Genomic DNA, 66,329 nt, shown 5'->3' with positions numbered 1-66,329 from the left:
ATCATGCTAGGAAAATTTATAACTTGCATGTTAGGAGAGGAGAGATTAAGCCATATTTGAACTATCCCTACCTCCCAGTCCAACAAGGACTCGTACCTCAATGAGTCCCTTATAATCCGGACCAAGGGCCATCTTTGTGCTATCCTTATTGGGAGGGGTCTCATGTGCCCCCCATTGCAATTAGAGGGACCACCCCGGCCACTTATGACTACAAGAGGCCCGAGGGTTGTGACTTTGCCTATGACCCGGCTAACCCTTACCCTTTCCCTAATCCCGAGACCTTTTGGTCGATGGGGGCTATCAGGTGAGCCAACTCTTGATGATTGGTCCCACTATTTTGCTATGGATAAGGCTCGAATAGAGAGTAGGTTGAGAGGTAAGGGGCCAATGGAGGTGGATGATGTTGTTAGCCGAGTCTTTTCCGAGGTCGGTGAGGGAAGTACACATTTTACCCCTTACCATAGCGCCGAGTTATACCATGTTAGCTACCCCCTTATTTGCTTGTTTTACATTGATATTGTTCTTTTGCCTACTTGTTGTTAGGATTTTAGCTTTTGGGAAGGGGGGGTAGCTAATTACAAGCTTGGGGAGTATTTTTTTATGATTGGGTGTGTTTCATTGGTTTCCCCTTTGCTTTTGTGGTTCACCGCGGCTTTGACTTTGAGTTTCTGTCTGATGATGATGTTTTCTGATGATGATGTTCTACTATTGGTTTGTCATTGATGGTTGTTTTTCTAATGATTGTTTTGATTTTCTGGTTGGTTGAGTATCTTTTCTAACCTTCGTTATGTATCTCTGGTTCTATGATCATTTCTAATTCAGCTTAGTTATATTCTACTTTCGCATGGAATTTACTGACAATTTTCTTTGTATATAGTCTTTTATTTCTCACATGGCATATAATTCTTACTTTTGCTTCTTGGAGCATCGTGAAGGTTTATGCTTCCCCTATTTTCTCTATATTAGCATTGTTTGGACTACCAGGTGAGGTCTTTCTATTTCTTATCTTTTCCTTTCTTTCTTATTTGCTTAGATTTGGATTAGTCTAGATGAGTTGATAGTTCGAGGATGCTTGCCTTGTAGCACCATAGGGTGTTTGGGGTCATTGGCGATGTTGCCAAATAACCGCTTGTATGTCAATTGGGTTTTACATGTCTTGCATGCATCTTTTTGCCTTTCTTTCTCTATTCCTTTTATTTTCCTTCTCTTATTTTTTTTCCTATTTCTTTCATTTTTCTTAAACAAAATTAAAAAATAAAAAAAAAAAGATCTTGAGGCATTATTTTCATTTCTTTGGATTTTTGCCTTTGATTTGGACATAATACCATCCGAGCTTTTGCTTTTGAATGAATAATTTCCTATGTAGTATCGGTGTGCATGTTTTGAGAGTATCCTTGGTTGATTCCAGGATAGGGTATGCTAAGTTAGCGGTTTAGACCTCTTGGGACCTTGTAGCCGGATTTTATTTATGTGTGGTAAGAAGGAGTTGCTCCCTATAATGGATTTGAAGCTAATAGTGAGTTTTTGCTACAACCATGTGAGGTTTTTATTCTTCTTGCTTTCAACATTTCTTGATTGAGTGGCACATGGATACTTGACTATTTCTTACCATATCTAGAATTTGACTCTCATCTGCCGAGATCGCGACCGAGCCATTTGGGAAGGACAAAGGCTTCTTTTCGGGGTGGTGATTTTAATTTTTCTAGGACAGTTTTCATTTCTTTGTTTTGGGTTTACATTTACCTTCTTGCTAACCATTTGAGCCATATACCTTTTTTTTCAAGTCGTATCTTTAGCTTTTGAGCCTTTTTTTTATTCTTGTTTCCATCTTTGGTTTTTGTGAAGCATTTGGCCTTTATTGTTGGAGTATTGGGTGGATGAGATTGATTATTTAGTTCTTACAATGTAAGTAAGTATGTGTTGTAAATATCTTGTGAATAAAGGCAAATCTAAAGTTGAAAAAGTCGTTCATAGTTAAAAGAGGCGAGGACAATGCAATAAAGTGAAAATAAGAAAATGAAAAAAGTGAGAAAAAGCAAAGCAATATGCTTTGGCAAAAGAAAAAATTAGAAAATTGAAAAAGTACAAAAATATAATTTTGATGTAAGCCTTTTCTCCCTATTTTGAGCATTGGGGACAACGCCATGTTTAAGCTTGGGGGGAAGCGTTCTTATGCTTTTGTATATATGTTTGTGATTATGGCTTTGAATAAGCTTGGGGGTGTTGGTGTTTTTGTTTGGTGATTACTTGGTTTTGGTGTTGAGATTTGGCCAATCTTTGCTTCACAATTTAGGTATACCACCAAATTTTAAATTTTTAGCCTACCTTCACCCTTTTCGCCCTTGCATTACAAACCTCTCCAAGACCTTTTGACCTTTTAGGTTGAGTCACAAGTCGGTGGAGGGAGATGTGAGTCAAGCCTATGGAGCGGTTTGCATAGTCAAGATGTAAAGTAGCCTTGAAAATCTCTTCTTTTCCTGTTCCTTTGAGGAATCATTGAGATGCTTACTAAAGGTGGATTTGAAACTAGTAGGGGGAACGCGGTAAGATTGTTTGGGATGAAGGTGAATTGTGTCTCATTAGTTCTCTATGCTTAGCATATCTTATGTTTCAATCAACCTTGGATATCTTGGAACGTGCATACCTGATGGGCGTTAGAACGGTCGCACATTCCACACTCAATCAAACACATTTACTAACAAACACCTTACAAACCAAGCATAATGACAAGTAAGGGTTCGGTCCACAAGGAACGGGATATGGTTGCAAAAGATCTTAACACTTAAGCTAATTCGAAGTCAATGGTGAATTGGGGTTCGTCAAGAAGACAAACAAACTATGGTTCTAAATCAATGGATTGAGGACACTAGGGAATGGGATCCACTCGACCAAGGCAAATAGACAAACGAGGAGTGAAATTGATAAGATATAGCAAGGACTATATGTAAGATCAACCTCATGCAATTAGGAAACAACTCACACTACTAAACTTAGATTCCTCATTAGTTTAGCACTAGAAGATACATAATCAAATTGCAATAAGTAATGCCATGCTTCATTCACATTTCCATGTCAAACTAAGCATATCATGCTATCAAGCTCCTAAATCAAGGGTAGCTAATCCTATCATTGAAGAACTAACAAGCAATCTCATATAATCAATTTAATTGCAATACAAGCATCAATGCTTCTCCCACATTTGCATAATTAACCCAAAAGGTTGAGCTTCACCCAACCCCTAGCAAGTAGACTACTCACAACTCATATTTATCAACATGCAAACAAGTATTAGGGTTCTAACTTCTTCAATAATTGGGGAAAAATGATTAACAATTGAAATAACTATCATCCAATAACAAATTATCAAGAACTAAGAAGATTTAAATATCATGCAACAACAAATAAAATCAGAAATTAAATGGAGAAAAGTAGAAGGAAGTTACTAATTGAGGCTTGAAATTGTTGAATACAAAGTGCCAATCTTGAGAAACAAACTTGAAACCAACTATTACAATGATTGAATTGATGAAAATTAAGCTAAAATAATTAAAAGGAATGTTTCAAACTAAGAGGAGTCTCTTAAAACTAGGCTATATCTGTCTGGGTTACAAATGAATAAAGGAGGAAGTATTTATACTCCCCGTAACACATAGGGAAATCCGTCAAAGAAAACGGATTTCCCAGCGAGGAGCGCCCGCTCCACAGCCAGGAGCGCCCGCTCCTCAAGGCTGCACGCCCGCTCCTCATAGGGTGTGCAATTCTTGAAGCTTTGGCAGAAAGTTGGCAGAAAGATCGGAGCGCCCGCTCCTGAGGGGTGCACGCCCGCTCCTGCTGGAGCGCCCTCTCCATTCTTTAATTCTCTTGCCTTAAACACAAACCATGCACCGAAAGCTTGCCAAATTGAGTCCATAGACCTGCAAAACATGGACAAACACAAACCAAGAGAGGGAAAGCCGAGACAAAACATTTTCATTCAAAATTGGGTTAGAAAAAGGGGAAATGATCGCAAAACCGGGTTTAAATTAACACAATAAGTGGTCAAATAAACCACTTATCAAATCCCCCCAAGCTAGCCAAATGCTTGTCCTCAAGCAATTCACATTGCCCAAAACAAACCCAAAGATCAATTTTCTCAAAGAAAAGCACATGCATAGATATAAGAATACTTAAGCAATAAAACTCGAGCATGAGGTATATGCCTAAGATCAACCACGGTCATGACTAGCCAAAGCCTAGCTAACCTTCTCGAAAATACTCAATTCAAGCCTATTCAACATATCTTACTGCGTCCCTATCAAAAAGTTCAAATCCCCCCCTAATGGTAGTGTCTCGTGACTCCACGAATGAGCCGGAAAAACATAGATAAAGCGGGTTTCGAAAGAGTACCCTCTCCATATGCTTGCGAATCAACTCCCTCCATCGACAAAGGCATCCACTACTCTCCTAATAATTACAAGACTCAAGGACTACGACACAAGGTTAAGGCATATATATAAAACTAGAAGTGTTTTGCAATATGAGCCGACTAAATTGTATCATTTATAGAAAACCCAAAAAGGCTTCTAACCTTGACCCAAGTTGCAACTATGAATGAACTTTTTAGAGTACACCCCCAAGCTTATTTGGTTGCTAGGGCGGTGACAATACATTCCTTCTTTGCACTATTTCCCTTTCTTTTTATTCTTCATTCATCCCCCTTTTTTTTCCTTTTTTTTTTTTTTGGTATATACATCACTAACTACTAATTATAGAGAACTAAAAATTAAACAATGGGAATGGTAATAATAGAAATAAGAAAAATGATATGCCTTAACCCTTTGTGAATAAACATTACATGACACCTTTTATCAATACTAAGAGTAGTTTAGGCCACGGCCTTGGGAGTTGAGACTCAAGTTCTCGATCTAGGTACCAAATCAAAGAGGATCCTTGCCACTCATGCAAAATGTAGTAGGCTTGAAAAATAATAAAACCTCACCTTTTTGGAACAATGCGGGATCAAATACTACCATCCGGGGATCAAATTCCTTTGAGATAGGCGACTCCATCTTACCACAAACCTAGACTTTAAGTTTCGTACATTCGGGAAAGTTATTCTCACACTAGCCTAAACTAACCAATTCTATTTTCAACCAAGGGCATCTAAACCATGCTCGAAATTTTATTACGAAAAGAAAACAAACATCCACCACATACAATTCAATATCATCATTGCAAACCGATCAAAGGCAAACAAAATCCCTTTTTTTTAGCTCATTTTTTTTTCATTTTTCCTTTTTTTTAGAAAGCTGAAAATGGGGGAAAGGAAAACTAATTAAAGAATTTGGGTATTAGGGTTTTGGATATTAGGGAATTTGGATGTTAGAGGGGTTAGAGGATAAGAAAAAGAAATTTGGATATTAGGGGAAACCATCATCATAAATCCGCACAAATCATCATCAAAATTCATCATCAAGAAAAACCAAGGACAATGCCAATCAACCCATGATACCAACCAACAAGCAAACCAACCAAAGCATAATCATATCAAAGCCATAGGTAAGATGCTCCAAATAGCACACACATAAGGAGAAGTGAGACAAAAACATCAATATGTAATTGTTCTAGCCTAGGCATGCCATAAAAACGTGAAAAGGGCAACAACCAACCTAAAATAGGCATGCAAACTAGAACATAATACCATATGAATCCTACCACAAGTCCCAAAGGCTAAACTAAGCCTTTCATGCCAAACATTCCACATACAAACTCAAACTTCTCCATACATAGCACAAAAAGCATCACAAGAAGGCACACATCCTACCAAAACCAAAACCTACTCATAGGCATAAAAACCCCAAGACTACCCCCTAAGCTAGACTTTTGAATACCATACCCACAAAAGATAGACACGAAGGGGACAACTCTCCCTCCCAAGCTAGAACTTGACACCGCCCTCGGTGTCACAAAAGACGGGAAAGAGTAAAAGGGAACGGTAAATACAAAAGCCTAAGCCTACTCCCGATCACTCCTCCCTACTCGGCGATGGCATGAAATTGTAGTTAGGATCTACATCGCCGGAGTAGGAAGGTTGATCCACATAGGGAGGGAGATCATAGTTGGGGCTACTACGGTAATGACCGTAGTTCGGTGCATCACTAGTGCCCCAACCACCATTATACCCGGGTGGGAACCCGAAGTATCCCCTTTGGAGGTGGTTATCAATCTCCTCCAGAGTCATCCTACCACATGTCTCAGGGACGTTGTAGTAAGAGGGGTCCCCCTAAAATCACAACCCCCGGGTTGTGTATAATCGTAGGGAGGGAAGGAACGAAGCTTCGAAATGGAGCTACGGGGTCCTTGCCAATAAGAGTAGGTGGGTTGGTTGTTGTTCCAACCCGCAACCGGCCCTTCTTGAACGGGTCGGTGAGGATAGTTGACATAAGGGAGAAAGTCTTCCCTTTCAACGAGGTTTTGGTAGGACATTTGGGAGACATAGCTTTGATATTCATTTTCTTGGAGAATTCTTTGGTTAGAAAGGTTAAGGTGGTGGAAGGCCGACTCGAGGTTGAAGGAGGAAGATGAGGAGGAGGATTGACCGCCCATGAAATTAGGAATGGTAGAAATGCTATGGCGGCGAGGTTGAGATGGTTGATCAAGGTCGGGAACATTGTCGGGGAGTGGCTCATTTGGCACTTGCCAAGTGGTTCCCACGGTGTTCATAACCGCCGCATTAGGGAGAATGCAACGGTGTTTCCCTTTGACCAACCAAGAGTAGGTGGTCACATTTCCCCGGATTTCCACAATCATATTCATTGTGGCAAAACCAGCAAGGTCAAGAGCATTTGGGCGTTCAATTGGGGTTAATTGGTTAACCCAACCGGTGAAACCCAATGCCTTGGCGATGATTGTGATCATCCCACCACACTTAATCTCACCCGTCAACTCCGTGCTCATCTTGATATCGTAGCACCGCTTTATGAATATGTACCCTATATTCACGTTCCCCTCAAGATCCCCCTCAAATCGGGAAGCTATAAAGAGGCATTTAATCTCCTCTTTTGTTAGCTTCCCGAGATCTTGCTTTGTGAAGCAAGCATACCCCATAATTCTCATGAATATACGGAGTACGGGGTGGATAATATGGCTAGCGTGACTAGACCGAGATGTGAATGTGGGGTACCTCGCGATAGTGTTCCACCAGTTACACTCGTCGTAACTAGTGAGCTTGTAACTATCGTGTCTGGTTATTTGGTTGCTAACGGGCCACCCGAATATCTGATTGAGGCGAGTTAAGCTTATGTTTTGAGGTCGATTGAACATGTTAAACTTAATCTCGCACTCAATGGGCTCTCCCTCACCATTAGTTTTTCTCACGGTTAGGGTGGATAGGAATTCGAGAATGAGCGATTCGAATGTTTCCTCCCTCTTTCGAAGGAAGTCTAACCATCCGAAATTTGCAGCCACTTGACGAATTCCGTCGTCTATTCCTAGCAATTGGCACGACTCTTGGTCATAGAATCGGGTTGGAAGCATTTTTTGTGCGGATAGCTTTTTGTGGTAACCTTTGGATTTTTCGGGTATTTTTATTAAAGGGGGAGGATTTGATTAATCTATTGTTTGGTTTGGGGTTTCAGTTGGGCTTTCGGAATGACGATTTTCATTTATTTGGATGCCGGAAGTAGTCTTCCTCTTCTTCCCTCCCGCACCTCCAAATAAACGAAGAACCATTTTGGAATTTAAGATTGGACAAGAAAGGTAACTTAAAACACCACAAACACACTCACGACACAACACAAACAATCTCCGAAACTTCAAACCCCCGATAAAATCCAAGTACCTGCTTACAATTCAATAATATTCCAACACAAACAACCAACAATTCCAACACAACAAATTCACAATTCCAACAGAATTTAACCAATTTTCGTGCACAAGTTCATCAAACTTAAGCAAGAAACAAATCACAATTCTCTTACTCCATAACTAATCACAAAATTCTACAATTTAATTATCAAAGGCAAGTAAATTTGTTTAATTCACCTAATCATGCAATTAATCACACAATAATCATGAAATAAACAAATTAGAAAAGATAAGGTTTAAGAGGGAAAGTGAAGTGGGGAAGAAGATTTTACCAATTAGAGTATGAAAATACTCTAAAATCCTCCAATTTACCCAAATTTCCTCCTCCTCTATCAAACTTTACCCCTTTTCCTTGCTTGTTCTTTAATTTGATTTCGTGAGTCTTCAAAATTTTCGCCCAAATTAGTGAAAAATTATGGTTTTTGGAGAGAGAATTTGATGGAGAATAAGAATTTGTGAATTTTGATTGAAGAAAGTTGAGATTTGATGATAAAAATGAAGACAGAAGTTGGAGAAAGTGAGGGTTTTTAGAGTGAGAAGTAGATGGGGATGAGGAGAGAGAGCATGAATGTTAGAATGATTGGTGAAAATGGGTGAAGGAGATTAAAAGAAGGAGAAAGATTCCCCTTTTTTTTACCCGGATCGGCTGGAGCGGGCGTGCAGGGAAGAGGAGCGCCCGCTCCGATCCTAGGAATTCACTTCTGTTTTTTTTCGTTTTTTTTTCTTTTTGAATTTTCCTGTGAGGAGCGGACGTGCAATTCTTGGAGCGCCTGTTCCTTCTGGTGGAGCGCCCGCTCCAGGTTCCGGAGCGCCCGCTCCGAACTCTTCTTCACCCTTCTGTTTTTTTTGAATTTGGTTCACCTGTGAGGAGCGGGCGTGCAAAATTTGGAGCGCCCGCTCCTGGCTTTGGAGCGGGCGTGCAGATCATTGGAGCGCCCGCTCCAATTCTTTGGAGAACCTTCTGTTTTTTTGTTAATTTGGGACACCCTGTGAGGAGCGGGCGTGCAATTTTTGGAGCGCCCGCTCCTTGTTCCGGAGCGCCCGCTCCGAACTTACTGGAACTTTCTGTTTTTCTTCTGTTTTGGCTGAAATTAATTTCCTGTGACGAGCGGGCGCGCAAGGCTGAGGAGCGCCCGCTCCTCACTGCTTAAAGCTTTGATTAAATCCTTCCTTGCTTTCTTTTTTTTTTTTGCTTCCTTCTCCTACATTAAAACCACAAGGACATAATTCAACAAAATTAGCCAAAATCAGATACTCTCAACACTCTTATTCTTTTCTTCTCTCACTCATTGTTTTATTTCTCACTCCTTTTATTTTCTTGACTCTCTTTTCTCTCTTTTTTTTTCTTTTTTTTTTACTCGAGTTGCCTCCCGGAAGCGCTTCTTTAACATTAATAGCTTGACGACCTCCACACTCAGGAGGTAAGATTACATTGAGTTGATTCTAAAACACCTACATGAGCACCCTCGTAGTAAAGCTTGAGGCGATGCCCATTCACCTTGAAAGATCTCTTGCCGTCCATATCCCAAACTTCCACGGCTCCATGAGGAAACACTTCCTTAACAACAAAAGGTCCACTCCACCTTGATAAAAGTTTCCCGGGAAACAATTTCATCCTAGAGTTGTAGAGGAGTACCTTATCGCCTTTTAGAAATGATTTCTTTTTAATGTTCCGGTCGCGGCAATCCTTAGTGCGATTCTTATAGTTGCTAGCACACTCATAGGCTTCCAATCTTAGCTCTTCAAGCTCATGCAAATCAAGCCATCTTTGCTCTCCCGCGCTAGCCAAGTCGAAGTTAATCTTCTTGATTACCCATTGAGTTCGGTGTTCAAGCTCCATCGGTAGATGACAAGATTTTCCATACACAAGACGATATGGAGTTGTGCCTATTGGGGTTTTGTATGCCGTTCTATATGCCCATAGAGCGTCATCAAGCTTTTTCGACCAATCCTTCCTATTACTTGCAACCGTCTTCTCAAGGATTAATTTAATTTGACGGTTGGACACTTCCACTTGCCCACTAGTTTGTGGATGATAGGTAAGGCCGAATCTTTGGTGAACCCCGTGCTTTCTTAGCATCTTTTGAAAAGCACTACGAACGAAATGTGAACCGTTGTCACTTACCACTGCTCTAGGAATTCCGAATCTTGGAAATATGACTTTCTTGAACATCTTCATGACTACCTTGTGGTCATTAGTTGGGGAGGCAATGGCTTCAACCCATTTTGATACGTAATCGACCGCCACAAGGATGTATTGATTTCCATAAGAAGTAGGGAATGGCCCCATGAAATCAACACCCCACACATCAAATACCTCTAGCTCAAGAATCGGTTGTTGAGGCATCTCGTTTCTCTTGGATATATTGCCGGTTCGTTGACACCGGTCACAAGTCTTCACAAACCCCCAAGCATCCTTAAAGATGTGAGGCCACAACCCGCTATGCAAAACCTTCAATGCTGTTTTGTTTGCTCCCATATGCCCTCCACAAGGATCGGAATGACACATCTTGAGCACATTTTGCACTTCTTCATCGGAACACACCTACGGAGCAAACCATCTACTCCTCTCTTGTAGAGAATGGGGTCATCCCACACATAGTGTCTTGCTTCCCTTTTTAGCTTCTTCCTTTGATTTTTTGAGAAATCGGGAGGGAATTCTCCACAAGCCAAATAGTTCACCAAGTCGGCGAACCATGGAAGCTCCTTCTCATTCAAGATATAGAGCACATCATCTCTCAATTCATCGCAAATGGGAATTTCATCATCACTAGATTTCACATTCTCTAATCGGGAAAGATGGTCCGCAACCACATTTTCGGCCCCTTTCTTATCCCTGATTTCTACATGAAATTGTTGGAGAGACAAGACCCATCGAAGAAGACGAGGTTTGGACTCTTTCTTTGCCACAAGGTACCTAATAGCCGCATGATCGGTATAAACAATAGTTTTGGAACCAATTAGGTAGTTCCAAAACTTCTCAAAAGCATGCACCACGGCAAGAAACTCCTTCTCCGTTGTGGTATAGTTCCGTTGAGCTTCATTCAAGGTCTTGGACATGTAGTAAATGACGTGAAGTTTCTTCTCAATTCTTTGTCCCAAAACCCCTCCAATTGCAACATCACTAGCATCGCACATAAGTTCAAACGGCAAATCCCATCTTGGCCCTTGCACGATTGGAGTAGAGATCAAAGCCTCCTTTAATTTGTTGAAAGCTTGAAGACACTTTTCATCAAAAATAAAGATGGCATCCTTTTGAAGAAGAACATTTAGGGGTCTAGCAATTTGTGAGAAATCCTTGATAAATCTCCTATAGAACCCGGCATGCCCTAAAAAGGATCTTACTCCTCTCACATTAATTGGAGGTGGCAATTTTTCAATCACTTCAACTTTGGCCTTGTCGACCTCAATCCCCTTGCTTGATATCTTGTGACCAAGGACGATTCCCTCTTCAACCATGAAGTGACATTTTTCCCAATTTAGGACCAAGTTGACCTTCTCACATCTTGCTAAGCATTTGCCCAAATTGGACAAACAATCTTCAAATGAAAGGCCCCTAACCGAGAAATCATCCATGAACACTTCTATTTCGGCTTCAAGCATGTCTCCAAATATACTCATCATGCACCTTTGAAAGGTTGTCGGTGCATTGCAAAGTCCAAACGGCATTCTCCTATATGCAAAAGTACCATACGGACAAGTAAAAGTTGTCTTCTCTTGATCATCCGGGTTTATGGGGATTTGAAAGAAACCCGAATAACCATCAAGAAAGCAATAATACTTGTGCTTTGTTAGTCTTTTAAGCATTTGGTCGATAAAAGGAAGAGGAAAATGATCCTTATTAGTGGATGCATTTAGACGTCTATAATCTATGCACATCCTCCAACCAGTCACCTTTCTAGTTGAAATGAGATCACCATTCTCATTTTCAACTACGGTCATTCCTCCCTTTTTAGGGACCACATGAACGGGGGAAACCCATCTAGAACTCGAAATGGGGAAGATGATGCCGGCATCAAGGAGTTTGGTGATTTCTTTCTTCACCACCTCCCCCACTTGAGGATTGAGTTTCCTTTGCCTCTCAATGGAAGGCTTAGCACCCTCCTCAAGTGTTATGTGATGCATACATAAAGCGGGACTAATACCTTTGATTTTATCAATGGTATAGCCCAAAGCACCTTGGTGGTTTCTTAAAATACCACATAACATTTGAGTTTGGCACTTGTTCAAAGAAGAATTCACTATTACTGGAAAAGTTGAATTAGGACCCAAAAACTCATACCTTAGGTGTGATGGTAGAGGTTTTAACTCTACCATTGGAACACCCTTACCTTCTCTTGAGGTGGCTATTTTTAAAGCATCAATGCTTGTGATTCCCATGCATGCTTGCTCAATGCTTTCTTCCGTACTTCCTTCAAGCATTTCTTCATACAATGTCATCTCCTTGCCTTGCTCACCTATCTTTTCCTTATTCAAAAGGACATTCTCAAGGGCATCGTTAGTAGTGAGCAAGTGCTCATGCATAGAAGTCACAATAGAATCAATAGTATCAATCATCATACAATTATCAAGACTAGAGCTTGGATATTTCATGCTCTCATTCAAATCAAATTCTATCACCTCATCTCCTACTTTTAGTGAAATTTTAGCACTTTTAACATCTATTAAAGCACCCGAAGTAGCAAGAAAAGGTCTTCCAAGAATTATTGGAATGTTAACATCTTCATCCATCTCTAACACAACAAAATCCACCGGGATTACAAACTTCCCCACCCTTAGAGGAACATCCTCTACCCTACCCTTTGGGAATTTAATAGAGCGATCGGCCAATTGTAGGGTGATGTTGGTGGGTAGAAGTTCCCCTATCCCAAGTCTTTGGTATACCGAGTATGGAATTAGGCTAACACTAGCCCCTAGGTCACACAAAGCATTATCAATTTGCATCTTGTATATTGCACATGGGATAGAAAAGTTACTGGAGTCTTTCAATTTGGGTGGCATCTTGTTCATGATAATTGCACTACAATTCTCGGTGAGACTCACCGTTTCAACCAATTCACACTTTCTCCTTCCACTCAAAATATCTTTCAAAAACCTAGCATAGTTAGGCATTTGCTTGATAGCATCGGTAAAAGGAATTGAAAGGTGAATTTGTTTCAATGTTTCAAGAAATTTTCCAAATTGCACATCTAATTTGTTTCTAACAAATTTGTGAGGATATGGTAGCTTTTGCAATTGTTTTGTTTCTCTCTCTTTTTCTCTTCTCTCTTCACTCTCTTTTTCAAAATCTTTCTCTTTCTCACATTCTTTCTCTTTTTCATTCTCATGGTTTTGCTCTCTCTCTTGTTCAAAATCACTTTTAAGGGGAGGCTCACTCATGTTCATTCTCTCATTGCTTTTTTTAGGAACACTTTCTTCCAACACTTTACCACTCCTTGTTGATATAACATTTACGGGCCTCTTAGGATCTAGTCCTTGGGGTGGTAGTTTAGAAGTGCTAGTCCCTTCCTTCAAAGCATTGGCCAATTGAGAAATTTTTGTCTCTAGCATTTTATTATGGGTCATCACTTCACTAAATTTCTTTTCACTAGAGGCCATGAAAGTATTGAACATTTTAGTTTGATTTTCCATCATTTCCTCCAAGCTAGACCTACTATGTGGTGCTTGTGCATAGTAGTTGTCTTGGGAAGCCCTATTACCTCTAACATTCGAATTGGACGCACTTTGATTAGAAGAACCTCTATTATTATTGTTGTTCCAATTGTTCCGATTATTAGAGTTTCCCCCTTGGTGAAATTGCCCTTGATTCCCATAGTTTCCTTGATTATTATGATTATGGTTACCATAACCACCTTGTTGGTTGTAGTTACCTTGGGGATTTTGGTCCCTTTGGTTCCTATTTCCCCATTGATTTTGGTTATGGTAATCGTAATCATTTCCTCTTTGATTATAGGAATTCCCCCCTTGTTCTCTTCTATTTGGTGGTAAGTATCTTTGATTGTCATTCCTATGTCTATTATCATAAGACAAGGCATTGACTTGTTCATTTTCATTTTCATTACCATCTTCGTATTGGGGTTGGGGTTGGGAATCATAATTACAAGAAGAGGTATCATGGTCATATGACCCACAATTTTCACAAAACAAACATCCATGAGGCATGTTATTAGAAGTAGAGGGAGAAGAGTTAGAATTCATACCTCTCCCCTTAGATTGGGAGGGATGCTCTTGTGTTGAACTAGAGGTCTCTAGTTTTTCCTTAATGGACGTCATCTCCTTTCCAAGGTTGGCGATTTGGGAAGTCAAATTGGTGATGGCATTAAGGTGATCGACGGAGTAAACCGCATTTCCTCCCTTGTTTAGAGAATATCTCTCTCCTTCTTGCCAATCCATGTGGTGCCTCACCACATCCTCAATTATCTCTATGACTTGCTCCTCCGTCTTGTTTATAATCGGGCCACCCGCTCCCGCATCCAAGCTAGTCTTTCCTTGTGGGCTCAAGCCCCCATAGAAAATTTGAAGCACTTGATATGACGGAATTCCATGATGAGGGCACTCCCTTTGATATTCCTTGTATCGTTCCCATGCTTCATATATGGTTTCACTAGCTTTTTGACGGAAACCTTGGATCAAAGCCCTTGCCTCAGCCGTCTTCTTGTGAGAATAGAATCTTCCTAAGAAAGCCGTACGTGGTGACCTCGTCCCAAGTTCTCAAGGAGTTAGGCCTCACCTCCTTCTCAAGCCATTCAAGATCCTTTCCTATCAAATAAAAAGGAAATAGCTTTAGTCTCACAAACTCTTGAGTTACCCCATTTACCTTGATCGTGTTGCAATATTTTTCGAATTCGTTCAAGTGTGCAAGAGGGCTCTCATGCTTTGCTCCACTATATTGCCTCCTTTCAATCAAATTAATCATTGCGGGCCGAATCTCGAAGTCATTGGCTTGAGTAACGGGTGGAGCAATGCCGCTTGAAGCTCTATAAGCTCCCGGAGTTCCCAACTCCTTTAAAGGTCTTTGAGGTGGTGGTTCCGCGTCACCCATTTGATCTCGATCCTCCTCGAAATTGGTCTCTCTAGTTGGGGGAGTAGTAAACGGCCTAGAACCAGCTCTCTTTCTCCTTCTATAAGTTTTCTCAATCTTGGGATTGTAAGGTACCAAGATCCTGTTATGAGTTCTGCGCATACACTCTCAACAAACGCAATTAGTAACAAGGCTACAAGTGTAGCCAAAAAGAAACAATCTTTTTGAATTTTTTTGTTTTATGGTGAACTAGACTCAAGTAATCAATTAGCAATCAACAACACCGTTCCCCGGCAACGGTGCCATTTTGATGGGCGTTAGAACGGTCGCACATTCCACACTCAATCAAACACATTTATTAACAAACACCTTACAAACCAAGCATAATGACAAGTAAGAGTTCGGTCCACAAGGAACGGGATATGGTTGCCAAAGATCTTATTACTTAAGCTAATTCGAAGTCAATGGTGAATTGGGGTTCGTCAAGAAGACAAACAAACTATGGTTCTAAATCAATGGATTGAGGACACTAGGTAATGGGATCCACTCGACCAAGGCAAATAGACAAACGAGGAGTGAAATTGATAAGATATAGCAAGGACTATATGTAAGATCAACCTCATGCAATTAGGAAACAACTCACACTACTAAACTTAGATTCCTCATTAGTTTAGCAATAGAAGATACATAATCAAATTGCAATAAGTAATGCCATGCTTCATTCACATTTCCAAGTCAAACTAAGCATATCATGCTATCAAGCTCCTAAGTCAAGGGTAGCTAATCCTATCATTGAAGAACTAACAAGCAATCTCATATAATCAATTTAATTGCAATACAAGCATCAATGCTTCTCCCACATTTGCATAATTAACCCAAAAGGTTGAGCTTCACCCAACCCCTAGCAAGTAGACTACTCACAACTCATATTTATCAACATGCAAACAAGTATTAGGGTTCTAACTTCTTCAATAATTGGGGAAAAATGATTAACAATTGAAATAACTATCATCCAATAACAAATTATCAAGAACTAAGAAGATTTAAATATCATGCAACAACAAATAAAATCAGAAATTAAATGGAGAAAAGTAGAAGGAAGTTACTAATTGAGGCTTGAAATTGTTGAATACAAAGTGTCAATCTTGAGAAACAAACTTGAAACCAACTATTACAATGATTGAATTGATGAAAATTAAGCTAAATTAATTAAAAGGAATGTTTCAAACTAAGAGGAGTCTCTAAAAACTAGGCTATATCTGTCTGGGTTACAAATGAATAAAGGAGGAAGTATTTATACTCCCCGTAACACATAGGGAAATCCGTCAAAGAAAACGGATTTCCCAGCGAGGAGCGCCCGCTCCACAGCCAGGAGCGCCCGCTCCTCAAGGCTGCACGCCCGCTCCTCATAGGGTGTGCAATTCTTGAAGCTTTGGCAGAAAGTTGGCAGAAAGATCGGAGCGCCCGCTCCTGAGGGGTGCACGCCCGCTCCTGCTGGAGCGCCCTCTCCATTCTTTAATTCTCTTGCCTTAAACACAAACCATGCACCGAAAGCTTGCCAAATTTAGTCCATAGACCTGCAAAACATGGACAAACACAAACCAAGAGAGGGAAAGCCGAGACAAAACATTTTCATTCAAAATTGGGTTAGAAAACGGGGAAATGATCGCAAAACCAGGTTTAAATTAACACAATAAGTGGTCAAACAAACCACTTATCAATACCCTTATTGTATATAAAATTGTTTATTCACTTGCATTTGATCATTTGTAAAAGTCCATTTCAAAAGGCTATTGTTTTACTTTTTCCTTTTTGATTTTTCTTTCCTTTTAATGATTTGCCTCATATTTACCTTTAAGCGTTATGGGTTAAACTCTTTAGATACCCTTACGAGACCTCACTCGTCCTCATTGGCGACTTTGGGGTTTAAAGGGCTTGTTGTAGCTAAAAACAACCGTGATTCCAACGAAAGTGAGTTTTAGTGTACATTCTTATCCTTTTCTTTCCTTTTTCTTGTTTGAATTACTTTTTCATCCTTCTCCTACTTGTTATTGTTTTGCTCGAGGACGAGCAAAAGTCTAGCTTGGGGGAATTTGATGAGTGTCATTTATGGCACTAATTTAGCCTCTTTTAGGATAATTTTTAATCGCTTTTATAGCTCTTTTATCCCTTTTTCTTTAGTTTTATGTCTTTTCTCTAGTTTGTGCTTCATTAATTGTTTTTCCCGTTTTCTTGATTTTCTTAGGTTTATTTCGCCTTTTCTCTTTAATTTGTTTGCTTTTCTTTTATTTCAGGAGAAAGGTGATGTCTCGGGATCCCCATGGCTTTTCTCGAGATTTTTAAGGCTCAAGATGCAAGCCGGTCTCTTCCTTTGAAGCTCAAGTGTTAAGTGGTGCAAGGTCCAAGCCTTCTAGGCCGCGCTCTCAAGCTGTGTGGGCGTCAAAAATGGTGTTGAACCCACCGTGGGAGCCTTTAGAATTTGCCACCCCCAATGTTCATCAAGAGGAACGCACGGAGGCATCGATGGACGCACGAAAGAAGCTGCCCTGCTCCCAGGCGCGGGCTCGCAGCCCTGTTTCCCCCGTTCCGTACCCATTTCGCCGTGGCCGCGCATTATGAGGAAAGGGCGCGCTTGTACGGGTTCTTTTTGGATGTCTAACTATTTTCTCCATTGTTAGTTTTACTATTTATAGTTTTTCTTCTTTTTATAGAGAGAATTAGACTAGAATTGATGGAGAATTAGATTTTTAGAGAGAGAAGCTCAAATTGGGGAAACTTTGGTTCTTAGATTATTCTAGAGAGAAAAACTTGGTTATTTGATGATTGCTACTTCTAATGTTCATCCTCTTTGATTTTGATCAAAGTTTTGTAAGAATTCTTTACTCTTTAATGCAATTTTAGTATTTTATTCTTAATATTTGGTTGAATTTCTAGTTGAATTTTTGATTTGATTTTTGAAAATTTGAATACAATGTTGATGGTGAAATTGGTGATTAGTTTAGTTTTGCTATTCAATTTTGCAATGTGTAGTGAGTAGATTTCTTGCTAGGGATGTGGTGAAAAATGTATGAGTGATAATTCATAGCTAATTGGGGGATTTTGATTGATTTGATTTTGTGGTTAAATTGGTTGGTAGAAATTGTGCACGTGTTTGATGTCTTGATCTAAGGAGTGATTAATCTTAATTATCAAGCTAGATTGCATTGTAGTTTTAATGGATATGACACATTGATTTGGAATCTACTCTTATCAATTGAACTTGTCTCGTGATGTTCCTAAGATAGTCATTCGTAGAGACCACTAGTTTGACTCCTAGGAAATAGCTTTTCAAGTGCTTTTGATTCCATTTACTATCTTCCCTCGCATTATTCGATTGATTGATTTCCTATCCAATCAGCATGATTGTCATGAATGCATGTGGATCCTAATTCCCTAGTATCTTTGATATCGTTTTTCATATTCAAATAGTAGTGTTGATTAGTTTGTTTTAGACCAAACTGTTTACCTAAACTTCAAAGTAGCTTTTCCGATAGTCGTGGGCTAGGAAGAGATCGAGTGTGCGTGTATCGGATTTGGGGCAAGGAGGAGGCGTAGTCTGTCTAATTCTGATCACCCCTCTGGTTGTGGTTGTTTGGTGGATGGTGGAGCTAGCAGGGGAAGCGGAACAAGCCAGTGTGCGGTGGTCGGGGGAGCGACGACACCGGGGAAAGGAAATTAAAGAGGGTTTGAGCGATGGCCGGCGCTCTCGAGAAAGGGGATTGGCTAGGCATGGGGGCTGCAGGCTGTCGTTGGGTGGTTTTGGATTTTTTTTAATTTTTAATTTTTACTTTTTTTTTTTACTTTTTAACTAATTGGGTTGCGACATGTGTACAAGTAACCCCAAGTCAGCAAGGTTTTCCTCTTCAATTGATTTCGATTCACTTGGGGGTAATAAAAATTAATAGGGTAAAAAGTTGGGAGTGATATAAAATAAATAGAAGTTAAGATTAATAACAGCGGACGAAGCAAAGTTGGGATTAATGGTGGCAATTTTTCCAATTTTTAATTCATTACTTGTATTTACTTTTTTGTCAAATTAACTTAGGGAAATCACGCTTGCTTGTTTCAAAATAAATAAATAAATAAATAAAATATTCCATATTATATAGGAAAAATATACTTTAATAATCCCAATTATTAGCGATTTACTTTTAATAATCCCAACTAATGTTTATTATCTAGTAATCCTAACTATGCTATGTGTTTGCCTCTAATAGTCCCAATGACTAGTAACCTGCTAAAAAAAAAATTTTTTTTTTGGAGGATTTTAATTGCCACGTGTCAACACATGATTTGCCAAAATTTTAAAAAAAAAAAACTTAAAAAAAAAACCAAAATTCTTGGCCACCTTCCTCCACCGCCAAACCCTAACCCCAACCCTAAACACGTCGACACTGTCCGCTACCCGCCTTAGTCACCAAAACCGGCCGACCAACCTTCCACCACCCAATTTGACCTACCCTCGACCCCGAAGACCACCCACCGCCGACGCACATTCAAGAAACATCGCAACAGAACCCCTTTAATGCGAGCAGACCGCTCAATAGCCCTCTTACTACCGGCAATTACTGTTCTTGCGGGTTGTTGTTGATGCTTGCGTGCCCTTGTCGAGCTAGCAACGAGATTGGGTCAAAATTGGGGTTGCTTTCGAATTGTGGTTGCGATTGGTGGTAAGTGGTGGTGGTCAGAATAGTTGGGATGCAATTTTAATGCGGTTTTAGAGCGGCTATGATTGTGGAGTTGATTTGGTGGTCGGATTGGTGATTGGCGAGCAGCGATGGCAAATTGGGGGCATGAGGTGAATTGCTGCTAGGCAGTGGTGATTGGGGTGGTTTAGGTGTTGTTGTGGAGCACTGGTGGTGTTGTTGGGAAGGTGGTTCAGAGGAAAGGGAGGGGCTTTGGGTCAGGAGGGTAGCACCGGCATCGAGTAGGTCCTCTGGCCGCCGACGGGGGTAGCGGGTGGTGGTGGGTTGCTGTTGGCAAGGTGGGAGGTTTTTTTTTAATTTAAGTATTTTTTTATAGTTTTATTTTTTTTTAAAAAATTTGACCCAATCACGTATTGACACGTGTCATGGTAATTTGTTATAACAGGTCATTGACTCGGTGTTGACCGGTTGGGACTATTGGAGGCAAACACATAGCATACTTGGGATTATTAGCAAATAAACCTTAGTTGGGATTATTAAAACTAAATCGCCCATAGTTGGGATTATTAAAGTGTATTTTCCTCCCATTCAATAAAACATTTTTGTAACAACTTATAGAAAATTTAAGCAAAATATTATCATTAAAAAATATGCATAATTTTTAATACAATATATATTTGCACGGAGTGTATATGTCACACTAGTATGTACTACCTAAAGTTTACAACGAAACACTTTTATAAAGAATATTGACCTTTGTCATACTATTTATAAAGAGAAAACAATTTGTAAAACATTGTTGAAATACACATTTTTATAAAGTTTGGTAAATCCGTGCGTTGCACGGAACTATAAGTATATACTGTGTTAAGAAAGTAATCAAGTATATAAACTTTATTCATACATGTTTTTTTTTTTTGACAAGAAAAAAAGATATTTCATTAATAAAATATAGTCAAAAGGCACTTACATATAATTCCTAAGAAATCAAGAATTCCAACACAAGTATACACCTTAAAACTACATACGTATGTCATAGATTTGATTAACAATCGCCTTAATAAAAAACTTCCTCTAAGCAATACAGTACAATGCGTAGTCATTTGAGTGAAAATACTCATGTGGTCCTCCGAATTTTTGTAGATATTATGAAACCTAGGTCATCAATTCTCACCAGTAGAGATGGAGAGAAAAGGGAGAAGAGAGAAGAAAAACCTTCAAAAAAAATTGAAAAACCCTAGCAATGGTCAATGGATGCTAGGAAAACCCTCCCATGGGAGATCAACCTTAGAGGGAACCAAAAAACCCCTCACAAGAAGAAAACCTATAGGGATCCTTCATGCACGTTTGATCATACATGTTTGATCTTGTGGCTTATATAGGTATATTTTTGCGGCTTGGCCCTTCCAAGATATGCTCAACCGTGAATAGTAAATGTCATTAGTCCTTAAAAGTTGTTAAAAATTACTTTAAATCTTGTAATCATTTTTAGTTTGATCGTTAATTTAGTTCTTATGTATTACTTGCTATCTCGCAGCATAACTACTTTGTATTAAACATGCACGTATACGTACTTCACTTCATCCGAAACTAAGAAGAACAAAAAATAAAATAAAATAAAATAAAAAACCCACATATGTAAAACAAAAAGAAACATCTATGATATAATTTATTATTTTTTTCCAACTTTCATTCATGACTCTCCAAATTCTTATCCTTGCAATTCTAGCCTTTTTAATTTTTTTCTATTAATTTTGAAAAAAATTAACCAATATCCAATTTTTTTACTCATTAACTGTTAGGGTTGATGTTGAACCTTAAGTAGTTTTGATGATGATGGAAAAGAAAACTTCAACTAATGCAATTTCTCTAAGTGTTGATTAGTATACGTGAAGTTGACTCAGGGAGTGGAAGAGTAATTTGACTATGAAGATCCAAGGAGAAATAAAGGAAAGATAAAGAGAACAGAAGAAGAGTTCCTTATTGGAACTAGAACTGATCCGTAAAAGAAACACAAAAAGAAGCTTCATAACAGGAGCTGAACTACAAGTTAAGAAGACTAGCTAGCTTGGATTGCGTTGAAGACTAAATTCCAGAAGAACTCGGTCTGTGAGTTCCAGCAAGGTACTGGAGTAAAGATGACAGCAGGAATTCAGTCTTGGTCTGCGAAGAAATTAAGTTCCTATATACTCTGCTATACTTGAGGAAGCAGTTTAGTAATAAACTTAAAATCTTTAATTAAGGTACGCGGTTTTGTTAAGTTTATGTTTATTAGGATTGTTGTAAATGTGCGTTGGTTAATTATGCATGAGATCTATTTGAAACGTGGTAAAGTTTTGTAAGCTAAGTAAAATCGAAATGTTTATAAAAAATAAGTTTTATTTTATGGAAAAAAAAATCTTTGAGAGATTTTATCTTATAAAATCTGGTTTGCAAAATATTAACATTTTTCTAAACTATATCTTTGTTCGATATTCTTAGAGATTTTCATAAAAAGATTCATTTCATATTGGGTTTTACTAAACAACAATTTTAATATATATCTTTTGAAAACCCTAATTGGCTTGTGAATACTTCTTATAAATAGAGTATTCATATTCTGAGAGAATGTGTGAGTTTATGCGTAAAAATATGAAGAGTGCTTAAGAGTAAGTTTGTCAAGTTTAAAGCTTTATCATATTAGTTTCAGGTTTCATGTGAAGCTATCTAATCTCATATTAGAGTCAATTGTTTGTATTGTTTTGGGATTTGGATGAGTGATTTAGTATGGCATACATGAAGCTGAGATTGAATGCTCCGGGAGTACTGAGTGAACTTAAGTCCAAGACTTAAGTTGGGTAGAATAGATATCTAGCAGTTAGCAAGTTCAGTTTGGAACTTGTGAGTAAAGGTCTGTACTTAATAAGTTGTAACTAGGAGTGTTGCCCTATTATAGTGAATTGGTTTGGTTTGAAATCCCTTAGAGGGTCGAGGTTTTACTTTCAATTGGGCCTGATGGGCGTTAGAACGGTCGCACATTCCACACTCAATCAAACACATTTATTAGCAAACACCCTACAAACCAAGCATAATGATAAGTAAGAGTTCGGTCCACAAGGAACGGGATATGGTTGCTAAAGATCTTAACACTTAAGCTAATTCGAAGTCTATGGTCAAATGGGGTTCGTCAAGTAGACAAACAAACTATGATTCTAAATCGATGGGTTAAAGACACTAGGGAATGGGATCCACTCAACCAAGGCAATTAGGCAAACGAGGAGTAAAATAGACAAGGTATAGCAAGGACAATATGTAAAATCGACCTCATGCAATTAGAAAACAACTCACACTACTAAACTTAGATTCCTCATTAGTCTAGCAATAGATTATACATAATCAAATTGCAATAAGTAATGACATACTCAGTTTACATTCCCATGTCAAACTAAGCATATCATGCTATCAAGCTCCTAAGTCAAGGGTAGCTAATCCTATCATGAAGAACTAACAAGCAATCTCATATAATCAATTTAATTGCAATACAAACATCAATGCTTCTCCCACATTTGCATAATTAACCCAAAAGGTTGAGCTTCACCTAGCCCCTAGCAAGAAGACTACTCACAACTCATGTTTATCAACATGCAAACAAGTATTAGGGTTCTAACTTCTTCAATAATTGGGGAAAAGTGATTAATAATTGAAATAACTATCATCCAATAACAAATTATCAAGAACCAAGAAGATTTACATATCATGCATGCACAAATAAAATCAGAAATTGAATGGAGGAAAGTAGAAGGAAATTACTAATTGAAGCTTGGAAATGTTGAATACAAAGTGCCAATTCTTGAGGATGAATCTTGAAACCAACTATTATAATGATTAATTTGGTGAAAACTAAGCTAAATTAATGTTTCAAACTAAGAGGAGTTTCTAAAAACTAGGCTATTTCTCTCTCTCCTACAAATGAACTAAAGGGGAAGTATTTATACTCCCCGAAACACATAAGGAAATCCATCAAAAGAAAACGGATTCCCAGCGAACGAGCGCCCGCTCCACCTGAGGAGCGCCCGCTCCACGGCTAGGAGCGCCCGCTCCAAATTGCTGCACGCCCTCTCTAGCTGTCTTCAGAATACAAGCAGTTTTGAAAGTTTGGGGAGGAGCGCCCGCACCTCACAGGTGCACGCCCGCTCCTCACAGGGTGCACTTGGCAGTAAGTTTGCAGGAAGTTTGGAGCGCCCGCTCCTGACAGGTGCACGCCCGCTCCTCACAGGGTGCACTTGGCAGTAAGTTTGCAGGAAGTCTGGAGCGCCCGCTCTTGAGAGGTGCACGCCCGCTCCAGTAGGAGCGGGCTCTCCTTTCTCTAATTTTCTTGCCTTAGACAAAATCCATGCATCGAATGCTTGCCAAACTGAATCAATAAACCTGCAAAACATGGACAAACACAAACCAAGGAGGGGCAAGGCCGAGATAAAACATTTTCATTCAAAACGGGTTAGAAAGAGGGGAAATGAATGCAAAACCGGGTTTAAATTAACACAATAAGTGGTCAAATAAACCACTTATCAGGGCCCTAGCTAGAAGGTTTCCTCGTAAAATTGTTGTGTGCTTTTTAAGTTCCTTTTTTAGTTTGTTTTATGATTTCGCAAAAAAGTAGTAACTTAGAAACTCACTACAATCCCCCCTTGTAGTAGTTCGTCTCAACTAACAATTGATAAGTGCATAGCAAAAGCAAATTAAAAGTGTAGAGATTGAAAAAATTAGAAGAAAGATAAAGGCAAGACAAATAGTAAAGAAGTTGGCATACAATATTTAATGTGGAAAATATTTGGTATCAGAGCCAAATGTTGATTAGAGTGTTTACACATTAAAGATTCCTCTCTTAAGTTTGAAATTGATAAGCTTGATGGCAAGATTAGTTTTGTGTGGCCCAAATTTTAATAGGTCTATTAGTTTGATGGAATATTTGTTCATGTTCAAGAAGTTTTCGGATGGTATTGCTCCTCAATTTTCTTGATTTTTCTACTCGCTTGTATCATGCAAGCCACTAAAATGATCTACAAAATCCTTGACATTGGAAGTAACTAGAAACTCGTGAATTTTCTAGAACATCATGTACATAAGAATGATGAAGGAATTTCTACAATCTTTCAGTCATTTCTTCCAAACTCCATACACAACTATAAATATATGTCATGGGCATTCAATCAAAATTCATACACATATACACACACTAAAAACCATACCATATTAAGCCTTTCACCTCCTTCTTGTACTCTCCTATTTTCATATAGTGGGTTATTTTGATGCTCGTCGTTCATGGGTTTCCACGTTATATTGTGTCCATTTCTTTTACAATTTATCATGCCTTTATCTATATTCTAATTACATGAAAGAGGATTTGGTGATAAATTTTTACGTTCTCAAAATACCCCTCTTATCTTTCATTTTCTTAAAAAAAAAAATTCATCAATTTTAAACCCACTAATATGTTTTTTATTAGAATAAGGGATAATATTGCATGAAAAAAAAAAAGGATAATCAAGCCATATAGATTTCTTATATTGCACACGCAATGTACTGTGCGTGTTTTCTAGCTTGTAGTAATACCTATATATATATATAGAATTACCTATTTTAATATATTATCTAACTTTTCAAACTATCAATTCTTCAAATTTGCTTTCTTATTTCTTTAACCAATTCTTCAATTTTACTTTCTTTTTTTTTTTTTTAGAAAAAATAACATTCAACTAAACTTCTACACTTTACAAATTAAAACAAAAGAAAGCTATTTATAATATAACTACCTATTCTACTTTTTATTCTTAAACATATCCAGTGCATGAGCACGGGTACGCTATGTTTGTAGTTATGATTAATTTTGTATATATGAAATATTAGATATATATTGATAATAAACTTAATAAAATATTTTTATCTTAAAAAATTTATCCAAAATTTGCTTACCTAACATCATACATATATTACAATAATATCTATTAAGTGTCGTTTTCTCATGTTAGGATGCGTTCGGCTTATATGTTTATATTCTTTATATTTATAAAATTATTATTTTTCTTTCCTTCCTTTATGTAATTTTAATTCTCTTATATAACATTAAAAATAGGAAAATTTTTAAATAACCACCCACAAATCACACCTATTTTAAAATAGCCATCCGTTAATTTTTTTAATTTTATTTTACCACCCCTTAACTTAAAAAAAGTACTTAGATTCCCACCTATATGAAAAATCAAGTGAACTTTCCCTCACTAGAACCCACATAACGGCTATTAAAGGCTATATTGAGCCTTCATTACTGTTTTTTCCCCGATTTTTTCTATAAAAGATTTCCTCAAACTCATTTTCTCTCAATTTTTCATCAACCCCATCTCACGAATTCAATCACAATCAACCCACAAATCCAAACTCACAAAAAAGATGAAATCTTTAAATTTCAATTCAATCTCCATCTTCATTCTCTCAATACTTTCTCTCTCTACATTTACTATATCAAAATCATCAACACAACCCATGAATTGTTCTGACTCTAGCAGAGTCTGTGCTTCATTCTTAGCTCTAAAACCCTCATCAAATCTGACTTTGCCATTAATTCAAAGCATATTTGATATCCTCCCAAAAGATGTAACAGTTGAAACTAGTGATAAAGATTCCATCTTTGTTAGAAAAAACTGTTATTGTGACCCTAGAAAATTGGGGGAAATTGAGGAATTTCATGAATTAGGGTTCTTCGCACAAATTAATTGGGGGATTTCATGAATTAGGGTTGTTTGCACTAATTAATCGGGGGAAATTAGCTGGGGGATATCATGAATTAGGGTTCTTCGCACATATTATTTGGGGAATTTAATAAATTAGGGTTCTTCGCACATATTAATTGGGTGAAATTGGGGGACTTCATGAATTAGGGTTCTTCGCACAAATTAATTGGTGGAAATTGAATTGCGAGATTTCATGAATTAGGGTTCTTCACACTTGAATATTTTAAAGAGAATTTATGAAGAAAGAGGGAGAAGATAGATGATTTTTCAGAGATTTAATGAAGAAATTGAAAGAGGGAAGGGTTTTGTTGAGTTTAATACAATAATGATAGGTGAAATCGAGAAAAACAAAGAAGAAAAAAGACGAAAATAAGTTAGGTGGGGCCCACTAACGGAAAAGCCACCAGAAATTTGAAAAAGGTGTGAATCTGAGTACTATTTTAATTTAAGTGGTGATAAAATAAATAAAAAAAATAACAGGGGGTTATTTTAAAAAAAAGGTGTGATTTGTGGGTGGTAATTTAAAAAATTTTCTTAAATATATTATTCCTTTCCCGATTCTCATTGATTCAACAAGAAGTAGTACTATTTAATGAAATTACGTTTAAACTTCTAAATTACCTATTTTGAGCAAAAGGTATTAGCTAAGGGTTTTTGTCAAATTATAAAACACCTTTTTTAAACCATCTCACGATGACAATCCTGCTTTATTTCCATCACTGTGTGGATAAGGAAATTAGAAGAAGAAAAAAAAAAAGAAGGCGATGTTATACATTAGGTTATTAAATTCCTTACAATTTTGTAAAAAAAAAAAAAGAAAAAATCCTTACAATAAATTACATATCCTAAATTGCATCTTTATTTAACATAGAACATTTTCTTAAAAAAAAAATTGAATGTGTTAATTTATGAACATAACTAGATTGATTATGTGAGAAAAAATTGTAATACCCCTCATGATTGCTTTAAAGGAGTTTGATATATTACTCATATCAACAAGATGCATCTTCCTTTTAGGGAGCCCATATGCTAAGATACTCCATAGATATGCGTGCTTGGCTGGGAGTAGTCTTGGGATGGGTGACCTCCTGAGAAGTTTTCCCGGGGTGCATATGAGTGAGGACAAAATGCGCCGGAAGGACTCGTGTTGGTTTGTGAGGACAGTTGTTGGCCCTCGATGCGCATTTCATGACAATAGGCCCCTCCCTAATTTGTTTAGGGTCGGGGTGTTATAAAAACGGACAGAGATTCACATGCTTTTATTTGTATTTCAATCTATGTTTGAATAAGCAATTTTTTCTTTGAATAATGTCTTTTTGTTATGCAATTGTATCATACCACTATCTTATATTCAAACCATTTATATACTTTTGTCAATTTTATATTGGAATGCACACGCCAATTTGTCATCTTCCTTTGATAAAGGCATATACATCGTTTTTATAAGGTGTTTGGTTGTTATGGAGAATAATACGTCAATACGGCATGCTTTTATTAGTTTTTTTTTTCTTTCTTCATAAAAAACAGTAATTTGTAGTGAGATGTGTGTTGGGAGTAATACAAGCTGAACGATTCAATCGATCGATTGTATAAAGCTATTTTGATGTTAAGCTTCTCAATCCCATATGCCCTGCCAGGGCAGACTTGCCTTGGGGGGTAGGGCGGTGAGAAGTAGGCTTCTCATCAAAGTAGTTAACTCCATTGTCATCGTATTCCACATGCCCTGCCAGGGCGGCTTTGCCCTGGCAGACAGGGCGAAGCTTCTAAGTACTTTGTATCAACCTTTACCCCGCGAGCCCGGTAGGGCGGACTTGCCCTAGCAGACCGAGCGAAACCCAAAACAGAGGTTTTTGAGTTGTGCTTGTCGCGCCCGACCGGGCGAACTCGCCCTGGCAGACCGGGCGGACCTTGCAAGGCTTCTAGAAACGCGTTTTAACCAGGTTTTGTTTCCTTATTCTTGATTCCTTTTCATAACCTATAAATACCCTTATGCTATTATTTTTTTTCCGAGACAGAAAAAACACAAAGTATTGTGAAACCCTAAACACAAAGCCATTCCTATAGAGATCTGAGCAGTTCTTGAAGTAATTCCAACCTTCCAATTGGGGTACGGAGTTGGAAGGTAGTTGTGTTATCCTTGGGGAGCATTCGTCACTGAGAGCCCGGTGGTGGCAAAATACGCTTCTAGGGCAATCGTAAAACGCGTCACAACTTAAATGAGATCTACAATTGAATATTGTGTTTTTGCCCTAATTTCTCTATTTTTTTCATGGTTACAACATCATATTTCCAACCATCTAGAAGCGTATTTTATGTTGTTACCATGGATTGTTTGATTGATTGATGGTATTGAGTTTATTAATTACCAAGACAAGTTGGCTAGAATCATGAACGATTTGGGTTAAATATATTGTTTGGATGTTGGATATTTTAATGAGTAATTAATCCTCGTCCATTAATGTAGGAATATTTCAAGCATCCCACACTTGAGCCCCACTGTGATCATACACTTAAGTATGATGGCGTCCAAAGGGAAGGAAGCTAGAGCAAAAAAGTCACCAACAAGTTTTAGGAACTTGTAAACCGTTCACAGGGTGAAGGTTACACCCCTTCACGATCCTTGAGATCGCTAACTCCATAGTGGTATGGAACCATGACTGGATATTCGGGGATGAAGGTACAAATCCAACCTAAAAGAGATTGAACCTGCCCTAAATAGGCCTCTACTTTATTCTTCTCATATTCATGTGCGCTTTCTGACTAACATACAATCAATAGATTAACTCTACACCTGTTTAATCTATGTTGGTTGAATATTAATGCACAAACAAATCTATTATCGGTGATCACTTGAATTATAATCATATTAGCCTAAACAAGATTATTAATTATCTTATTAAGCGTGATTACAAGTACAAATTCCCTTTAATCCTGCAAGAGAGGGCGTGATCAAGCAATAACAACAAATAATATATATCAAGCAATATAATAATCACAATCATAATCATCATCATAATCTCATCAAAGCTTAATAATAATAGTTAGATCCTAGGCATGATACTAACATTGTTAATAACAAATCCTAGCATGTCACTAAACATTAAAGATCAAAGCTTTATCCCTAACATGATACTAACATGATATAAAGAAAGAATAGGAAGCATCATAGAAACATGCATGATATTAGAAATATTAGTTATCATCCTAAACATGATACTAGGAATCATAAAGACATCCTAACATGATTCTAGGAATAAAAATAATTAAAGCATGAAATCTATATCAAAATAATAACAATTAAATTACTTACTTGGATGCCTCGTATCTCTTTCTAATAACAAAATACACGCGTTAGTAACTTCAAGGAAAATAATAAACAAACAATTAAATTAAATAATTGAAATAGGGATATGGGACCAAACCCTCAGAAATTATCAACCTTTCACGTCTAGGGCAAAGGCAACTTCGAACTTGGCTAGGTGTGTCTAGAACTTGTGTATGTGGAATTTTGTAAAAGGGGAAGTTTAGAAAAAAAAAAAAAAAGAGAAAGAGAATAGAGAGAGATGATGATTGTGAATTGTTTGTGAATGGAAACGGGGAGATATGACCCCTATTTATAGAAAAATAGTCTGGAAACAAATTAAGTCTTATTCGGAGTAAAACTGATATCTGTCGCCAGGCGACAGACATCAGCGTCAGGCGACAGGATTAGCGCCAGGCGACACACTCTATCGTTTGGCGCTAATTAAAAGATAAAACGCGTTTGTACGCGGAATCCTCTTGTTAATGTAATTAAGCAACAAATTCCGTGTTTATCAAATTAAAATCAGGTTTATCATAAAACACTTATTTTATTCCAAATAAAACTCTTTAAAATATAATTATTAATCCTAATACTATTAGAATTTAAAATAACCTTCTAGATTATTCTAGAAAATTAAAATCAATCCTAATAACTTTAGGAATAATAATTAATAGGTCCTCCTCTAGATCATTGGGCCGCACATAAAATTCATTTCGGGCCCAATTTAGTATTTTGGCCATAACTTCCTCATTATTCATCGGAATTGGGCTTATAATATATCGTTGGAAAGCTCTTTTCGATCCCAATCCAACTACACTAAATTGGACCGGCTATTTTCATAAATAGAGTAAGAAAAGAAAGGTTTTCAAAAACAGAAAGAGAGATATTTTAATAAAAACAACCGCATCACTAGACTTTTCACACTTTCACTTCGTTCGATAATCAAATGACGTAAAAGGTATTCATCACTGGGTTTGATTTTGTGAAGACACATTTGGGTGTCTACAATTAATTAAATCGATCAAGCAGGGAGCCTTATCCTTTTGATTTGATGTTGCGTCGTCGCGTTGAGTGGGATGCAATTCCAAGTTTAATGTACATCTTGCGTGTAATTATGCTCTCTGATTGAATTTGGAATTTCAAAACAATGTAAGTGGAGTAATTTTGCTCCTATTATGACAACCAAGAAAGTCAACTACAATTTTTTTTGATGTTATTATAATTTTTATAATGCTCTCGAGATTTGATAATGGAGGTACCATCAAGTTGAGTATATGACCTAGAAAAAATAGGACATGCGTGTATGTGGAGTTACAAATACGATGGCAGTAGTCTCCATGATCTACAAGCACTCTCGTTTGGTGGGATGTAGCATCCTCGTGGACTATGCGGTTGGTCACGTAAGCAAACGAAAGCTAACATGTGTAGCTGTAGACACCCAAATGTGTCTCCCCAAAACCAAACCCAGTGATGAATACCTTTCACGTCATTTGATTATCGAACGAAGTGAAAGTATGAAAAGTCTAGTGATGTGGTTATTTTTATTAAAATATCTCTCTTTCTGTTTTTGAAAATATTTCTTTTCTTACTCTACTTATGAAAATAGCCAGTCCAATTTAGTTTGGTCCATGATAAGGGTCCAATAATAGTGTAGTTGGATTGGGCTCATAAAAAGCTTTCCAACGATATATTATAAGCCCAATTCCAATGAATAATGAAAAAGTTATGGATTAAATTAAATTGGACTCGAAATGAATTTTATATGCGGCCCAATGATCTAGAGGAAGGCCTATTAATTATTATTCCTAAAGTTATTAGGATTGGTTTTAATCTTCTAGAATATTTAGAAGGTTCCTTTTAATTCTAATGGAAATAGGATTAATAATTATATTTTAAAGAGTTTTATTTGGAATAAAATAAGTGTTTTATGATAAACCTGATTTTAATTTGATAAATACGAAATTTGCTGCTTAATCATATTAAAAAGAGGATTCCGTACAAAAGCACGTTTTATCTTTTAATTAGCAACAAACGACAATGTCTGTCGCCTGGCGCTAATATCTGTCGCCTGACGCTAATCCTGTCGCCTGGCGCTGATGTTTGTCGCCTAGCGACAGAAGCCAGTTTTATTCTGATTCAAATTCTTACTCTTTCTATCAGTTTTCGGACTGTTTTCTTATAAATAGGGTCCTAGACCTCCGTTTTCCAATCATCAACAATCATCTACTCTTTAAAGCTAGAAGTTTTCTCTCTCTCTCTATTCTTTTTCTAAACCTTCCTTTCTCACAAAATTCTACATTCACAAGTTCTAGACACACCTAGCCAAGTTCGAAGTTGTCTTCGCCCTAGACGTGAAAGGTTGATAATTTCTAAGGGTTTGGTCCCAAATTCTATTTCAATTATTTAATTTAATTGTTTGATTTTATATTTTCCTTGAAGTTATTAACGTGTGTATTTTTTTATTAGAAAGAGGTACGAGGCATCGAAGTAAGTGATTTAATTGTTATTCTTTTGATATAAGAATCATGCTTAAATTATTTTGTTAATCCCTAGTATCATGTTAGGATGTTTTATTGCTTCCTAGTATCATGTTTAGGGTTAACTAATATTTCTGATATTATGTATGTTTATGATGCTTCCTATTTCTTTTCTTTATATAATGTTAGTATCGTGCTAGGAATAAAGCTTTGATCTTTAATGTTTAGTGACATGCTAGGGTTTGTTATTAATCTTGTTAGTATCATGCCTAGGATCTTGCTAATATTGTTATGCTTTATTGAGAATATTATTATGATTGATGATTGTGATTATTGTGTTGCTTGATATTTATTGTTGTTATTGCTTGATCACGCCCTCTCTTGCAAGTTAAAGGGAATTTGTACTTGTAATCACACTTAATAAGATAATTAATAATCTTGTTTAGGCTAATATGATTATAATTCAAGTGATCGTCAATAATAGATTGGTTTGTGCATTAATATTCAACCAACATAGATTAAACAGGTTTAGGGTTAACCTAATGGCTGTATGTTAGTCAGAAAGCGCACATGAATATGAGAAGAATAAAATAGAGGCCTATTTAGGGAAGGTTCGATCTCTTTTAGGTTGGGTTTGTACCTTCATCCCCAAACTTTCAGTCATGGTTCCAGACCTATTGGAGTTAACGATCTCCTGGATCGTTAAGGGGTGTAACCTTCACCCTGTGAACGGTTTACAAGTTCCTAAAACTTGTTGGTGACTCCTTCCCTTTGGACGCCACCATGCTTAAGTGTATGATCACAGTGGGGCTTAAGTGTGGGATGCTTGAAATATTCCCTACAGTAGCGTGTAGAACTCTTAATCGCTACAATGAGCTCAATATCAGGGAAGTTCCTCCTCCTATTATTGTTGTCATTAATTTCTAACTTTACATAATATGTTATTATGCGCCAGACCCTCTATACTTAACATGTTTTGTGATGATTTGATGCGTTTTGTGGGGGTTAGAGTTAGAATTTGAGACTAACAAGTATGTTAGTTTGACTCACCTTAGTGAGTGGATTGAGGAGGGAGAGTTTGCTCATTTGTGGCTATATGCTAGTTGATTTTTCAAGATGAGTTACTTACTTCTGCTTATTGTGTTGAATTTATCCATTGTTGAGTGTCATATGGTTGATGAGGGCTTGTTTATGCTACTCTTGATGACCCTTGAGTGTTAATTTACACCTAATCTAGTGGCTAATGGATTTGTTGATTGTGTTATTTAACTAAGTCAATTAATTGTGAATCGTACAAGTATGTGGCTTAAAGGGTATTTGAATTATATGAGTTAATTCATGAGTAGTTAGTTAATTGTCAGACTTGGATATTAAGTAGAATTGTGAATGTGTTGCTATTCTACTTGTTGATGTTTGCGTGAGGCATGACTTCTTTTTTGGTCTAAGTGAGACAATTGTTTGTATCTTCTTGTTTATATATAGCAGAAGTAAAAGTGCTATCTCGACCAAAGCCTAAAAGAGTTAGGTTAGTCAAGGTTGTTTTTCAGAGAAGAACTCCACAATGAAAATAATTGAAGGTATGGCCCTATTGTCTGGAGAGGCTATTTAAATTTCTCATGTCTTAACGTTGGTTATTGAAATTTATATGGAGGCAGCAATTTTATTGTTTTCAGCTCTCTATGTTGACTAATGGTTTGTCTCACATAATGTGTTTTAGCCCCTCTTGATTAACATATTGGTTATATATGTGATAACCTAAATCCTTGTTGTGTGGGGGTGTTATAGAAGGTGAGATGTTCCTTATTGTGCTCCGCAGTTTATATTTGAGACTCTGTGATGTTGTGATTATTAAACATGCTTAATCTAATATTGCTTACTTATTCACTCATGTGAGTGATCCTTTCTCGAATTCATTCATGTGGAATGTGTGTTTTTCTACCATAAGCCTTTATGTTATTTAAGGACCTAATATGTGATCTAGGTTGAGTTATGCTAATGATATATGAAAATCAATTAGAGCAGAACATATTGGAATTGATTGTGGGGGTAATGAGATCTCCACTGCTTTACATTTTCTAATTCGCAAGTGAGATGTATGTTGAACTTTGAGCTATGTGAGTAAGTATGTATGACTTTGATATGACGAATCATGTATGTGAAGTTTCTCAAGTACGATCTATATCATGTATTAACCCACTTGGTTGATCTTGTGGGTGTTTTTGTTTCTTAATTTGTGGTCTGACCAATGTAGTTAAAGAGTGGATCAACTAAGGTAAGTATTACGGCTTTAGATGGATTGATTACTTGGTTGATCTGACCAATGGTTTCGTCTTGTGTTTACTTTCTTGTTTGAAAGGTTTAGATGGATTGATTTCTTGGTATTCTAGTAATGTTGGATAAGAATCCGAAACCATATGAATAGACCATGATAAATGTTACTTGAACTAGTTTTAAAGAGAAGAAGCATGTTAATATGAAAGTAAGCTCTTATTGAGTCTTATGTTCTTGAGATTGATATGTCTTGCCTTATCATGGAATGTCCTTCGGTTATAAGTGTCTTTCAAAGAAATTTGGAAGGTTTGGTGTGCATTGAAAGGAAATTGAGGGTAAGATATTGTGTTTTCACGATATATATGTAAGTTTGGTATTGACCCAATTTTATTACTCACTTGTATTATGAGCTTGTCAATTTTGCAGTCAAGTTGTGTAGGCTTCCTAACATGATTGATTTAAAATCATGGTGTTTATTAGTGATGCAAATATATGAGACAATTTAAGTTATGAGGTATGACCTTCATGTATTAAATTAACTTTTATGGTTAATGTGGTGAGTAGACTAGACAAGTCATGTGTAAGTGCCCAAACTATGTCAAATGCTTTCCATTCTTGGCATGCTAATGTAATGATGTACCGCATGTGTGTGTGTATTATGATGAGCATTGATGTTAGTCAAATGCTAGTCAAACGATTCAATCGATCAATTGTATAAAGCTATTTTGATGTTAAGCTAGCTTCTTAATCCCATATGCCCTGCCAGGGCAGTCCGCCCTGGGGGGTAGGGTAGTGAGAAGTAGGCTTCTCGTCAAAGTAGTTAACTCCATAGTCATCGTATCCCACATGCCTTTCCGGGGCGGCTTTGCCCTGGCAGACAGGGCGAAGCTTCTAAGTACTTTGTATTAACCTTTACCCCACGTGCCCTGGCAGACAGGGCTTCCACTTCTAAGTACTTAAAAGGTTTTTGGCTGGGTTTTGTTTCCTTATTCTTGATTCCTTTTCATAACCTATAAATACCCTTAAGCTATTTTTTATTTCAGAGACGGAAAAAACACAGAGTATTGTGAAACCCTAAACACAAAGCCATTCTTATAGAGATCTGAGTAGTTCTTGAAGTAATTCCAACCTTCCAATTGGGGTACGAAGTTGGAAGGTAGCTGTGTTACCCTTGGGGAGCATTCGTCACTGAGACCCTCATACTGGTGGTGGCAAAATACGCTTCTAGGGCAGCCGTAAAACGCGTCATAGCTTATATGAGATCTACAATTGAGTATTGTGTTTTAGCCCTAATTTCTCTATTTTTTTCATGGTTACAACATCATATTTCCAACAATGTGCACCTATATAGTGTATTTTATGGTTTGATGTAAATATTAACATCCACACAAGGTTTTGAATTTGTGATGTCTCATTACATCCATCATTGTAACCAATTAGGATTGCTTAACTTTACAACCCTTAAAACCGTCCAACAAGGCTCCAAAGACAACGACGTCAGTCCGTTAACTTCCCAAACTAGAGCAACTCTATGAGACTCAAACTCAAGATTAAACAGATAAAGAGAATTATTTTTAAACAAAAACCAAATCAACAAAACAAGAAACTTATACCATAAGAACATGATCAAACTAAGGCAAAACAAAAACAATAATTAAAGAACAAGCACACAAACTAACGTGAGGTCGATGGTTTTCCCTGCATTTGGAGTTTGCAGGAGGAGAGTGGTTTTGAGAGAGGAGTTTGGTATGCTGCTCTTGTTGCTTGGTTATGGGATGATATGGGCATTCATATAATTTCTATCATCCCTTTGTTAGTCTTGGTGATGACAAAGTTAGTCATCGCTGTTAATCAAAATCTTGAAGGAGGCTCCCCATCTTCAGTGTTTGGGGTAAGCAAAGTCCTCCATTTTCTTGCATTTTCTCTTGGTAGAATTGCAAGAAGAGAACCTGCATTTGGATGCACGGATTCTCATTGTAGAGTCGTTAAAGCATACGACTCTATTGGTCTTGTTCCCAGACTTTTAGGATGCAGCTATGCTTTTCAACCCCTAGGAGTGGAATGGTGTCAATGGTTCAGTCTTCAGCAACAGGGTGCATTCAGTTTCCAGTTTCTCAGTCTTCGGTGTCCGTATCAGTGCCAGTTATGGGTTTCTTTAATGGTTATGTCCTGCGCTCTTGGTCTATCTCGACTATTTCAGTTCGTCCGGCTTCTCTTGGTCCTCAATGTGGATGTGGTACGATCCTCTTGGTTAGTTAGGCTCCGCAGCTATTGGTATGCTGCAAGACTTTTTAAGATGTATGTGATCTTCGTTCTTCTTGTAATAGTTAGTAGCAAATCCTATGTAAGGGTTTGCTTAGGTGTGTTACTTAGTTCTTTTAGGTTGTAATTCTGCTTTTATTTATATAGTTCTCTTTGTCAAAAAAAAAAAAAATGACTTATGATATTAATCTAATTATATATTTATAATGATAATGGAGCATAATATTTTTTTTGTCTTTGTGGATTGTACGTGATTGTCGATATCAAACCATTTATGTTGCTTAAAAGATTTATACTTTTCATTATTTAAATTTGAGAGTGAGAGATAGCTCAAGTGGTTAGAACTTCTCTCCCAATTTTAGGAGATCTTGATATCGATTCTCACCCTCGCCCTTGTTGCTCTCTAAACACCAAAAAAAATTATTTAAATTTAAAAAAACTTTATTCTTTTTTAATCCAACAACAGATAGTTATTCCAATGATTAGTTTGTAAGAAAAAAAAACAATATATATATGTGAATTTTTTTAATGGTTAGGGCCACGACCCTACAAACTAATTTAAGATAAAGATAAGTTATATTGAACTTCACACGAATTTAAATGGTTAGGGCCACATCCCTACAGAGTATTCCCTCCGTCCCTTAATTACATTCCTACTTTCCTTTTTGGGTGTTTCAAAATTACATTCCTACTTTCTCTTTTTAGTAAGTAGATGTTTACCAAATATCCCCAAATTATCCCTAAATAGTTGTGATGTGGCATTACTTTAATTATTTTTCTGTTTTACAATTAATGGTTGCACAGAAATCATAATTTTCGTTCACCCTTTTGAACATTCTAAATCCATATGCAGCACTATAACTGAATATGATTGGTCTTTTTATTTTTCATAAACAAATGTGATTGGTCCTTTTTCTTTTCAAAGGACTGATGACGTGTGCTTCATTTAATATCATTCTATGTTTGTTTAAATGTCTTGCAATTCCCATTGTACTTTCTAATCATGGGTTTTAAAATTACTCCAAGTTCCTTAATTCCCGTGTAAATTTAGAAATAGGAATGTAATTAAGGAACGGAGGGAGTACAAAATAATCATAATTTCTAAACTTTTACTTAAAAAAGATTTTAAAATTAGATTATATTAGGATCTATAGATAAATTTGGTTACCTAGCCTATTCAAATAGAATATAAATACAGTATACTTTATTTTAGGAAAGTGATTTAGGCACACCAAAAATTGATTTTGACACACCTATTGTGAGAGCACAATTTTCAAAACTCTTCTCACATAATGGTGTGCCAAAATCATTTCCCTTTATTTTGCTTCAAATTTCTTTTTTTGGTACATCAAATACTTCATGCGAAGTACTATTTTTGGTGGTATAAACTCACAAGTCACAACTATACTTTTCTGTGATTCTGTCCACCACTTTTCTCTAGTTTTCGTGAAACAAAAAAAAAAAATAAATAAATAAATTACTCAAGGAGGCAAACATATTAATGACAAGCTAATTTGCTTATAATTTTTTTTTTTTTCAAAAGAACAAGAGCTTGAAATATATTAATAAATTTATTTTGAGAAACTAATTAAGCATTTAAATAATACTCCTTCCGTTCCTTAATACAAAGCCACTTTTGGTTTTTGCGTGAGAATTAAAAAAGTTGTAAATTTTTTCAAATTAATGATTAAAAGTACATATGTGCATGTATAAGAGAGAGATAGAGAGAAAGAAAAAGTAGTTGGAAATAATTGAAAAGATAGAGTGAAAGTATTGAGAATTGATGTTAAAAGTACAAAAATGTAAAGGAATAAAGATGACAACTCATCAAAAAGAGGGTAATAATATCAAAAATACAAACTTTAAATATAAAGAGGCATTGCATTTTGGTATACCCAAAAAGGAAATGAGGCTTTGTATTAAGGGACGGGAGGAATAACTTATTAGTAGCTAATCATTGGGGCATAAAATTGCTACAAAGATGGGATTAGTTTAAAATCCTATATGGTATGAAAAACTAATTTAATTAATTTGATAATTAGCTTGTTATTGAAGTTGCTTGCCTATTGCCTTTATTCCGCTTTACTTCCTGTGAGTCTCCATTAGGAATTAGTCATCGGTAGATTAATATAACAAGTAAACAATGAAATTTAGACATTCAGAGCTAAAAATCGTTTCAGTTACATTAAAAAAAGTTAATCTTCTATACAAGTATACTCTGTCCAGAAATCAAGCACATTAAAAAAAAATTAAAAAAAAAAAAAAAAAAAAAAAAGTCAACTATGCTCAAATTGCAAATTAAACCATCCTACATTAACTTTTCTAATTTCTTTGCTCTGTAATTTGTCAGAATCCAGAAAACCATGGCTTATAAATTATGGGGTATATATAAACAACAAAAAATTAAAGACACATTTTAGAAAGAAAAAACAAATCTAAATTTAATTTACCGATGTGGTCTTGGGCTACTTAGGTCGCGGGTTCAATTCCCCGACCCCCATCTATAATTTGTACTCTGTATTGTCCCTGTGGCTCATTCGCGCACAAAAAAGAAATTTACCCGATTCTCGACGCAGCAAGAGGAGCAACCTCGGCAAGAGGCGTTGACTGAGGGGTAGGCAAAGGAGAAGTCCTACAAACAGGACAAGTGGGATGAATTCTAAGCCAAGGATCAACACATTTTAGATGAAATACATGCCCACATTCTGGCAATAATCTCAACACGTCTTTCCCTTTATAATCTGCTAAACATATTGAACAACAACTCACTGTTGAACCATTTTTCTTGCTACTCTCTAGTTGTGAATACAAGCACTTTGGGTATGTCTTGAGCGTATTTTCGTCGATCCCTTCTACGTCGATCACACATTGATCATTTCGTCTTTGTTGTTGTTGTTGTCCTTGTTCTTCTTCTTCTGATTGATTAGCCCCCGTGGTGGTTCCTTCATCACGGGTGCAAAAGTAAGAAGCCAGGGTAATAGTTGTTATTAGTACAAGAATACCTATTGACACCCCTAAGCCGTAGGTGAACCCGCCTACGGTGTCTTCTCTTCCCGGAAAATCTGAGTTATTTGAGGCTGCATCCCTTGTGTTGCTTGGACTAGCACCGGCCGTGTTCATTTAGGTTCTCTTTTGGGTTTTTTTGTAGTAGTGACGGATCAAAAAAGGATTTTCGAGTCGATTTTTGTAAGAGAAATTAAGGGAAGGACTACTATGTACAAGTTTAAACATGTAGCCATGGAAGAAGAAAGGGGTGTTATTAGGTTGAGGAGAAAAATGTAGTATTAATTAAGGGTTATTTAGGGGAGGCAATAGATTATTTAGAAAGTCAACTAATGAGGAAGGCAAATGGCTAGGTGGAGTAATAATTAAGGGAAGATGTATTTGAAATTTGAAGTAAGAAATTCTTTTTTGTATGTATAAAAAATTAGAGGTCTAGTCTTTAGATTACATGTGAAATTCTTATCTTAATGTATAATTTATAATATGAAATAAAAAGAGGTCAAATAATTATATAGTTTAATGATATTTGATGCATGGTGATGTACAATTTGTTTAACTTTTAGTGTTTCTTAAGGGCCCTTCTTAACTCAGCTCTTAGGAGCATTTAGTTGGATTTATATAATTTTGCTAATAATATGTTAATTACATGATTATAATAATATGTTAACGTTGATATATTTGTCTTTTCTTTATAGACGTCCTTCGTGCAAAACACGTTGATATTTAATTGGAACTATGTATTATATTAGTATATGCTTTGTATTCAAGGAAACGGTCTAAAGTGAGCTCCAAAGGAAACTCAATTATCCAAATAGAATTATCTAATTTTTATAGATATTTAGGCAAAACGGTTGAATTTTTTGTCTGTTTGATGCGTTGTTACTAGCTAGTCGCAAGCATGATTCAACAACTTGATTATGGCAATAATTAGGCATATGTTCCTAAAGAAACTTCAAAACATTCGTAAACACAAAATTAATGATTTTGGGTAGGATTGTCAATGAGACGGGTCAAGTAATAATTAATGTGGGATCTGATCGATTTTCAATCGTCTTAATTAGTTTATTAGAATCTCACTCTAAAGTCTAATGAAACTATTTAGCTCTACTACGCCGCTCCTTTTTCTTTTTCTCTCTTCTCTCTCCTCTTTTCTCTCTCTTCTAGGGATTTAGTTTTCTTAGAAATTAGACTATTTTCGACCCTTTTTCTTTAATTCAATTTAGTTTTTTATTTTGTTTTGCGTTTTGGTTTGTTTGTTTTGTTTTGTTATCTCCATCTATGAGAGTCTGTCCCAATTTTCTAGGTTTTTCCCAATTTTCTGGGATTTTGATTCTCATCTATGGATGGGAATTTTATTTTTTAGGTTCTTATAATATTGGGAAGGTGATTTGGATTCCTATGGGTCAGGGATTTGTCATCAACCGGTCGATCAAAACATCAGCGCAGATTGTGGAGGTCTCAACTTAGAAAGATGCAAAGACATCGAAAATCATTGCTCGCATCAAGCTTGATTGACGCGGTGGAGTATGAGCTATGTCAAATATGCAAATTAGTTATGATTTTGATTATAAAAGTTATGATATTTTATCTAAATCTGTCGTTTAGAAATCTTTATTATTGTAAATGTCGTATGGCTATTATTTAATGAAATTATTACATCCCGTCCAAATAAATAAATTAATAAATTTAAAATTTAAAATAAAAAATAAAAAATAAAATAAAATATATAAATAAAATAATAAAATAAAATAAAATAAAACTATTTAGCCCTTTAACGAAACTTCAATGTAATAAAATCGTTTTCAAAGGAAAATTTTAATGAATACTTAATTTGAGACTCGTTGATGTATTGAGTATTGGTTTGTGGCCTTTGTGCCTAGTTAGGTTGCATGATTGAATATTTTACATTTTCATACGCCACGTGTCACCCCTCTCTTCCATCAAGAAGATGCCACGTCATCAAAGATAATTGGTACATGTCAATCAAAAAATGTTTATGTCAAGAATTGAACTCGAGTCTATTAGAAAATAAATAATAAGTCATACCATCTTTGCTATATAACAATTTTGTTTATTTATTCTTTTTAAATATAGTTAACGTATGGCACGAGTTTTTTTTTTTTGTTACAAATTATTTTCTTCCTAAATGTATAATAAAAATATTTAAGATTATTGTAATAGATGAAAACTATAATACGGAGTTAAGAATATTTAACGTATAAAAAAAAAAAAAAAGTCTTATTCATTATTGTGTAATAATGATGATTTCTATTGTTCAACCGACTCTTTATTCAAATAATTTGGAATTAATTCGAGCAATCAAGCTCGTGATAATTGAAATTTAATTTAACTTTAAGAGCTTGATAATTCATTCGTGTATGAATAATTGGCATGGGGATTTTAGTCAATCCTATATTCAATTTAGAAATTGAATCTAACAAATAAATTATTACTTGCTAAAAATAACCTTTATCCAATTGGCTAGGGGATTGAAATAAAATTGTCATCATGCGCAAATGATTTGATATGTCTTACTTATATAGTTATATTGTTTGAAAAATTAATTCAGGATTTTTTTGACTTTTACCAATTGTAACAAAAAAATCAAAAAATTATTTTTTACCACCTACCGTCAAGAAAACCGTTAAATTTAATGGTTTAAAAAGAATTTTTCAATTTTCGTGCGCCAATCATGTTCTTCATCGGTTTAGGGGGACATTTTGGCTCTTAGGGTCAAAATTGACAAAAAATGATCAGAAATGCTTCCTTTTACGTCTTTTAAACAATTACGGTTAACAATTACGATAAATGAACCTAACAAAATTAAAAATAATTAAACTCCACGACTTTAACAAACCTCATATTATTATTCGCAATAGGAACAAGCTGATTATCAAGTGCATGCATAACAAAATACTTCTTAAACTCATCCCCTCCATAAGGCAAAACCAACTCTTTCATTCTAGCTTCTAGTTAACTAAAGGAATTGCTTAATTACTTGGAATATCTAAAGATCACTCCATGCATTCTTAATAGCTTCACCATTTTCTGCTGCAAATGGCTATGTGCTAATTCAGAAACTTCATTGCCCTCAACTTCTTTTCGCAAACAAAACACATCACACGCATCATTAAAATGAAAATAGATCAACATATATACCCCAAAATCAGTTGAACTTGTTGTATATTAAGATGTTTTCAAGGTTACCAGAAAGAAGTAAACAATAAGATCGAAAAATTGATCTTATATGATCGATAGAGTATAAAACATCTCCTGGGTCTCAACCAAAAGCTTAAGTTAATAGTTGAGGCCCAAGAATATGTTTTATACTCTATCATTATAATCAAGGAAATTTTGGATTTTAACACAGAAAAAAAAATGGTTTTTAACACAAAATTTCTTTAACAAATTTGATTTTACAACCACTTAACTGATTCTATTTTAGGGTTGCAGGAAAGAGAGGGGGAGGGTTCAGGTAGGTTGGACAAGGGGAGGGGTGGGGATGTGCCGACAGCTGGGTTGGGTGAAGGCGGAGAAGAAGATTGCGGTGGTGGGGCTGGGTAATTTTAGAAATTTTATTTATTTTTTGTAAAATTTTTATTTTTTTTTATTTTTGTAAAACCAATAAAATGGTGACACTTAGCTTGTCATTATGTACCCCGTTTAACGGATTTTTTAAAATTTAAATTTTTTTGGAGGCGTTAAAAACCATTTTTAGTCTTTTTTATGGTGTTAAAATCCGAAATTTCCTAGCTATAATCAACGGAATAAATTTGGTGTGTCGTGATGCAAAATCACTAACTTATGGCCTGTTCACTTCAGCTTAATTTCAGTTCGGTTCAATTCAGTTCAGCTCTAATCAGTTTAGTTTAGTTCTGCTCCAATCAGTTCATTTCAGTTCAGTTCAGCTCCTAATTTCCTTCTCTCATAAAATATTCATTTCAACTCTATTCATTTCAGTTCAGTTCAGCTCCAATCTGTTCAGTTCAGTTTAGTTTAGTTCAGTTCAGCTCCAATCAGTTTAGTTCAGTTCAGCTTAGTTCAGTAAATGTGAACAAGCCCTTAATTGAAAACAAAATTCCGGCGCAATTAGGGTGTTCAATTGTATTGGCCAGCATGTTCACTAAGGTTAGCAAACCATTTTCACACAAAGAAACTTTTGGGTAGAAGGTTGGAGCCAGGTAAATTGTTTTAAAAAGTAACCAAAAATTGACAAATTAAACAATATCTGCTACTTTTAGGGCCTATTCTGATTTACTGAATTGAACTGAGCTGAACTGAATTGAACTGGACTAAATTGTCTATGAGAAAAGGAAATTATGAACTGAACTGAACTGAGCTCAACTGAATTGAACTGAAATTAAATTAAGTTGAAGAGAATAGGCCCTTAAGCGATACTATTTTTAGGTTTTGTTTGGCAAAACTAGTGGTAACGATACGAGTAGCTTTTAGCGGTCGAGTACCGGGTAGCTTTTAGAGTAGTAAGTAGTTGTCAATTAGTAGAGGGTAGAGATTAGGTGTCAATGTAGTGGTTAATTATATGAGTGTTTGGCATAATAGGGGTTGAAATGTTAAAATAAAGTAAAAATACATGCATAATATTTATAAAGTAAACAAAATTTGTCAAAAACTACCCGATACCTTTCAAACGCTAATATTGTCAACGTTTGAAAAAACCTACCTAAACACTACCTATACTGTTAACCGCTATATAAATCGCTACTTTACTAAACACACTTATTTTATTGTAGTAGTATTTTAACTTGCTCCAAACGCTAACCGCTATCTAAAACACTACTGCCAAAGAAGGTCTTAACGTTTGAGAAAAGCTACCTAACCGTAACCTTTATTGCTAACCACTACTCAAATCGCCACCTTACCAAACATTCTTAATTTTTTTTCTAATATTATTTTAACTAGTAAAAATGCTAATCGATACCTCAAACGCTACCATCAAACTTAACCTAATTCCATGGGCCAAACGTGTCCCGGGTTAAAAATAATAATTTAAAAAGGAGCATATATATGGAGTATATATATTGTTAAAAGATTCCTGGGAAGCGCCAACTACCGTTCTCCTGGTTAGTGTTGACAGTATTACTCCCCTGCTCCATAATCAATTGCTTCATCTCCACTTCCAAATTTCAATGCAAACTCTTTCTACTTGACTTTCTCTCACTAAAACAAACAACAAAAATCAAGAAGAAGATGATGTGTCATACTGCAATCACACTTATTCTCCTTTCATTACTTTTCATTCTCTCTCCTTCCGCTCACGCCACCGATATTCGATATTGTGGTACTTTTTCTTCTTTTTTGCTTTTTATTCCTGTTGATTTTTCCTATTTTTAATGATTTTTTCTTGCTTCATCTGAATTAATTTGTTAGGATGATAGTTGTATTTATTTAATTCACTCGTTTTGCTATGTTGTCGGATTTTATAGATTAATTTCCGTGATCGGAACAATTGGATAATACATAGAGTTGACATCGTAAATCTTTCGGAAATTTCTGGACTAATAGGGGTGTTTTGAAAATTACAATGAGTTGAATTAAACATGGTGTGTAAATCCACTTGCATTTGGACTAGATTGTGTATCATAATTGGATCAGACTTCAATTGGGTTTGGATTGATTTGTAATTTAGATGAAAATTATAGGAGTTTAACAAATAAATTGTTCTATATCTACTTGTTTCCTATAATGCAGACTAAGTTACCTCATTTGTAATTAGAGTGTTTACCTATCTATTAGTTGATGAGGTTGTGTTGGAAGCGAATTCGGATTGTACAGAGTTATCAGGTCTTTTTAAAATTTAAAACTGAACCAAAATCAGGCCTATAGTTATCGTTTTTTGTTTTCTCTTTTTCAAAAAAAAAAAAAAAAAAAAAAAAAAAAAACCTAAAACAGAAAATAAGTGGTTTTCCATTTTTCTATTGTCATGTTTCTAAATAATCATGGTTTCAATAGATTTGACTAATTATCGAATCTTTATGTGCATATATCGTATGACTCTAAATTACACCTTTGATTTTCGAACTTAGATTAATGTGTTCTCATTGAATAGGGAATTTCACTGCAGGTCTTTATTAACATATAAGTCTCGCTTTGTATGAGATAGGCTTTTCTGTTTATAGTTATCTTGATGAATGTTGCTATCACAAATTGGTGCAAAAATTATTTTAGGCCGTACACAACATGCAAATCACTAGGCTGTCACATAGATTTTGACCAAAACAAATAAGTGAGACTGTGAGAGAGACACTCACTCGGTTGTTTCGTTAAAAATAATTATTGAAGCCATCGGTATGCAATCCTTACCCATAATTGTTGTTCTTGCATAGGTTTTACTATTGCAAGAAATATGTGATACTAGTACTTTTTTTGGTTGCAGTATAATCATATGAATTGCTTAAGAATTCTTGTTGACTACACTTACAGACTTCTGTTTATTCGTTAATAATTAAGTACATAGCTTTTAATGAATAAGAGTAAAGAACGTGAAGGTTACAACACCCTTAGAACTGAGTTATGTAATCAACATTAAAAGAGCAAACTTTGGAATGATACGGTTGAGCTAGAGCTTTCAATAATTCGACAAGACTTGAGCTTGTAAAACACCGAAAGAGTAATAACTCGTGACCAAACCAACAGAATTGTAGTTGAGACTTGAGATATAATCAACGGATAGAAACCTTTGATTAAATTATGAATGAGGTCCTTATTGTGATCAATAAAGCTATTAAAGCTATGTATCAGAACCAGATTTGCCTAGTATTCAATTAAAAAATACAAGGAAGAGGTAAAACAGGTATATGTGGTTCAACATTGGAGAAGTTTATGTCCATTCTAACTACCTAACTAACTAAGTTTCGAGTCTAATGCTAGAGTCCCCAGAACGTTCTTAAGTCATTCTATGATTAAAACACAGGTTCCTGTATATCTTAAGTTCCGATAACTAAACTCCTTGTGTTCCAAAACAAACTTCCACACAAAATTGTTACACCCCTAATGACTATATACAATAACCTTGTACCCTTCAAGTTTTATAAAACAAGAAGAAAAAATAATCATTTAAGAACATCAATGGTATGAATATGCTGGCCAAATTCCAACAAGAACAATCCACTTCAAGAATCTTAAAGCTTTAACCATCATCAACAAAACAGCAGCTATAAGCCAACATTCTAACGTTATCATGGAACAGAAAGAGCTAGTTTGATACATGCAAACTCCAAAAATACAAATACTAAAATAAAGCACACAAAATTCCCAGCTGAAATTTGGTAAATCTTGTTCCATCAACTAGCACCAACAAATCGAATAGCTGACTGTAGGGCCACAAAGAGTTTAGCACTCATGGTTGGCAGAAGTCTTTGCTGGAAGATAAAGTTTGAGCTATACCAAGGGGACTGGGAAGAAAATTGGGGATGAAGAAAGGAATGAAAAGCAGAGAGAGGAAAGACACCTTCCAGGTTCCAGCTGCAGTTATTGTGAAGGGTGGTATTGTCAGCTAGGCTATTAGGAGAGGTACAGTAGTTATGAAGAAGGATTCTTCAGGGTGAGTAACACCCTCAATTACCATGTCCAATGGCTTTTCTACTATAAACTTACCAACTGCTATCATTCTTTTTGCGATTTTTTTTCCCTTATTTAGAGTTTAGATTATCATTGTTGTTTGAGGAGATTACACACTTAAGAGTAAATGTAATTAGGTTTGGATTAGGTATTGTTGCTGAGATTGCTTGGGAAATTAAAGAAAATGGGTGATTGTTAAACGTTAGTACCAAAGGTCTTAGGATATACTTCGTGTAAGGTAAACCAAGGAGGTGTTTTGCCAATTACATGTCAGAGAATATTTACCATATTTGAGGACACTTAGTATGTTTGACCTGTCAATTTGCTGAATTTGGTGTAATGTGTATTCAATTCTAAACTATTCTGATGTTATACGCATGCAACATGCAAGATTGTAACAGTAGCCTTGTGGACCTGTCAACTCTCTTTCCCTTTCGTGTCTTTCTCCTTTCATTAAAGTATTAAACTTGAGTTAAATCTGTTGAAAATATTGAATGAAACAACATCATATAGTCTGATTAAGAGAATATGATATATGATAGGTTATGGGTACTTGGGGGCCTTATGGCATCACAATTTGGATTAACTACCTTTTTTTTATTATCTGAATTGTGTTGTTTTATATCAGAGGAAACTTGAAGTCTTTAAGGCAGGCTTTAAGCTCTGCTTTTACTTTGTGGAGTTTGGATAGGAGGAGATGCATAGATAAAATTAGACATTGTGCTTGCAAGCTGGATAAGTCCTCCTCAGCTCTGTAACACTGAATGTGAAAATTGGGCTTTGAAAGAATGTCTGGAACTCTGGATAGTGCTATGAAATATGGCGTTAGAGTGTACAAATCTTTAAAAAATAAAAACCCAATTGTTGATATCTGTAGAATATGTTGTGAGATAGAGTACACTTGAATTCATTACAATAAGAAAATATCCGTTGTTCTGCTTTAAGATTGCTTCTTAATTGCATGTCTCACAAGTCACAACCCTATAAATTCTTTGCAGATAAGAAAACTGATTATGAAGTGAAGATACACGGGGTTGAAATATCACCTGATCCAGTCGCTAGAGGCCAGCCAGCTACCTTCAGTATCGCTGCATCTGCTGGTATTTTTGGCTATCTCCCATGTTCTGTTAAAAAATTTCCTTTCTTTCCTGCAATCTTTGTTTGTGCTCCAATACTGCTTCTCTAATCTTAACCATTTAAATCCTGATATTGGCAAATGCCTTTTTGAAGAGCTTGAACTGTCATAGACATATTCTAGTCAGGTTGCATGTTTTCGATTTCATGCCTCTTTATCTTCTGTAGACATGAGATGTTTTGGTTTATATAGTTGTATGCTTTTTTCTTTTGAAATGTTTCACTCTTGAAGGCCTTTAGGAAAAAGTCTCTATACTTGGAAGTTGTGGTGCTTCCCATCATGACCTCCATTGACAGGATCCTTGTGTATGATCGTCATAATGTTCAATTAAGAAAATAATTAAGATGTTATATTTGACAAGAGTGATGTAAACTCTCACTAGTCTTCTGTGTGGAAAAAGAAATTTTAAGAAAGAGAATGAGAGTCAAAATAGAGATCTGCCACTGTGAATAGTGTTGAAATGATGCAAGTAAAAAAAAACGAAGGAAGTATCAGAAAAAAGGGCAAGCTTCCACTCCCTTGGAGCTTTCAATCTCTTATACTTACTCAGTATTTCAATACATGCTTCATTTTGACTTCACAATTTCCAATGCATAACTTAAATACAATTTTGAAAAACAATAATTGTTTGTATTGTGAAATACTTCATTTGCTTGTTATTAGTTGCAGCACATCTAACTTTTATAATTATTAATTGCTGATAATCAAAGATATTAACGGTTGAGAATACACATTGACAAGTGTGAAAAGTAGATGTGAGATTAACACAACAGCAGTATAATAATGACACTTATTATCACATACGAGTATATTAGTAATGAAATGTGGTCTAGTATATAAATAGTGAAAAGTCAAATTGATGCATGTATTAAAAAACAAAGGAATTATAAAAGAGAAGGTTGCTGTTGCTGGTTGCAACATATGCAAAATTAAGGACTTTTGTTGAGCTAATAAGGCAATTATGGTTATATTTAACTTATAAGCTTGATTAAGTGGGCAAAGTTAATCTTTGATACTGATTCTTGGAAAGAATTGTTGGAAGTGGATTGGATTTATTATGTTGTAATGGTAGAGCCGTAGAGGTTTCCTTAAGTGAGGATATGATAATTAGCATTTCTTAGTGAGGATGGCTGAACAAATAGTCACTAGTCATGTATCATGAAGCACTAAGTGCACTACTTATTGAAAATCGTGTGTAAGGTACTCTGTAGATGCAGCTATCTTCTAAGTATCCCATTGAAAAGGCCAGGTAAATAGGTGGTTACCTTCATCAAAGTTTTCCATTAACTTACTGTGATTCTCATCAAGAAGCTGAAATTTCGTTGGATCTGTTTTCACTGCACTTCTTATGTAGATTCAATTTTGCTAATGTAAAACCTAAGTTATTAGCCACCAAATTTTGCTATATTTCTGTAGGTTAGTTGGTCTTTTTACCAGTTTCAATTATTTTCTTTGGGTTATACTCCCTTCTTTCTACTCACTTTTCATTTTAAACTGTTCTTTTTTTTGCTCTACTCACTTTGCTTTATTCTCTTTTAATCTTTTTGGCATACCCCTTTTACAATCTTACCCTTTCAAATCTACAATTATTAATTAATTACACCTTGTCATACTCTCTCTCTCTTACTTTATTCACCTTTTTCGTTCACAAACCCACCTTTCTTACATTTTCTACCTTATTTTACTTTATCTTACACCTACTCACATTTTTCAATATTTTTAAAATTGCGAATCTATAGTAACTGAGTAGAACATAAAAAAAAATGGAGGGGGTGCATTATAATCATGACAAACTAATGTTTAATGTGAGATTTTTTTTCAGTGCCATTGTATTGTACGGCTTTGTAATTAGTATGCCTTTTCCTCTGATGAGATCTATTTTTACTTCTGTGTAACATCATTTTGGTCATATTATATCCTCAGGAAATGCCATTTCCGATGGGAAATTGGACCTTGATGTTGCATACTTTGGATGGCATGTGCACAGTGAAACCCGTGATTTGTGTACCGAGACTTCTTGCCCAGTCTCAACTGGTGATTTTGTAATTTCACATTCCCAGGTTTTGCCAATATTTACTCCACCGGTGAGCTATCTTCTGTATACTCTTTAATTATTTATTTATTAACTTCTGTATAAAATAGTCAATGTTGGTTAGATTGTGTTTGACTTAATTTTATGCCTGATTAAATGATTGTTAGAACTGATTTATTAACAAGCTTTGATAGAGATTCTACTAATCACTAACATTTGGCAGTGAAACATATTGTCTGCCTTAATATTTATGTAGGCTTAAGGAGGACAAGGTATTCTCTACCCTTATCCATAATGAGGCCATGTTCTCCACAATCTTCACGTCAATATTAAGTATTTTATAGCTCGGACCTTAGATATGATGACTTCCTTTGAGGTTTTTGCAATTTGTATTGTGTTTGGAACCCAAATTTAATAAGCAAATATGGGTGAATCTGAATACGAATGAGAAATTTCCTCAATTACCATGTTTGATTGTTGCAAAGGAATTGTGCAAAAGTTAAATCAAGCAAATATGAGTAATATTCTTAGTGCTTGTTTGGTTGCACTTCTTTGACATAAGCAATGGATATTTCTCACAATTGCTTAGATCCCTTGTTATCTGGTTATGTCATGGGAAGATAAATACTTGAACCCCGTCCCAGTCATTCAAATTTCCTTATGTCCACCAAACAAGTTTTGGCAAATTTCTTGAAAATATGTGAAGGGAGCTACTTCATAAGAAATGTAAAATTACCATAGGAGTTTAATTCCCATGCAACCAAACAAGCACTTTGATTTATTTTTTTCCCCATAGTTTTCTCTTTAGAATTGATTGGAAACTAAGAAACTCAAAACTACCCCTTCCCCTCTCCACCTGTGCTCTGTTTAAAATTAAACTACAAGTACAAAATATCAATTCCCACTGTTTTTTTCATAGTTTTTCACAATAACAAACCAAATAAATGAAATTTTAAATTTGTTTTCCTAAGTTATAGTCATGCTTTGGTAACCAAGCCAATCTGTATTTTTTATTATTTGGGGAGGAATAGGTAAATTAGGTCTCATTTTATTTTTCATTGAAGGGGTAAATCTCGTAAAATTGGAAAAATAATAACTAAATACGAAGGGAAAAAAAAAAAAAAAAAAAAAAAAAGGCAGCAAATGTGAGTATAACTTTAAAATTTGGATGTAACAGAAAAGTGAGTAGAACTTCGATAATTAGGTGGATTACACAAATATTTACTTCCTCTACCATAACTCGCCCAATAATATAAAAATATTTAATCATTAATAAGAAAAATAATTTCTTCAAAAAACAAATTGAAGTTACAAAATGTTGATATTTTGAAAATATACAATATGACAAATGTAACAAGATATTATTTGACTGTATATTGCTTACATATAACTCACCAAAGATGGTAAAATGGAGGTTTGTGAATAATGTTAATGTCAACCAATTGCCTGTAAAACTGTAAAAGTGAATAAAGGAAATATTATTGTACATCTCTACTGATTTTCATAGGTTTACTTTTCCTCATATTTCCATATTTTAATGGCTCCCAAACACTAAACATGTGGACGACCTGGACGTTTAACAAACAGAAATATTGTTTTTTCAATCTACATATCCAAAATTAGTTTGTAATTGTATTCATAGTCTGTTTTTCCCCCTGGTTGAATGATTGACCACTTCCCTTGGTAAAATTTTGTTACTCTTTTAACTTTTGGTGTTTTTCTCTTATTACCCTTTACTCCAAGACTATTTATTATCTTATGTTAAGTGAAAAACTGGAATTGTACTTGTTTAGAGAGAGAATGACCAATAGATTTTTCAATTTCACAACTTAGGCTATGTTCTTCTCAGCTTATTTCTATTTACTTACTTTGCTGAACATTTGATTAGCTTGTATCTTGCTGAACTTGACTTTTTTTGCTGATTTTTTTTTTAAAGAAAAAAGGATTAAATAATTGATTACTAAAAAACTTTCTTACACGGAATTTAAAAATTTTAAAATGAAAAAAAAAAATTAAAAAAAAAAACATTATTAAAATAAATTATTTTTGCTTAAAAAAAATTCAATAAGTTGAGGAGAAAAAAGCCTTTTTCCTCTAGAAAAATGAAAGCCTGAAGCCATGAGTGTTAAGGTTTATTAGTTCCACTTTGGTATGCATGCATAAGCTGTTTGTAAATTGTAAGCCACGGATTCTATATTTATAGGAATGAAAGGCAAGCTTCACTGTGAGGTTAATATACTTACATTGCTATCCTGTATAAGTTAGCAGTTATAATAGGTGCCTTATTAAAGGATTTTAATCTACTAGAACAAAGGAAAATAATCAGTTTTTCGTACGAATGTTCAATTTCCACTTGCTCACTGTCTATTACCGACTTGTTTTACCAGTCCAAAAACCTGTACAACACTGTGTACGCGCAAGTATGCAATAGGGGTAAAGCTTCCCATCCTTGGGGAAGGTTAATTGTGGGACCAAATCTTTGGTTGCTGGGTTGCATCACCATTGAACTATTCTCTTGTCCTCTGTTCTTTTAACAATAGCCGATGGTAGGACCTGTTCTCTTCAGCTTTAGTTCAGTACAGCTCAGCTCAGCTCCAACTCTAATCAGTTCAGTTCAGTTTATCTTTATATCTAATGATATTGCTAATGATAATTTAAGCTAAATTTCATACTTTTCACCATATATTACAAAAACGATAATAATAATAATAATAATAATAATAATAACAACAATAATTATAACAATATATAACAATAATAATAACAACAACAACAACAACAACAACAACAACAACAACAACAACAACAACAACAACAACAATAATAATAATAATAATAATAATTATTCATAAATATTTTAATATGTATTTTTGTATATACACATATATACATAATACTAAATAATCAAAGCTCATTAATCCATAGTTAAAAACCACTAATCAATAGTCAAATAGTTTAGTTTAGCTCAGCTCAGTTCACTTCAGCTCTAATAAGTTCAAATCAGCTCAGCTCAGTTCAGTAAATCAGAACAGGGCCGTAGTTTGATAAAATTTTATATCGTTACAGTTTGGTTTCTTTTCATTTCTCACCCTGTAAATAATGTGATTATATGCCAGGGTTCCTACACTCTTAAGATGGAGATCCTGGATGCAAACAAGCGTCAACTATCTTGTGTTGCTTTTGATTTTAGCATTGGATTTGGATCATCTATGGCTGCGAACTTTCTGATGTAAAAATGAAATTTATGCACAAACTTCCTGAAGCTATCTTCTTGACAAAATTATGTAAATACTTCGTATGTTTCTTACAGAATTGATTACAAATGTGAAGTACATACAAAGCACTTTATATCCTGTTTCTGGATACAAGGTGATATATAGTTATATACAATATCTAAAATTAGTTGCCACATTAATAGTGATTAGTAAGTTTTTATTTGCTTTTTTAAAAAATAATATTCTTGAAATTAATACGTAATGATTATTGCACAATATGATAAATTTGTTTAATTAGATCGGCTTTGTGATGCTTCGTGTTCACATTTCTCTCTTTAAGTTTAGCGGTCGAGTTAATGTTGTGTTGTCATGTCGTGTCGTGTTAGCTATAATAGCTGTAAAGCACTAATCCAAAAGCAAGTTAGAGTGTCCTACGAAGGAGTATTAATTTACTGGTATTTCGATTTAGTGCATAACCCAAAGCTACTCTAAAACTATTGCTGATTGCACCATGTTTGAAAAATTAGTTTATAAAGAAAGCATAATGGATCAAATATTGGTTCAGTTGGGAAGTCACAATATGTGCTGGGGCTTTAGGAAAAGTCAGAATGGGTGATCAAAAAAACCCTTTTGATGGGATTTGGTGGTTAAGAAAGGATAATAAAAAGCAGACTGAGTACCAAAAAAAGGTTTGAAAACCATACTTAAAACTTTTATGTGGATGATTCTTATCATATAAAGAGTGGAAGAAATGAGGGAACACAAGCTTTTTCCCACATGCAAATGTATCATGACCCCTTACCACACCTTGTCTCCCAATTTTTGCTATGAACCACAACTAAAATCCTCACATCTATCTCATCAACCCACTAATCATAGCTCGCCACATCGGTATGATTGACACGGTAGCGCTACATGATTGGCCACGGCCCGGCCCCCACAACAAGCAATTGGGTTGGAATTGAAGAAGATGCTCTCTAGTCTCTACTCTCTAATACTACTAGTTAAAAACTGTCAATTATCATCAGAAACTTTTAAAAGCAAAAGAACAATAGTTTTTATAGCAAGACTTTCTGATCATAGAAAACCAAAAGGAAAGGGATAATAATCACATCCCTTTCACTTTCCTAACTAACGAAAGAAAATAATTTCAAAATGAAAACCCAATCTTTGTTATGTATATGTTTCTCTCCTTATCAGTCGTTTTCTCAGTTCTATAAACTTAAGTACCAATTTTACGTCTTCTTTTCGACTTAGTTTTGTTCATTACCTTCATTTCGAAGGAAGAAACAAAATAAGTTCACAAGAGATGAAGAGCATTATCAAAGGTAAGTTTCTGAAGAGATTTACATCCATCCCATCAATCTACACTTCAAAACAGAATGCAGTACCTGTATCTGTTTACCGCGATTCCCCAGAAAGATTGTCTAGTAGTCGAAACCTGCAGAAGCCACCAAACAACTTACAGCAAGAAGACATTACAAACAATAGTCTTGCTTTAGGAAGCAAAAATAATAATGGAAATATCATATCGAGTGATGATGACTTATTAAACTCCAACAAAGAGGTTGATGTATTCGAAGATTGTGAATGTGGGTTTGATGATTTAATGCCTGAAATGGTATCATCTTCGTCATCATCATCATCCTCTTCTTCGTCTTCTAACTCCTCTCCTACCAGAACAAGCGACCAAGAAGATGAAGAAGATGTCGAGTGTCATAAAAACTTGACTAATTTTCAAGAGATATGTCCACCAGAAGGGAGTGACAAAGTTGTGTTATACACAACAAGCCTAAGAGGAATTAGAAAAACATATGAAGATTGCAATGCTATCAAGTTCCTCCTAGATAGCTTTCGAGTTGTGTACTCTGAGAGGGATGTCTCAATGCATCTCAAGTTTAGGGATGAGCTTTGGGAAGTCTTAGAAGATCGCGTTCTTCCCCCTGGGCTCTTTATCAAAGGAAGGTACATTGGTGGGGCTGACGAGGTTTTAATGCTGCATGAGGCCGGAATGCTGAAGAAGATGCTGCAAGGGATACCGGTAAGTGATCTGAGCTCGGATGTTAAGTGCTGCCAATGTGGTGGATTTCGGTTTCTATTGTGCTCGGATTGTAATGGAAGTTGCAAGATTTACAAAGGTGATCAAGAAGATGATAACGGTAGTTTGTTTGGTAGGTGTACTAAGTGTAATGAGAATGGGTTGATCAAGTGTCCACCTTGCTCTTATTAACTAGATAGCTAGAAATTAGTAGAAACTATGTTAACATTATTGTTGTCTTATTTCTAGATTGTGCTGCTTTGATTGTTTGTATATAATGATGCCAAGGAAGTAGGAACTATTGTTAACTAAAATCATAATGCAATCAGTTTTAGAGTTTCATTATTATTGTGATGATAACTATTAATTAGTACTTAGTAATTAAGACACACAATGCACAATAATTTAAGTACCAGTATATCTAGGTTTTATGCTAGACAATAAACTCACGCATATTAGATTTTTTTAAAAAAAAAACATAAAACAAAACAAAAAAAAAAATGCATGTATTAAAAAAAAAATTAAGTATCTTAATTTTATAGCAAATTATATTCATAATATTTTTTTTCTTATATTATAATATCATGTTTTTCTATATACGCAATTATTTTCTTTTGTTGTACAATGTGCAAATATATATTTATAAATCAAGTGTTTATCAAACACAAGTACAGTTGATAGGAGTACTAACTTGTGAACGATCAGCCTCTCGGCTTGTTGATTTTACAAAGTTCAGGTACTTGTAGATAGGTCATAAGATCAAGAAGATGGCATATAATTGACCTTGATTATAGTAGGATTGTAAGAACGAAAACTGCTTTCCTACTTTAATACTTTATGCATGCATGGATAGCATATTAGACCAAATACGTAGTCACAACTCACAAAGTAATAGAAGTAATTCTGATGCCAAGCTTTTTCAGTTTTTTTTTTTTTTTTTAATTTGAAAAGTAAAATTCTATGAACAAATGTTAAATTGTTAGTTAAATATGTTTCACTCCGTTTTTAAAAGCTATTCGATAAATAGAAAATACAAATTACAAATAGAGATAAGAAAATTTAAACTTGTGACCTATCGTACACAGACCTTATATCTTAACCATTACGTCAAGACCTTATTAATTATTGTTATTATATAAAGTGATGTTACCGCCGCTTAATGCGGTGACAATGATAGTAGCATACCATACACTTGAACGTCCATATGTCTAGTATTACACTTTTTTTTCATTTTTTTTTTTTTCATGCACAAGTGAACATTAAAATTTGAAGACTCCAAAGTGTCTAACTCATTAACGAGTCAAGTAAAGTAGACCAGAGATTACGCATTGATGAGACCAATATTATCATATAGTTATTGTATGTAGTCAGCATATGAAAGATATGGACAGCCAAGAAAAGATCTTGCCAAACTCGCTTATTTTTGGTAGCATTTAATGGATAACATTGGTAGTGTGAACTACGCCACCGTCTCTACTTGTCCAGTTTACTTTGCATGCCATTTATTTAGCTTGATTGGATACTCAGCAATTAGACGAGTGTACGATTTTTCAAATTTTGAACTATTTTTGGGTCCAAATGATGTCCTAGATTATTAGAGCCACTTTATTTTTCAATTAAATCTCAATTGTCTTTTATTAGATTTTGTTTTGACATAATATTGTGATAAAATCATATTATGTATTCTCCTATTTCTATTTATTTGCCTTATATTCCATTTTGGGATGTCCTTTAAAAATTGCCCCTTTTTCTACTAATATAACATGTCCTCACCACTAAACTTACTTGCATAAACTCATAAAAGTGAGAACGACAAATACACCCTTATCTACTTGCAATTTTTTGGTTCAATTCTTAATAAAGCATATATTGCTTATAGGGCAGACAAATAGAGACAAAAGGAGTAATATAGATTAGGGGATAAGACTTTGGTTAAAGTTTGAAGTTTCGGATTCAAACTATGTATCAATCACGTTGGGAGGGTCTCTTATAATTTCCCTCTTCCTCCCTACCATCTTAGACCTATCGAAGTGAAATGGTATACCAAATTCGCAAACTAAGAATTTCGACCTCAATAATTATGATATTCAAATTAACAACTTCAACTTAAAGTAGGGTAATGTGTAATTTAATGACCAAAGCCTCACACAAGTTACTATCACCGTTATGTTTTTTAATTTTGTAATAGATGGTCATAATATGAAAAAGTTGACGTTAATATTTAGTTATTCAATGTAATTACCAACATGTACTTGGATCAGCTGGTAATGAATTTATTCCAGCTTAAACCTAGGTTTCAAGCTCAAAGCTTCAGAATACAAGTATACAACACTACCTACTAGGAGAGTTGTAGCTTATTTGGAGCCCAGCTTGACTTGAATTTAGATTTGTGGAAATTAAAAAGATTTGTAGTACTGAGTATGTAGTATGCTTGCATTAAAAATTAAAAAAAAATTAAAAAATCAATGGATTCAACTTAACTAATCATTGATTCCACAACTCTACAATTCAAGGCACCATTGAGTTCCGGAATACTACAAAAAGCCGAATTGCACATTGAAATTATCAGTCCACAAGATTTGCACAAGAGGTGCAGGGAATATACTCAACGTGCATTGTTTGGTTCACAAAATGAAATATTCTCTGTATTCCAACAATCCAATCTACAATAACATGCAATTTCCTAACTTAGCACTACAATAATTTTGTGATTTTATGTAAACGGGAAACATAAAAGAAATCAATTGTAATCTAATCTGGTAAAAAGGAGAATAGTTTGTCAAAAAAGTTATTGTTTGGGGAAAAGAGGCTTCAGCTTTACAGCTCACTGCTCACAATTTTTATTTTGAAATTACATGTCAACCCCACATTATGAGGTTTATTCATCATTCATCACCACTTCCTCGAATTATTACTATAACCACCAGATTCTAGAACAAGAATACTCACTAAGCTGTGCTGTAACAGTTAATGTATCAGTATGGGTTTCGCTATCAGTTGTTCCGAGGTAACTATATTGGAATGTATAACAAAATCATACACTGACCGGTGTTTTTACTTAATGCTCACTACTTTACCATACTATACATAACCCTAGCTGTGTTTTGTAATTAACTTTAACTATGTAAAATAAAGGAGCACTTTGCCATAAAGTAGTGTAAAGTTCACCTGTTCACCCCACCACCACAACCACCAGAAAAAAAGAGTAACACTTTTACAACATGGTGCTCCCAAAAGATAAAGTACTGACCACATAAATTTTTGGGGTAAAATGCACCAAAAAAGAAGGGGGAAAAGAACAGAAAGTACAGGTGAAACCAGATTCAAGTAACAAATGAATCTCTCATCATTTTAAGCTACATAAGGGTAACAAAATGTTGAGAAAAGAATACATTAGAGGTATCTAAAGTTCAGAGTTCGAATATCAGTTTCGAAAAGGCCTAGTTATCATTCCAAACTGACCCTTTACAAGATTAATAAAAAGTTGTGCTGGGAAGATTACAAAAGGAGAGGGAGTTCCAATTCCTACAGCAACAAGAGGAAATCCAACCTAAAAAGCTTTGCAGAAAAATAAGCCATTAGGAAAAGACTCACACGAGCTCATCTTTGCTTTTCTTGAGAGCCCGTTTGAACCCTTACAAAGCAGATACATGAAATAACGGAAAAAGCAGTTAGTGCAGTTAAAACCTTAGCTAAGATATACACCATTCTAAGCACTGGCACCATTCTATGCAGCGGCAACTTCAGATATTGCTACATTTTCATGTGGTAAGTTTGCAGTTGCAGTTGCAGTTGCAGCCACTACTTCAGCAGCTGATGACACCTCAGCCAAGGGAGAAGAGGAAAACTGCGTGTAGTGAAACTCGACCTGAAGACGGTGCAGTGGGGCAGAAAACAATAGGCCTTTCTTGAGGTCTGCAAGCAGTTCGCTTATAGGAAGTGCTGCCATAAAATTCTTGATGTAGTCTTTGCAAACCTCCTTCCCTTGACAAAGAAGTTCCTCTTCTTCACTCTTTGTGGAATCTTCTACTTTTGGCTCAACAGTTCCATTTCTTGGTTCGAGCCCGTTTCCTGACATAGGTTGATCTATGGCAGGTTTTTCATCCGATGCTTTGGAGTTAGCTGGAAGTTTGACGATCCTGGTGTTTCGATCAAATTTCAACACGTAAGCCTGATTACATCCTTCATGCAGCCTCTCTCCCAAAGTGTCAATGATATAGTAAGCATCAGGCTCGACCTTGAGAATAAAAAAGTGGTCATTCCAACTTATAATGTAAACATGAGGATCACCAGAGCTAGAGCAATCCAAACTAGAACGGCTGATCTCGTCCCAAATTCCGTCAAAGGACATTGCACCTTGTAAAAAGTCAAATTTTCCATCAACGGGTTCTTCAGGGTGGAAAAACCCAATAAAAGACTTGCCAGGGTGGACAGAAAGAGAGCGGATCTTGGCCTGCAAAACAGTCTCTAGATCAAAATGCTTGTCAGGAAACCTTTCTCTATATGTTTCATTCTCACAGAGTTTCCTCCATTCAAGTGAGCCGTCTCTGATTAGACTGTCGAACTGAGATTTGATAGGCATAATTCCACTGTTATTATGAAGCCAATCAGCAATAACAGCAACTAAAGCAGTGCAAGCACTTTCACCAGCTGCTCTCTCACTCCTTTGATCAATGGAAGCAAAGAAAACCTCTGCATAAAGCTTCATCTGTCCATCGCGACTCACAATTTCTTTCTGTTCCCAGCTGCCAACAGCGAAGCTATCATCACCGAATTCTGATATTGATGACCGATTTGCTGCCAAATCATCTTCACTCTTAGGCCACTAGAAAATAACATTTTAGTTAGTTACAATCAGAAGCTAATGCACAATTACACTACAAACGATTAAAAACTTGTAATAAACCAAAGATCTAAGGCAAATAAGAAAACTGCACTCACTCCAAAAGAGATGGATTCATCAGAGCTGAGCTGTCGTCGATCAAAGTCAATATCATCCCCACCTTCTTCAGCATAAGCCTTCTTCAACAATGGCTCTCCCTTAGCTTTAGGAGATCTGAAAATTTGTTTTCTCTTTCTCCAAGGAAGTATGCTACGTTTTGAACTCTGCACAATTGGTGGTTCATTAACCAATGAAGTGGAATCTTCTTTGACTGAACACCCGACATCTGACTTTCGGTGACTGTAATAAATCCAATCTTCATCCTCACTAGTGACGCGTGTGCCAGAAGCCAAGGATCCTCCCACATAATTAGCATAAGCCAGAGTCCCATAACTAAACGACTTCCGCACACTAGGATCCTCCTTTCCTTCATCTGTCTCTCCACCAAATTCATCAAACGAGTCTGAGTCAAATGGGTAATCACCATCCTCACTCCTAGAAGAACACCTCTCTTCACTGCCCTCTTCCTCCCGGCATGCCTTCTTCGCTCTTCTGGCAGAAACATATTCTGTCAGAATCTTTACTTTTCGTAGGCCAGCTTTCAGTGCAGAAAGTTCATCTTTCTCTGCTGGAAGTGATTCCCCGGGCTGAAGAGGTGATGACACAGGAACAATAGACTGCTGTAGAGAATCTCCAGAATCCTGTGTAGTTCTAAGTTCCAGCAGGTTCAATGATAACTGTCAGCATTAAGCACACTTGATCAGAATAAGTGAGAACATATGGAAGCAGGACAAAGAAGTTTACAAGAATCCATACGAGGAAATAAATTGAAAACAGAATATATGACGGACATACATGTAGGGAAGGAGAAGAATCAGCAGTACTGCCTGAAAGTATCAGAGGAATGCTCAATTCATATTCTTTTTGCTCAGTCATTGATGCATACTCAGCTAAATTAAGCGATGCAGTAGCAAGGACAGAAACCTTGTTCTTTGGACCTGGCTTCGAACCCTAAGACAGCAGAAACACTGTGAGTCAGGTACGCAAAATCAAACATCTTCACAGACATATAAATCGGTAATCAAATTCAGTAACATGTAAGAAAGTTATTGCGCCATATGACCAAAATAAATGTCAGAGGTCAAATCCACCAGCTTTGAGAACGGTGAGCTTTATTAGTCTAAAAGAACATACATGCACGGCAAGCCAAACATGCAAGCTGGAAAAAATGCAGTGGAATCCATGTGTTTTGGCAACTAATTATCTAACTGGGAATCGATTCATTCTCAAATATTCTTTCCTTGTATGTGTAGAAAAGATAACATTGGGTTATCTATTCCAAGGAACAAATGTATAATATCCTGGATTTGATAGAGAATTAGCAAAAGCATATTATAATACATAAATTTTTGAGAAAGTTTGGCAGAAGACTAAATCAACTTTGACTTCCCCAATACGGAAATTTGTGGTAAATTATGCTCAGATTAGTAATTCCTTCAAATCAGCCGTTTCAAAAGTGACAAGAAAAGGAGAACCTAAATGATTCCAATCAAAACAACCATTAATACTAATTCCAAACCTAAATATCGCGATATCCAGTTCTATGACTTCTATATCACTAAAAGACTTATACGGGTTTAACCAATGATCAAACCCTTATCGCGACAGTGAGGAGTTATCTAATCGAGTTAATTAAAATTACCCTGATTTTTATAAAAAAAAAATTGCCATGATATTCTTCCATTTATTCACCATCAATTGCTAGAAACATCCACCGTCACGGGATAATTTCAGGTTTCTCCCCCGTGATATTACATTATAAAATGAAAGAAATTGAAACTTACACGACTGGATATCACTTAATTTTATACAATATATTCTGTTTATAGGTTCAGTACCAAAAATGGCAATTAATCAATTTCAATTTCACATTCACATTCATGGAAACCTTTAAAATAACAATAAAATTAAATTAATTAAAGTAAATAAAAGAGAAAACAACAGAAGAAGGGGTAAAATCAAATAAACAATTAATGTCAATTTCACATTACTATTTACCAACTAACTTCCAATTTCCCCAACCAATTAAAAAAAAATTAAATAAACAAACCTAATAAAAACAAATTCAAATTAATCAAACAAAAATTATAAAAACATTAATAACACCGATCTTCGCGTGAATTTATCATAACCTACCCACCGATCTATTTTCCAACTAGATTTTCAAATCCACAATAAAACAAACAAATTCAAATAATTAACATACATTTTCCTCCTAACAAAATTATAAAATAAATAAATAAATAAAACTCACATGAAAAATAGAGAATCCGATCTCCCAAGGAAGAAAAGAGTTGCAATTATCTTTAACAGAAGAAAAACAACAAACACTCTGAAACTCATCGTTCCACTCAAAAACGTCACCGTTTTGATTCTCTTTACTCCCGTCAACCTCCTTAGTAAACTCCCTCTTTTCCGACGACCTCCGTCGCATTAGACCAACTTTATGATTATTCGACGGTCCTTTCCATCGAATCTCAACCATCAATTTCTCTTTAATCTGTTCTCCTTCATATTCTTCTTGTACACCCTCCCGCACCTGATCATACCACCCATCTACCCTCTTAATTACCAATTTAACCTCGTACTTTTTTGTCAACACCGGTGGCGGCCACGGCCTCCACCTCATCATCTTCACCACCATTATTGTAGAGTTTCTCTCCTCTCTTCAAAACGACGCGTTTTGTTGGTGTGTTGGATTAAAACGACATGAGAATGGAATTGGAGATTTTAGAGAGAGAATATGCCGTTAGTTGCGGAATTTTAGAGAGAGAGTGAAGAAGTAGAGAGGAAAAAGGGAAGTGAGTAAAGAAAAGGATTTTAGTTTAGCGTAGTTGGGATTTTGTTAGGTAGTGAAAAGGTTAACTAGGGTTAAGAAGTTGGGTTAAAGTTGGGTTAAAGGGACCACGTGTGGTTAACGGTGAGTTTGGTTTATACGGAGTAGGATTTAACATTAACTAGTTTAGTGGCGTATGTAACGGCGTTGTTGTATTAAGTTAAGTTGTAACTCAGTCAGGTCATCGTTGACTCAACATTTAACTCGACGAGTATCTATCTATTCTAGTCTCTATTAAGTTGTCTTATCTTTAATTATTTGTTTGTTCTTCCTTTACATTATTTTTGTTGCGGTTTTGTCAATCCGGTTGGACGTGGACTAGGTGTCTAGGATTTTATGATTTGGGAATTTCGTTTATTAGAATTGTTAGATAGGTTAGGGGTGTGCCGTTGTCATCTTTTCAAGATAGGTTGATCGACTTTATAACTTTAAAGAATCAATTTTTACTTAACTCAAATATTTTGGATAGAAATTTAAAAGAGTGAGTAAAAAAAAAAAAAAAAAAGTCATATTTTTGAATCTGGCTATATTTCTGGTTAAATTTCGTTTGGAATTCAAATATAAGTCCAATTTAGTAAATAGTGAATATAATATAATCATTAAAAGTTTGTTCGGCAAAAGTAATACGAAGTATATATCTTTTTATATCTATCTTTTCTTCAATGGTAATAGCTAAAACTTGCTTTCCATTTTCAAAGTTTATAACTACTAGATTGACCATTAGGGCATTAGAGTTAAATACGAAATTAAAATATTGTCAAATGATAGGATATTGGTAATTTGGCTCATTTAAATAGCTCACTAGTGACTAGCGAGTAGCTCGGGTGTTGCCCCGAATTGTTTTTTTTTTTTTTTGGTGCGAAAGAGGGAAAAAACCGTACAAGAAAAATAAATCAAGAAACTAAACGTGACAAGGCCACCCCAACGATATCCTCATGGAGAAGGGAAGTGATTTCCAATGGTGCAACATCGAAGGAAACCACCTTCTCCCTTTGGATGACACCTAAATTAGCTAAACAATCCGCAACTTTATTCCCCTCACGATAACAATGAACAACTCTAATAGACCACCTAGACGAGTTCAACAGAGCACGACACTTGTTTAAAATATGATAGCATTCTCCTCCTTGGATCTCTGGATTCTTTAAGGCTTCAATACAAGCTTGGTTGTCAATCTGAAGTTCGAGCTTATTAACATTCTTCCTCATAGCTAATTCCAGGCCCAACTCTGCTGCTAGAAGCTCTGCTTTATAAGCTTTTTAAAATTATAATTGTCATTGTCAAACTAAAATTGAGTTGTTTTTAGTATGTTTTTTCTAATTGAACCTTTTGGTTTGCACTTATATTAATTATTTTCACATATTAATAACATACTTGATAATTGGCTTAGATGGTGAAATAATTATCGTTACTTGCTCCACTTTCCATTTTTTGTCTGTTCTTAAATACTTGCTCCATTTCCTTATTTGGAAATCTATTATAATATTTAATTCATTTCTCTCACCTAGTGGACCCACCATAATCATACTTCTATTTTATTAATTTTATATTCACTCTCTTTCAATTATCTCCACTACTCTTGCTTTTTACCATTTTTTTTCTTCTATTTACTCCACTATCTCCATATTTTATTACTTTCTCCAATTTCTCATAAAACTCCGTGCATAGAAAAATGGAGCAAATATTTAAAAATGGAGGGAGTAATTATTTAAATTTTTTTGAAACAAAATTTATAAGATAATTATTAAAAGTTATAATTCAATTTATACATAAAAATTAGAATTTTATCGAAAAAGTTTTCTGAATTAACAAGTTTATCCTAAAAAATCTATCCAAATTTTATTGAAAACAAAACCTTAAACTAAGGGCTTTTCTCTTCAGATTATTTTCAGTTTAGTTCAATTCAGCTCCAATAAGTTCAGTTCATTTCAGTTCTTAATTTTCTTCTCTCATAAAATATTCAGTTCAGTTCAGCTCCAATAAGTTCAGTTCAGTTCAGTTCAGCTCAGTTCAGTCAATCAGAACAAGCCCTAACTTTTTTTATCCTAAAAAATTGCCTACGTAGCACAACACTTGACAAAAAGTTACAACGCCAAGTGTCATTGTCTCATAGTCTAGCGATGCTCAAATTGTTTTAAAATTTTTAACTTGAATGTTAAACACAATTATATTACCCGTTTAAATAAGGTAAAATATTTAGACATACGATATCATATCGCTTATTTATATAATAGTGTATTTTTTGTAATTTTATTTGTCAATAGATATCTATGTTATTATTAACTTTATACGATGTATGTGATTGTCTATTTTTAAATAACTTAGTTTTGTACCCGGGCAATGCCCGGATTGTCCTATTATTTTTTTATTGCACTTAAATTATTTCTAATGTGCTGAAACTTTTTTATCAAACTAAAATTATTTTTTCTGATTAAAACTTATTTTTACTAATGATTTTTATTTTTTATAAAAATATATTATAAATGGATTCTATTTTAAAGAACTTTTTAAAAAGAGTTTTATGATGGAAATAGTATTGAGTTATAAGATATTAATTAAAAGTTATAATTAATTTTTTTTATATATATATATGAAATATTAGAAGTATATCGATAATAAAACACTCTACAATATTTTTATCTTAAATAAATCTATCCAAAATTCGCTTAATTAGCATCCTATGTATCACAATAATACCTATTTGTCGCCTATGTGGCTCGATACTTGGCGAAAAACTGGAATGCCAAGTGTCTCTGTTTTGTGACTTGGCTGCGAGACCAGCTTTATATATTAGTGACTAACTTGGACCCGGGCGATGCCCATATGGTATATAAAATTTTTAAAAAATAAATTTTGGCTTGAATGTTAAATACGATCATGTAATCTCTTTTGATAATGTTGAATATTTAAACATATGG

The 66,329-nt window shown here is 35.4% G+C and overlaps 3 protein-coding genes and 1 non-coding gene across 4 annotated transcripts; 2 read left to right on the top strand and 2 right to left on the bottom strand.

Moving 5' to 3' along the window:
- Positions 1 to 14,383: 14,383 nt before the first annotated feature.
- On the top strand, positions 14,384 to 14,489 carry LOC145569527 (small nucleolar RNA R71). The gene has a single exon (XR_014096124.1). It is a non-coding gene; the product is annotated as a small nucleolar RNA R71 (small nucleolar RNA).
- Positions 14,490 to 38,982: 24,493 nt separating this feature from the next.
- Positions 38,983 to 39,758, bottom strand: LOC145568933 (RING-H2 finger protein ATL70-like). Its single transcript, XM_081628317.1, has one exon. It carries the CDS (start codon positions 39,750 to 39,752, stop codon positions 39,189 to 39,191), a length of 564 nt encoding a protein of 187 aa, XP_081484443.1. The 5' UTR covers positions 39,753 to 39,758; the 3' UTR covers positions 38,983 to 39,188.
- A 4,951-nt stretch (positions 39,759 to 44,709) lies between these two features.
- Positions 44,710 to 53,816, top strand: LOC145568932 (MD-2-related lipid-recognition protein ROSY1-like). Its single transcript, XM_081628315.1, has 4 exons — positions 44,710 to 44,934; positions 48,212 to 48,313; positions 50,272 to 50,432; positions 53,497 to 53,816. The coding sequence occupies exons 1-4, from the start codon at positions 44,844 to 44,846 to the stop codon at positions 53,611 to 53,613; spliced, it is 471 nt and encodes a 156-aa protein (XP_081484441.1). The 5' UTR covers positions 44,710 to 44,843; the 3' UTR covers positions 53,614 to 53,816.
- Positions 53,817 to 58,955: 5,139 nt separating this feature from the next.
- Positions 58,956 to 63,487, bottom strand: LOC145567596 (uncharacterized). The gene is made up of 4 exons (XM_081626911.1): positions 62,830 to 63,487; positions 61,371 to 61,526; positions 60,575 to 61,252; positions 58,956 to 60,458 (listed from the first exon to the last, which is right to left on the bottom strand). The coding sequence occupies exons 1-4, from the start codon at positions 63,217 to 63,219 to the stop codon at positions 59,361 to 59,363; spliced, it is 2,322 nt and encodes a 773-aa protein (XP_081483037.1). The 5' UTR covers positions 63,220 to 63,487; the 3' UTR covers positions 58,956 to 59,360.
- Between the last annotated feature and the right edge of the window lie 2,842 nt (positions 63,488 to 66,329).

This window comes from Chenopodium album, chromosome 11 (genome assembly GCF_948465745.1).
Source record: "Chenopodium album chromosome 11, dcCheAlbu1.1, whole genome shotgun sequence".
Taxonomy (NCBI): domain Eukaryota; kingdom Viridiplantae; phylum Streptophyta; class Magnoliopsida; order Caryophyllales; family Amaranthaceae; genus Chenopodium; species Chenopodium album.
The sequence above is the reverse complement of the archived record's forward strand: the minus strand, read 5'-3'. Positions and strand labels throughout refer to the sequence as shown.

What these genes read in the sequence shown, in the direction of transcription:
- LOC145567596 (XM_081626911.1), bottom strand. Translation starts at nt 63,219, where the DNA reads ATGGTGGTGAAGATGATGAGGTGGAGGCCGTGGCCGCCACCGGTGTTG. An exon ending in TCGGATTCTCTATTTTTCAT is followed by an intron (nt 61,527 to 62,829) that starts GTGAGTTTTATT and finishes CTGCTGTCTTAG; the next exon opens with GGTTCGAAGCCAGGTCCAAA. An exon ending in ATGAATCCATCTCTTTTGGA is followed by an intron (nt 60,459 to 60,574) that starts GTGAGTGCAGTT and finishes GTTATTTTCTAG; the next exon opens with TGGCCTAAGAGTGAAGATGA.
- LOC145568932 (XM_081628315.1), top strand. Translation starts at nt 44,844, where the DNA reads ATGATGTGTCATACTGCAATCACACTTATTCTCCTTTCATTACTTTTC. An exon ending in CAGTATCGCTGCATCTGCTG is followed by an intron (nt 48,314 to 50,271) that starts GTATTTTTGGCT and finishes TTATATCCTCAG; the next exon opens with GAAATGCCATTTCCGATGGG. An exon ending in TGCCAATATTTACTCCACCG is followed by an intron (nt 50,433 to 53,496) that starts GTGAGCTATCTT and finishes ATTATATGCCAG; the next exon opens with GGTTCCTACACTCTTAAGAT.
- LOC145568933 (XM_081628317.1), bottom strand. Translation starts at nt 39,752, where the DNA reads ATGAACACGGCCGGTGCTAGTCCAAGCAACACAAGGGATGCAGCCTCA.